Source organism: Ursus maritimus, unplaced genomic scaffold, assembly GCF_017311325.1.
Source record: "Ursus maritimus isolate PB19 unplaced genomic scaffold, ASM1731132v1 scaffold_16, whole genome shotgun sequence".
Classification (NCBI taxonomy): Eukaryota; Metazoa; Chordata; class Mammalia; order Carnivora; family Ursidae; genus Ursus; species Ursus maritimus.
In genome coordinates, this window is record NW_024424008.1 from 31,035,224 (window position 1) to 31,107,312 (window position 72,089).

Genomic DNA, 72,089 nt, shown 5'->3' on the forward strand with positions numbered 1-72,089 from the left:
ACAGAAGATATTATATACACACTGCTATATACAGAAGATATTATATACACACTGCTATATACAGAAGATATTATATACACACTGCTATATACAGAAGATATTATATACACACTGCTATATACAGAAGATATTATATACACACTGCTATATACAGAAGATATTATATACACACTGCTATATACAGAAGATATTATATACACACTGCTATATACAGAAGACATTATATACACACTGCTATATACAGAAGATATTATATACACACTGCTATATACAGAAGATATTATATACAAACTAAATGGTAACCACAAAGCAAAAGCCAGTAATAGATATGCAAAGAATAATGAGAAAGGAATCCAAGTATATCACTAAAGAAAACCAGCTACTCAGGAGAGAAGAGAGCAAGAGAAGAAAGGAATGGAGACTAACTACAAAAACAACCATAAAACAAGTAATAAAATGGCAATAATGCATACCTATCAATAATTACTTTGAATGTAAATGGACTAAATGCTCCAGTCAAAAGACATAGGGTGATAGAATGGATTAAAAAAACAAGACCCATATATATGTTGCCTATAAGAGATAAGACTCATTTCAGACCTAAAGATGCATGCAGATTGAAAGTGAGGGGACAGAGAAACATTTATCACACAAATGGATGTGAAAAGAAAGCCAGGGTAGCAAGGCTTATGTCAGACAAAATAGACTTTAAAACAAAGACTGTAAGAAGATGCAAAGAAGGACTGTATAATCATTCAAGGGATAATCCGACAAGAAGCTATAACAACTGTATTTATGTACCCAACATGAGAGCACCCAAACACTTAAAGCAGTTAATAACAAACATAAAGGAGGCCATCAATAATAATACAATAATAGTAGGGGACTGGAACACCCCACTTCAATGGATAGATCATCCAAACAGAAAATCAACAAGGAAACAGTGCCTTTGAATGACATATTGGACCAAATGGATTTAACAGATATATTCAGAACACCCCATCCTAAAAAAGCAGAATACACATTTTTGTCATGTGCACATGGAACATTGTCCTAATAGATAACATATTAGGCCACAAAACCAGTCTCAACAAATTCAAAAAGACCAAAGTCATAACCATGCATTTTTTCTGACCACGATGCTGTGAGACTAGAAATCAACAACAAGAAAAAGTCTGAAAAGAGCACAAATACGTGGAGGTTAAATAACAAACTAATAAACAACGAGTGAGTCAACCAAGAAATCAAGAGGAAAATAAAAAAATACATGGAGACAAATGAAAATGAAAACACAGTGTTTCAAAATCTTTGGGCTGCAGCAAAAGCGGTTCTAAGAGCAAAGTTTATAGCAATACAGGCCTACCTCAAGAAGCAAGAAAAATCTTAAATAAATAACCTAACTTTACACCTAAAGGAGCTAGAAAAAGAAGAACAAACAAAAACCAAACCCGGCAAAAGGAAGGAAATAATAAAGATTAGAGCAGAAATAAATGATACAGAAAATTAAAAAACCCAATAGAACAGATCAATGAAACCAGGAGCTGGTTCTTTGAAAAGAGCAACCAAATTGGTAAAACTTCAGCCAGACACATTAAAAAGAGAGAGAGAGAGAGGACTCTAATAAACAAAATAAGAAATGAAGGAGGAGAAATAGCAACTGACACCACAGAAAGACAAAGGATTATAAGAGAGTATTATGAAAAATTACATGCCAACAAATTGGACAACCTAGAAGAAATGGATAAATTTCCAGAAACATAAAACCTCCCAAAATTAAATCAGAAAGAAAGAGAAAATTTGAACAGACCACTTACCAGCAATGAACTTGAACCAGTAATCCAAACACTCCCAACAAACTAAAGTCCAGGGACAGGTGGCTTCACAGGAGAAGTCTACCAAATGTTTCAAGAAGAGTTCATAGTCCTTCTCAAACTGTTCCACAACATAGAAGAGGAAGGAAAGCTTCCAAATTCAGTCTATGAAGCTTGCATTACCCTGATACCAAAACCAGAAAAAGGCACTAAAAAAAAAAAAAAAAAGAGAGAGAGAGAGAGAGAAAGACAGAGGGAGAACTATAGGCCAAAATCTCTGATGAACATAGATGCAAAGCTCTTCAACAAAATGTCAGCAAACTGAATCCAACAATACATTAAAAAATTCATACACCATGATCAAGTGAGATTTATTCCCTGGATGCAGGGGTGGTTCAATATTCATAAATCGATCAGTGTGATACATCACACTAACAAGAGAAATGATAAAAACTGTATGATTATCTGGGGTGCCTGGGTAGCTCAGTCTGTTAAGTGACTGCCTTTGGCTCAGATCGTGATCCCAGAGTCCTGGGATTGAGCCCCACTAAGGCTCTCTGCTTGGCAGGGAGTCTGCTTCTCCCTCTCCCTTTGCCCTTCCCCACTCTTGCTTGCTCTCTCATGCATTCTCTGTCTCTCTGTCTCTCAAATAAATAAATAAATAAATAAAAATTTGTAAAAACTATGATTATCTCAATACATGCAGAAAAAGCATTCAAAACAATATAACATCCATAATAATAATAATTAAAAAAAACCTCCACAAAGAGAGTTTAGAAGAACGTAAGCATACTTCAATGCAATAAAGAGCATATATGAAAAACCCACAGCTAACATCATACCCAATGGTGAAAAATGGAGAGTTTACAGGGATGTCCACTCTCACCACCTTCATTCAACGTAGTGCTGAAAGTCCTAGCCACAACAATTGAATAAGAAAAAGAAATAAAAGCCATCCAAATTGGTAAGGAAGAAAAAAAATGAAAGTAAATTTGCAGATGACATATTATATATAGAAAACCTAAACAACTCCCCTAAAAAACTACTAGAACTGATCAATGAATCCAGTAAAGTCACAGTATACAAAATCAACATACAGAAATTTGTTGCATTTCTATACACTAATAATGAAGCAACAGAAGAGAAATTAAGAAAGCAATCCCATTTACAATTGCACCAAAAATAATAAAATACCTAGGAATAAACTTAACCAAGTAGTGAAAGATCTATACTCTGAAAACTATAAAACTTTGATGAAAGAAACTGAAGACAACACAAACTACGAAGAGATATTCCGTGCTCATGAATTGGAAGAACATATATTATTAAAATGTCTTTACTACCCCAAGCAATCTACAGATTTAAAGGAATCTCTATAAAAAACCAATAGCATTTTTCATAGAATTGGGACAAATAATCCTAAAATTTGTATGGAATCACAAAAGACCCCAAATAACCAAAACAATCTTGAAAAAGAAAAACAAAGCTGGAAGTATCCAGATTTCAAGTTACACTACAAAGCTGCAATAAACAAAACAGTATGGTTGTGGTACAAAAATAGACACATAAATCAATGGAATAGGATAGAAAGCTCAGAAACAAACCCATGATTACACAGTCAATTAATCTTTGACAAAAGAGGCAAGAAGATGCAATGGGAAAAAGACTGTTTCTTCAACAAATGGTGTTGGGAACACTGGACAGCTACATGCAAAAGAATGAAACCGGACCACTTCCTTTCACCATATACAAAAATAAACTCAGAATGGATTAAAGACCTAAATGTGAGTTGGGAAACCATACAAATCCTAGAAGAAAGCACAGGCAATAATTTCTTTGATATCAGCCATATTGCTATGGCTATTCCCATACCATTCTAGATATGTCTCCTGAGACAAGGCAAACAAAAGCAAAATTAAACTATTGGGACTACATCAAAATATAAAGCTTCCGCACGGCAAAGGAAACAATGAACATAACGAAAAGACAACCTACTGAATGGAAGAAGGTATTTATAAATGACATATCTGATAAATGGTTAGTATCCAAAATATATAAAGAATTTATACAACTCAGTACCAAAAACACAAATAATCCGATTTAAAAATGGGCAGAAGACATGAACAGATGTTTCTCCAAAGAAGACATACAGAGGCCATTAGCACATGAAAAGATGCCCGACCTCACCCATCATCAGGGAAATGCAAATCAAAACTACAATGAGATATCACCTCGCACTAGTGAGAATGGCTAGATTCAAAAACACAAGAAACAGCAGGTGTTGGCAAAGATGTGGAGAAAAAGGAACCCTCGTGCACTGTTGGTGGGGATGCAAAGTGGTGCAGCCACCGTGGAAAACAGTATGGAGTGTACTGAGAAAATTAAATGTAGGACTATGCTGTGATCCAGCAATCACACTACTGGGTATTTACTCAAAAAATACAAAAACACTAATTCAAAGGGTTACCTGCATCCCTATGTTTATAGCAGCACTGTTTATAATAGCCAAACTATGGAAGCAGCCCAAGTGTCCATCAATTGATGAATGATTAAAGAACAGGTGGTGTACACACACACACACACACACATACACATATACACACACACACAATGAAATATTATTGAGCCCTATAAAAGAATGAAATCTTGCCATTTGGAACAACATGGATGGAACTACAGTGTGTTATGCTAAGCGAAATAAGTCAGAAAAAGACAAATATCATCTGATTTCACTCATGTGGAATTTAAGAAACAAAACAAATGAACAAAGAGGAAAGAAATAGACAAACCAAGAAATAGACTCTTAACCATGGAGAACAAGCTGATGGTTACCAGAGGGAAGGTAGGCAGGAGGATGGGTGAAATAGACGAGGGGATTAAGGCACGCACAGGGTGATACATGGAAGTGTTGAATCACTGTAGTGTACTCCTGAAACTAACACAACAGTATTTGTTAACTATATTGGAATTAAACATAATAACAAATTTTTAAAGATTTTTTTTTCTGTATTTGAGAGTGCTCAAGAGAGCATGAGTGGGGGAAGGGCAGAGGGAGAACCAGGCTCGCCACTGAGCAGGGAGCCTGATGTGGGCCTCAATCTCAGGACTCCTGGGAAGATGACCTGATGCCACGGCAGATGCCTACCGACTGAGCCACCCAGGTGCCACCATAATAAAATATCTTTAAAAGGTCAGTACAAAGAACTAAGAAAGAAAGAGAGATAGAGACAGAGAAACAGAGAGAAACAGAGAAGTTCATAGGTGATGACTGTTTTCCTTGGTATAGAAAATTCAGCTACTAAATCGTTGTTCCCTGAATTGGAGGTGGCCCGTAACAGGGCCCTCTTACGGCTCTCCCAAGACATTAACTAGACTGAGAAATTGGCAAGGATAGAAGAAATGCACCAGGCTTTCTGTGTTGACATTGTGAATGCTTTAACAAGGACACTGCAGGAGAACTCGGCTTTGGGATTACTGTCTTCGTTCAGGCTATTGGAACAAAATACCATAGATTGGGTGGCTTAATCAACGAGCATTTATTTCTCACTGTTCTGAAGGTTGCAGAGTCCAAGATGAAGGTAGCAGCAGGTTTGGTTCCTGGCCAGAGCTCTCTTCCTGGTTTGCAGAGCAGGTGTCCTCTTGCTGTGTCTTCACAGGGTGGAGAGATATCACCTCTCTTGTGTCTCTTCTTTTCAGGGCACTAATTCCATTCACAAGGCCCCCATCTAATTGCCTCCCAAAGGCCCCATCTCCAAATACCATCACACTAGGGAATAGGGCTTTAACATAAGAATCGGGGGGAGACACTAATCTTCAGTTTATAGCTCTTACTAATACACGAACAGTATAATATAAGGAGAAACATAGGACAAATTGATGTAGTTTTTGGAATAGTGTTGTTGGGGTCTGGAGCTGATGCCCAAGAATTCTCGAGACCTCTTGGGTGCAAAAAGGTGGTTTTATTAAAGTACAGGGACAGGACCTGTGGGCAGAAAGGCTGGCTGCCTCCAAGGCTGCTTGCTGCCCCAAGAGCGTGAGGAGCAACTGATAATATTCCTTGGGAAGTAAAGATAAGAGAAGCTCCAAAAGGACTTTCATATGCTAAAGAAGACTCCCAGGATCCCCGAGGCTTTGCTATTTTCCCTCTAGCAAAATATTCACAGTAAGACCATTGGGAGTTTCCTGGAGGAAAGTTACACTCTGCCCACCAAGTATTTGTCAATGGGCTGCAGGTTAGAAGGACATTTAATTTTATTTACATTTCCTCCTGCCTTTGTTTCCCACATCAAAATTACCTAAGAAGAACTTGCTGAGCTCCCTGCAGGTGTCCTAGAGCAGCGGCTGCCAAGAGATGTTTTGTTGTTGGCTTAGCAGCAAACCTCCAGATTTTCTGATAAAATCTTTCAGGCTTTCCCAGAACTCCCACCCTGTAGGTGAAATAAATAAACGCAACGCCCATCCGGTCTTAGTGGAGACGATGGCCCACAGCCCGTCTGGCTCTGCCTCCCCCCACCAAGGCCAGATGTTTTTTGTAAAGCATATTGCCAAAACTGATGCTGCTCCGAGCAATAAAATTTTAAAGCATTAAATACATTTTATTTTTTTAAAGATTTTATTCATTTGACAGAGAGAGCACAAGCAGTCAGAGCGGCAGGCAGAGGGAGAGGGAGAACCAGGTTCCCCACTGAGCAGGGAGCCCAACGTGGGCTTCATCCCAGGACCACTCCAGCCGAAGCCAGATGCTTAACCGACTGAGCCACCCAGGTGCAGTCTGGGTTTAAAACATTTAAATATGTTTTAAACAAAATGATGGAATTAATAGCTAAGTTATTTTTTATTTCAGACTTGGCTTGGCAAAAATGAAGACAAAAACTGGCAACTTTACATCAGTTTCTCAGATTAAAACAATGAAAAACAAAAACTATCCAATTGTTATGGGTCGAGGTATGTCACCCAGCCCCCCCCCACCCCCGCCCCCTGCCAACGATGCTGGAGTCTTAAGCTCTAGGACCTCAGAACGTGACCTTATGTGGAAATAGGGCCTTAGGGAGGTAATCAAATTAAAGTGAGATTATTAGGGTGGGTACTAAGCCAATACGACTGTCCTTATAAAAAGGACAAGGGATGCCTAAGGCTAGGACTGGCATGCACCAGATCTCCCTCCAAGCCGTCCGAAGAAACCAACCTGCCAAGGCCTTGAGTCCAGACTTCCCGCCTCCAGGCCCGTGAGACAAGGGACGCCTGCCTGGTACAAGTCTCCCAGTCTGTGGCACTCTGCTATGGCAGCCCTGGGAAACTAGGTCACAAAGAAGAAACTATTGACGCTTGAAGTCTCAAAGTCCAGGGAATACTGGAGAAGCAGATTCAGAAGAAAAATAAGACACTGCATTTTTCAAAGTAGGAAGACGAGTAACCTCTGTGTAGTCCCTGCCAGGTACCAGGCACTGGGCAAGTTTGGTTTGACCTGTTAGCTCATCTAATTCTCACGGCAGGACTAAGACATTGGCTATTGATCTATGTATGGACGAGGAAATTAAAGTTCGGAGAGAATCATTTGACCTTGTGAAAGGTGGTACTAGGTGGCGAGTCTGATTCCCAAAAATTATGATAGCTAATGTAATTGAGTACTTCATATGTCTGGGAAGCTAAAAGGCTTCACATGTATTAACTCATTCAATCTTTTTTTTTTTTTAAAGATATTATTTATTTATTTGACAGAGAAAGAGCGCAAGCAGGGGAATGGCAGAGGGAGAGGGAGAAGCAGGCTCCCCGCTAAGCAGGGAGCCCGATGTGGGGCTTGATCCCAAGACCCTGAGATCATGACCTGAGCTGAAGGCAGACACTTAACCGACTGAGCCACCCAGGTGCCCCTAATTCATTCAGTCTTCACAACAACCCTGTAAGGTAGCGCCCATGAACGTGAACGATTTCTCATTTTAGTCATTTTTAAGGTTCTTAAAAAACAATTGTCTTAACTTTTCTCTATAGTTATCTTATAATACTTGGATCAATTCCTCTGAACAATAGCTCTGTTACTGTTATAACATTTTCCAGTTGGTTATTGCAGGTAGAAATGAATTGTTGTATGTTACATAACACCGTGGTTAGAGTCTGGGCTCTAAATCTACCCTCTCCGCAGCTTACCCTTTGCTCTGTGACCTTGGGCAAGGTATTGACTCTCAGCTTTGTGCATTAGGCACTTTAACTGTATAATGGGGATAATAATAACACCTATCTCATGGGGTGGATGTGAGAATTCAATGAACAAATGTATTTAGATCATTAAAACAGGTCTAACGTATAATAAGTATTAGCTCTCAACATTGTTATTTATTGTGATGATCCCATTTTACAAGATGATAAATTTTGTAAAACGGAGGCTTTGCTTTTTTGGCCAGAAACATAGGTTTTCAAGTCAGGCTAATCTGGGTTTGAATTGCAAATCTCACCTACTATGTGACTTTCTCAAAATTTCTCTCCAGGCCTTGGTTTCCTCGATTGGGTAATTTTAACTCTGTTTAAGAATAAGCAAGATTTTGCACTGCCTTAGATTTTTACAGATTTCCAGAGCAGAAATAACCAAATGGCTCTTATCTAAAATACCAGAATTATTTTGAGTTCCTTATGATTTTAAAGAACACTGAGTTCAGCTTAGGCAGGAAATGGAAGAGAAAAATAGAAAGACAGAGAAAAGAAAGCCCAATAAATTCAGTTTAAGTTCAGTTACATCTAAAGGGATTGATAATATATACAACTTATTAATGACTTCCTACAGCTATTAAAAAGTATTCTACGGGGCGCCTGGGTAGCACAGCGGTTAAGCGTCTGCCTTCGGCTCAGGGCGTGATCCCAGCGTTCTGGGATCGAGCCCCACATCAGGCTCTTCCACTATGAGCCTGCTTCTTCCTCTCCCACTCCCCCTGCTTGTGTTCCCTCTCTCGCTGGCTATCTCTATCTCTGTCGAATAAATAAATAAAATCTTTAAAAAAAAAGTGTTCTACGATTCTTGACATCTAGTCAAACATAGATCAGGGCAGATTTTTTTTTTAATAAAACCATTTCAAGCTTTGCGTTGACCACGAGGAGAGCACGAGGGTCAAATGTTGCATTGAAGGAAGGAGTGTGTAGCCAGTTCAGTCCTACTTGGGATCAGCAAATGGGTTCTGGATCTCCAGCTTTGATTCAGCTGCTTGCCCGCACTCAGTAATGCTGTTAGAGAGCGGACAGAATTATTTTCCTCTATAGTTTTCCTTTATTTATTTATTCAAAGATTTTCTGTATTTATTTGAGAGAGAGAGAGAGAGAGAGCACAAGCAGGAGGAGGGGCAGAGGCAGAGGGAGAAGCAGGCTCTCCACTGAGCAGGGAGCCTGATGCGGGACTCAATCCCAAGACCCTGGGATCATGACCTGAGCCAAAGGCAAGACAGTTAACCGACTGAGCCACCCAGGCACCCCTAGTTTTCCTTTATTTAAAGCTGATTCCTTTCATAAAGGAACATTGCTATCTGAGAGTGCACATTTTCCTTCCTCAAAGAGAGGTCTTATTTTACTCTAACACTTTATGGACTTGTTATAAGGATTAAATGAGATAAGTGTTTGCAAGGTTCTTAGCACAATGGCTGGCAATGAAAAAACAATAAATCTCATAATCATTATACTTCTTTGGAAACCAAAGTATTAACTTTCTGTGAGAAGAAACACAAATATGATTTTGTATTAGCACCCAGTAGCACCTACTAGCTTCTTGGGCAAATATGTCCTTCTATTTCTTTACCTTTCTTTCTTTTTTTTTTTTTTTTTTTAAGATTTTATTTATTTATTTGACAGAGATAGAGACAGCCAGCGAGAGAGGGAACACAAGCAGGGGGAGTGGGAGAGGAAGAAGCAGGCTCATAGCGGAGGAGCCTGATGTGGGGCTTGATCCCAGAATGCCGGGATCACGCCCTGAGCTGAAGGCAGATGCTTAACCACTGTGCCACCCAGGCGCCCCTATTTCTCTACCTTTCTAACTATGAGCTTTAAAGCTTTTTTTTTTTTTTTCCTATGGCTATGACAAGGCTCTTAGAGATTTTCAAAGCTTGAATTTTCATAGTCTTATTTCCAAATATAAAACAGGGAATAAAAAAAGAAAACATAGAAGAAGCCGAAAGATATTTGAAACAGTATTTGACAGTTTGATCATCAAAAACAGCAATGTGTTTGATTCATTTCTGAGTTGGGAACATGAATGCCATTTATTGATGTTAGTATAGACTTGTTCTCTAGAAAAATCACATAAAAAATCTCAGTGCTCAACTCTGCAGGGAGCAACCCCACCACCTCAGTTCATCACTTCTGGAGAAGTTTGCGACACTGTCTCCTGAATGACAAACATGAAAGAACAGATGGCATAAAAAGGAAGTTTCACAGAGTCATAAGAACAGCCCTTCTAAAAGAACGGCAGTCACCTCAAATTATTATGCAATTGTAACCAAACTCTGTATGAAAACATGTAGTTATACTCCACCTTTTTCCTCGAAGGATTTTAAGGTAGCGCATACTAGAGGACTTTCAAAAAGAAGAATAAAATGGGAATAGGAAAAAATTAATGATATAGGGAAAAAACTATCACCAATTCTCAGGAAATAGCATCGTTAATGTAATAAGCATAAAATTTTGTTCTAAATTTCTTGGAAGCCAGGACAAAAATGGAGCCTCATTTCAGAAAAAAAGAAAAAAACAAAACACAAAGACCCGTTGCGAGGCTGTTAGAATCCAAGAATGGAAGACACAGAAGCTGCTGATGGTTGCACGGCGCCCTGGCTGGACCCTCTCATCTGTTCGTCAGTCCTGGAAGGTCAAATACAATCCCTGGGTGCCCACTCACAACCAACCACACAACATGGCCAAACACTGAGATAAAAAGGTGTGTATAGCTGCTCAGTGCAGTGCTCACACAACAAATTTGTTTTGTCCATTTAGTTGATGGGGTTTTTGTTGGGCTGAACTGAATAGACCAATTCATTTGATACGGTCAGAACCATATTCTCATTTTTGCTGATATGTCTGCTTGCATGTAACAGGAACACAACTTAATCAACTAGTCTTATCCCCTCTCCATTAAAAAAGATTAATTAAAAAAAGAAAGGAAAAAGAAGTTTTTGTTTAGTGTTTTTGCACAAAAAGGAACTTGGAGCTGGGACAAGTGTGAGTTGGGCAGCTTCATGACAGCGTGAATCAGCTCTTTCCACCTTCTGGTTCCACTGTAGTTAGTGTGTGGTTTGTTTCCTCGTCTTGGAAAGAGGGGTACTTCACCTCTAGGTATGTGTCTATGTTCCAGGCAGGAGGAAGTGGAGAGGACAAAGGGTTAAAGATGAAAAGCAAGAGATGCATGAACTTTGTAAGGAGCTTCCAAGAGCCTTACATTCCTCCCGGTCTCATCAGCCAGAACTTGGTCACATGGATACTCCTAGAGGCAAGGGAGCCTGGAGAAATGCGTATTTCTAATTGGGTATCTTGACATCCCAAACAAAACCACGGATTTGTTGGTAAAGAAGGAAGAAAGAAAGGATATTGGGTGCATAATTAACAATAATTGTTCATTAAAGTCATAGGGCTTTAACCTCTTTAACTCAATACCAGAAAAAAGACACATCCACTTCCTTATTCTTACACCTTCACTGAATTTCAGGACAGTAGGATTTGTGTGTGTGTGCCGGTGGTTTCTGATTCTTTCATACTATTTAAAGAGGCTTTTTTTTTTTTACTACAGTTTTAGATTTATGGAAAAATTGAAAAGAGCACAGAGAGTTCCTATATACACCCTTATCCAATTTCCCCTAACATCTTACAGTATGGCACATTTGTCACAATTAATGAAATAATATTGATACTGTATTGCTAACTGAAGTGCAGTTTATTCATATTTCCTTCGTTTTATGTGTTGTCTTTTCTGTTCTAGGATCCCACCCAGGACACCACAGAACATTTATTTGTCATGTCTCCTTAGGTTCCTCTTGGCTGCGAGTTTCTTAAACTGCTTGTTTTTGATGACCTTGACAGTTTTGGGGAGTACTGCTACTCAAATACTTTTTCAGATGCCCTTCTATTAGAACTTGTCTGGTATTTCCCTCATGATTAGACTGGGGTTATTCATTCTTGGGAGGAAGATGATGGAGGTAAATTGCCATTTGCATCCCATAGTATAAGGGGTACATACTATCAACATGATTTATCACTGTTGATACTGAGCTTGACATTGACTGATGTGGAGTTTGTCAGGTTTTCCACTGCAAAGTTACTCTTTTTTTTTTTTTTTTTAATCTCCCTTTCCTGATGGTACTCTGTGCAACCCACACTTGAGGGAGTTATACGCTCCATCCTGAGGGTGGAATATGGACATACATTATGTGGAATTCTTATGCAAGGGAGATCAGTCTCTTCTCCCTTATTTGTTTATTCAATCATTTATTTATATCATTATGGACTCATGGATATTTATGTTATACTTTGGGCTTATAATCCAATACTACTTTATTTGGTTGCTCAAACTCATTGGGAATTCTTTCGGTTGGTTCCTATGTCCCTTTGACATATCCCAATGATGCAGTTGTTTGCTGGTTGGTTGGTTTGTCTTAGTACTTTCTCATTTTCTGATACTACAAAATGTTACAAGCTCATTTTATTTCCTGCTCCAGGTCTACAGTCAGCCATTTCTCCAAGGAAGGAGGGTAGGACTTTTAAGATATCATTTCTCCCACTTTACAACAGGTAATTGAGGCAGATTACGTAGCTCACTGAAGTTTCCAGAACTCACTGGTAATAGTATTAGTAAAAGAACCCCGGGCGCTTTCCTCTAGACCATGATTTTATCCATTTATTTAATAAATCTTATTAGAATCTCTGTAGGAATTTCAAGTAAGCACAGATTTCCACAGACTTTTGTCCTTTGTGTAAAACCCCAGAGAACTGTCAAGTTGTAAACACTGAAACCTAGTGAATGTCACACTCTAAAGGAAAAGAAGAAATATTGTGGGACTATTGAGAAGACGTGGGGGGAAAGCTTGCCTAATCCACCAAGAAGTTGTCCTTTTTCAGAGACAAGGTCTCTGGGTGGCTGAGTAGTTGTTGGGGCTGCAAAGGGCCCCTGATGGGAAGGCTGTCTCTGCCAAGGCTGCGGGGATCCTGAGACGCGAGTCAGAGGGGCTGCGGTCCCCCCTCAGGAAGCCGGCTCTCTGTGTCAGCGCAGGTCCTCCTATACGGCTTTCTTAGTCCTACAAGGAGCTTCTGGAAACCCTTGAGAGCGGCTAACATAAAAATAGCTCAAGAAAATTTATGATGTTTGGGGCATGAGTTTAGCCTTTTGAATCAAGTTGGGGATTATTACAAAAAACTGTGTGATTGAAGCCCTCGGAACTTTGGGAGACATAGCACAGTACCTGGAAAAGATATTAAAACTGCCACACTGGGGATATAAGCGTGAAGTGTGCTCTTTCCGTGACTAAAACTCATTAATGTTCACATCCCATCACTGGGGGGAGAAAGCATTTGTTAATCAAAATGGACTGGCGGGATTTATCATCCTAGACTTTTCCCCATTGATTTCTTAAAGAAATTCCCTAGTGTGCTGATCCAAAGTTCCCCCAAGGAACTCCCATTCTCCTATTTCAATTTAATTTCCTGCCAGTCGTTTATTGCTAGACTAAATGTACCTTTTTTTTTAAGCTCATTTCATACAGACTCAGCTGCCCTCCTCGGTGTGCTGTTTGCTCGCTGCCTGCATCTTCAGACACCCCGCATGAAAAGTGGGATGAAATTAGATGATAAATCATTTCCATCATTGCTTGTACTGTAGTCTCTATTATCCTTCCCTCCGTGATTTCACCATACACAAAAAATCAGATATGTAAACATTCTTGATAAATGTTACAATTCCAGGAGGCACATTCAAAGCTCTGAATGCATGTGATAATCATCTGAGTTATGTAGGATAAATATGCTCTGTTCTGCCTTTTCCTCCGGGGGTATTTAGCGATGAACTTTGTTAAGTACTGGGAAGCAGCTGTATTGATCAGGGTCCAGCTGAGACAAAGAAACCACACCAGTTACATTTTACAATAGAATTTTATATAAAGGATTGCTAGCTAGGCATCAAGAGCTTTTTTTTTGTTTTCATTTTTAAGATCTTATTTGTTAGAGTGAGAGAGAGCACAAGCAGGGGGAGCGGCACGCAGAAGGAGAAGCAGACTCCCCGCGGAGCAAGGAGCCCCATGAAGGACTCGATCCCAGGGCCCTGGGATCATGACCTGAGCCGAAGGCAGCCCCTTAGCTGACTGAGCCACGCAGGCGCCCTCGGCACCGAGAGCTGTTAACCAGGTAACTAAGAAGTCAGAAAGAGAACAATGAGGTATCGGAGGGAGTAAACGCAGAAAGCAGCTACACCTTGGCTGGGGAGCAAAGGGAAAAGGGAGGGATTCTTAAAATTTAGAAGCTGGAGGAAGAGCTCCTGCAAAACCATAACTCAGCTGGCCCTGGCATTCCTGAGCTTAGCAGCGCGGCCACGGATCTGAGACCCACACCTCGGAGGAGCGGGCACTGGCATGCTGATGCTAGAAGCTGAGGGGGTACAATAAGGTGACTCTGGGAGTGTTGGAAAAGCTGCTGCTTCTGGAAAAAAGTGCCCCTGCCAGGGACAAGAACACCCGTGGCTAGGGGACACTGGCAAGAAGGGAGACCAAGCCGTGTAGAATGGAGGTTATAAGCAACTGCCCTAACGTCAGAATGACAGGTTTTGCATCCCCGCTCCACCATTTTTTAGCTCTGTGACCTTGGGTGACTTAGCCTCAATGTTTCCATACATAAAATGGGGCTATATTCTTTATCTGGTATTCCCTGAGGATCAAGAGTGACCCTCTATGTAAAGTGCTTGGCAAAGTGCCTACTACATAAACTCCCAATGCACTATTGCTGCTATTGCTATGAATAAATGTATGGGTGTTTATTTTATTTATTTATTTTTAAAGATTTTATTTTAAGGAATCTCTACACACAACCTGGGGCTCAAACTCACAACCCTGAGATCAAGAGACGCACACTCTATTGATGGAGCCAGCCAGGCGCCCCAGTGTACAAGAGTTTAAATCAGTGCTTCTCAATCCAGGGTGATTTTGTTTCCCAAGGGACATTCAGCAATGCCTGGAAATACTTTTGATTGTCATGACTTGGAAGCAGTGCTCTGGCATCTAGTGGATAGAGGTCAAGGATCCTCCTGGATCCCCTACAATGCACAGGACAGCAAAGAACTATGTGGCCCAAATAGTGAACGGTGCTGAGGTTAAGAAAACTTGTTTTAATAAAAAACAGAAGCTATGTTCCAAGAACTATGAAGGAACAGTAATTCAGAGGGAGGAATGCTCAGCGAAGACCAGAGTAGTCTGAGCACACTATGGAGAAGAAGGCCCTGGAAGGATGATAAATTTGGCCAAAGAGTAGAGAAAGGAGGGCATCCTAAGCAGAGGAATCACACAAGAAAATGCTTGACAGTGAGACCTTCTCTTCTTCTTTTTTTAAAAGATTTTATTTTCTTTTAAGTAATCTCTACACCCAACGGAGGGCTCAAACTCACAGCCACACACTCCACTGACTGAGCCAGGCAGGTGCCCCAGGACCTTGTCGTCTTCTCTACCTTTATTGCTAAGTGTCACAGAGATGGTGTAAATCAGGGACTCAGAGAGAGAATGCCAAGTATAATCTCCATTCAGGTTACTTTTCTACCAGAAATCTCGCACAACCACCTGTCGTGATTATGAGGAAGAAGACGTCCCTGCAGGATCTAGCCCAGACTTACCCGTCATGTCACTCATCGCGTCACACAACCAACCCTGCGGTCAGAAAAGCTCCGGTGACGAGGCTGAGCCACACGGCAGATGCAGCTACATTTCAGGGTACTGCCGTCTAGATTTCGTTTCTCCTCCAGAAACTAGGCGACTTTCTAGAGCAGTGGCCTTAACAGGAAGCCCATCGTTCTGCCTAAGCCATAGCTTGGCGAATCAGCTGGGCTTTGGACTCCATACTTGAACTCACGCAAGTAACCTTACACAGTCGGTATTAAACAGATTTAGTCTCACTTGTTTATTTTTGCTTTCATTGCCTTTGCTTTTGGTGTCACATGCAAAAAATCATTGCCAAGGCCAGTGTCAAGGAGATTATTCCCTGTGTTTTCTTCTAGGAGTTTTAGTGCGTCAGGTCTTCCATTCAAGTCTTTAATCCACTTTGAGTTGATTTTATTGGCATCCCGCTGTTCAGTGCAGCGTTATTCACAATAGCCAAGATATGGAAACAACCTAAGTGTCCATCAATGGATGAATGGATAAAGAAGATGCCATATATGCCATACACACACACACACACACACACATATATGCACACACACAATGGAATATTATTCAGTCACGAGAAAGAAGGTAATCTTGCCATTTGCAACAACATAGAGAGACTTTAAGAGCATTATGCTAACTGAAACATGTCAGGCAGACAAAGACAAATACCATGGTAGGAATTATATGTGGAATCTAAACAAGCTGAGATGACAGAAATAGAGATTAGAATGGTGGTCACCAAAGGCTGGGGAGTGGTGGGGGAATAGGGAGATTTTGGTCAAAGAGTACAAACTTCTAGCTATATGATGAATGGGTTCTGGGGATCTAATGTAGAGCACGGTCCTTGTAGTTCATAATCCTGTATCATATACTTGAAAGTTCCTAAAAGAATAGATATGCAATGTTGTCACCACAAAAAAGAAATGGTAATAACGTGACATGATAAAGGTGTTAGCTAATGCCACGGTGGTCATCCCTTTACAACACGTAGGTACCGACATGTTGTATGTCTTAAACAGACACAATGTGATATGTCAATTATATCTCAATAAAACTGAAAAAAAAAAAGAGATCCTGATCACAGTCAAGGCTCTACTATAAGTGAGTTGCCTGAGTGTTGTCATGTTTTAGAAGAATTGAGACAATTCTCAACCAGGAGTCAGGAATGGGGTTGAGGATCCGGCTCTGCTTCCAATAAACCATGTGACTTTCCTTGAACCAGTCCATGCACATCTCTTTGCCTTAGGTTTCCTTGCAGTGAAAAAAAGGTCATTAGAAAAGATGTCCTTAAATTAATTCATGGTATAAAATCTGAAGGTTTTATCTTGCCTCTTTTCAGAATCTAAAGTTCCCAGATCTTTTTTACTAATGTTAGGAAACACTATGTAGTTGTTTGTTTTAACCTGCCCTTCCCAGCTAAAACGGAGATTCCATGAGGACAGGGATTTACTTTGTTCATGGCTGTATCCTCAGCATCTGGAGTAATTCCTGGCTGATAGTAGGCGCTCAAATATTTGCTGAATGTTCAAAGATCTCAAGTCTCTGATAGTTTTGTGTAGAGACAGAAAAAACAAGGAGAGAATTAGGTGTTTGAGGATTCAGACCAGAGAGAGAGTAAAATAAGGACAAACTTAAAGAGATGTTACTTGAGCTGAGTCTTATAGCTCAAGTAGGGGTTTGTGTGGGAAAAAGCAAGGGAGAAGCCTTTCTGAACAGAGTATTAGGTGTGCAAAAGCATGAAAGAACAAAGTTCTTTCAAAAACTGCAGCGTGCTGTAGTTTAACTCTGGGTGGGCAAAAGATGCAGGAGGGCAGACATCAGAGATAATCTGAGAGAGGGGCCAAGTGAGAGAGAGCTTTGCGTGCCCACTGGCTGACCATTGTCAAGGAATAGGAAGCAACCAGAGAGCTGTGTCCTGACCAGACTGAGATGTGACAAAGCTTTTACTGACAGCCACAGGGAAGACAGCTGGGGCCGAATAAGAGGTAGGGAGTGTGACGAGAGTGGAGAGCATATGACAATCTTTCTAATCTATCAGATCGTCTGAACTAGGTTACGCAGCTCAAACTAACCATTCACCAGGGATTTCTCTGATTGTCAAGACAATGTATGAAGTTCTTAAAATGTTCAAGACTCAAGACACCCTGTGGTTAGAATAATTATTGGGCATATTCTGCTAAACTCAAGTGAGATTATTGTTGGTATTTCTATCACTCAGAGTTCCCTATTTGTAATGTATTCAGTGGTTTTGAAGGAGACTTACAACAGGTGGGTTTCTGTATTTAGGTCATAGTCTATACATTTCCTTGGAAATTTCAATAGGGACATCCTGTTCACCATCACCATCAAATTGTGGGGCAGGTTTTTATAGAAGTGTATATGTGAACACTTGTTTTGAAATTCAGACTGATGGGGTAATTTTCTCTGCTCCTCTCATCATTTTCAGAAAAGCAATATTTGCAATATAATCACTTTTTACCAGGCAATATTGCCAAATGGGCTCAAGTGAAAAATAATGAAGAAAAGTTTTACTTCTCTCATTATTCAAATTGAATATGTGCTTCTGGACAAAGGCATTCATGTTGCTTATTAAAGCTTTATATTTTCTTTTTCCTTTCACAAATACATTCATGTCATTTTCAAGGTCTTTTTGTTCTCCCGCTCTCATTTAACTTGTTTGTTATCTTTCCATATCTGCCTGTCTTCATATCAAAAAGGGAAGATTGGCCATTAGGGCCCAGATACCACTCCCATTGTTGGATTTATTCACTTTATGGAAAGGGAGAGGCAGCAAGTTTACCTTCTTCTTTCAACCTTTTCTTTCTGGGTGCATCATTGTGATGTTTTCATAATAAACATGGTAGAACTCCTTTGTGTTTCGTAGAGTACATGCTCTTCCCTAATCACAGATGAGACACAAAGAGCACCATTGAATGGGTAACAATAAGTACCATACCATTTGTGCTCAGTTACCTCATTACTCTGTTTTAATTAGCCCTCTAATTACTTTCAGCTGCTGCTAATGAGCTTCAACTGTGGAAAGAAACACACACACACACACCTCCCTGTCCCCAGTAAACACACTGACAACTACAACTGCTCACCTCTTCAGGTCAGTGGAGGGGGTATATTAGCAGGTTTATTGGCAGTAGAAGTCATGGTGACTTTTCTCTTGTGGATACAGTTCATCACGGTGAACTTTTTATCAAACTGATCGCTCCACATCTTGGCTCTGGTTTTCCATGAGTTTTCTCTATTCACGGAGAAGGAGGTCTTAGTCTATAGCCTAAATGCAGCCTTAGTTTGATTTCATTCTGTTCACAGAGATCTGGAGAAGTTTTAGCTGAAAGACTAATTCTCCTCCCTGGTGAGCACCTCCAGCTCACACTTTCCCAACGATTGTGTAGATTCTTCACGGACTTGGTAACGCACAGAAGGAGCTATGATAGTGTTTTCTGTACTAAAAGTACCCCCTTCGTTCCATTCTTTGGCTAGTCACTCCACATCTACTATTTGCTTTATCACATCACATGCCTACCCAAAATTTCCTGGTGGTGTTTCATTGCTTATAGAATCCAAATCCAGACCCCCGAGGCTAGTACTGCAGGCCCTGCCAGTGTGGTTCCATTCCTCATCTTCCCTCAGTTCCTACCAACACACACGCGCGCACACACACACACACACACACACACGCAAGCAGGCAAACCGATTTGTGGCGTTTACTGAGTAAATATTCCCACTACGGCCAATTTCAGTCTATAAAATGAAGAGTTGGAAGAGAGCAGTAGTAGCACACAGTTAAATTATTCTTATCATCAGATACAATAAAATTAGGCAATCTCAAGAGCATAGATAATAGTCAAAGAAGGTGAAAGAATTAAGAAATGATGAGCCAAGTATGTATTACCTTTTTTTCAGTGTAGTTGAGCTGTAACTTTCTTTAGCTTAATTTTTAATAATGGCTGCATTTAACAACTGAAAATTAGACAATTGTCTCTTGTGGGCTGGTTTAAGCCAGCTCCATCCAGCACACCCCTGCATGGACCCTACCATTGTTTCCTAGCCCACAGAAATCTCCCTCTCCGTGCAGGACTAGCTATATAACTATTTTGACGATTCATTCAAGTAAACATGTGTTGAGTGCCTACTATGCATCAGGCATTCGCAAAAAGCATATAAGAAAATAAAACCACAATTTCAGATGTAATCAGTTCCACCAAGAGAACAGTGACTGGCAGTGAGTTGTACCACTTACAGGAAAAAGAGAGATGAACAGATGAGCAGAAATTGGGAGGCGGGCCAGAAGAGCAGGGGCTCGGTTTAGGTAAGTTAGGTTCAGATGCCTGTTAGACATCCCAGGAAGATGCAAATAGACCATTTCTTTATAGATTCTGTAACATTTAGAAGCCGGGTGTTATAGGATGAATCGTGTACCCCCCTCCCCCCAGAATTTTTATGTTGCACTCCTCACCTCCAGGACCTCAGAGAGTGACTGCGTTTGGAGTCTTTAAAGATGTGATTCAGTTAAAATGAGGTCACAAAATGAGTTGTGCGAAAGTCTTTAAAGATGTGATTCAGTTAAAATGAGGTCACAAAATGAGTTGTGAGAAAGTAAGTTTCTCTGGTTTAAATCCCCCAGTCCGTGGTACTTTGTCATGGCAGCCCTAGCAAACTAATACACCAGACAAAGACCTTAACTCGATTCCACCTGCCGAGAACGTTTCATGTACGTGTATCTTCGTTCCTCAGCAAAGCTCTACGCTCCTTGAGTGCAGGAGCCACGTATTCCCCCAGCATCTGTCACGCAGTCGTGGCTTGCCGTGGTTGCCCTTGCAGGGGTTTAAGTGGGCCGAATGGCAGCAGAAGGGGGCCGAATGGCAGCAGAAGGGGCCCTGGAGCCCTTTATCTAACGGCCAAAGGAGCTGAGAACACTGTATCTTGGTTCCATACAAAGCAGCTCCTGGGTATTCGAAGCAGCCCATGGGCAGCGAGCTGGTGCTGTAGGAATACCGGAGTACCTGTCATCCGCACCGCATCCCACACTCACCACCCTTCCCTCAGCGAGCGGCCCGTGAGGCAGGCCCAGTAAGGATCATCACTACCATTCTGCCTCAGAACGAGCAAGCCCAGAGAGGGGCAGAGAGCAGTGTAAGGACAGGCCCTGGGCAGGGCTGGGCACTGAACTTGTCTCCTTGTCCCCTTGCCTGTTCGGGGTCCTGGGGAGTTCTTGGTACAAAGGCCAATTGCTCAAGGGAACCACAGGACCCAAGAAAGTATCGAATTAAAAGTATCTTTCCGATTGTAGGGCGAAGGCTTCCCCAGAGAACAGGCAATGCTTAAACCCAGGAAGAAAAAGACAGTCTTGGTACCAGAGACGGAAGTAAACAAGTTTGTGTCATGCATTATTCAGAAAAGACATCCCTTATCCTGACCCAGAGTATCATTTTACTTTACCAGGCTGGGAATTTATCATTTTAATAATAGCCTCTGGGATTCCAGAGGCAAGAACACTTTCTGCGTTTGTAAATACAGCAACAATTTCTTTCTTCTAAAAAGGACTGAACTGCAGACTGTAGGCACCAACAAGGAAATTAATATAATTTGCTCATACCGTCCTTTTCACCAAAGACAGGCGGGGAATACATATTCTGGCATTGCTCCTGACCCGCAGCGTCCGCCGACATTCCGACGGCTGAAGGCGGGCTGACCCCCAGCGCAGGTTTCCGCACAGCTTCTTTTTTCATCTTCGTCTTCGGGCAGAATGAAATTCCTGCTCTCGGGTGGACTCGCCAGTGCCCCTTGGGCTTCCAAACCCAGCCCTCCGAGCCTCTGCGTTCCGTTCCACAGGGAGGACACCCAGCCACCCGGGAGCCACGGTGCGAAACTCTCCGCACACGAAACCAGTGTGACCGCTTTAAGAAAGAACTGAACGGTGCGTTTACTTTTTGTGATGTAGTTTTTATTTTTATTTATTTTTTAAGGCCATCCGAAGTTTGGTTTTATTTACTTGTCATCAAAAGCATCTTAAAAACAAACACAATTTGTAAACGTTTTCTCTCTTCCTGTCTGTTATGTACTTTCATAACATGCTATTTCTTTTCATTTTTTTATTGTTGCAAAATACATTTAACATAAAATGTATTCTCTTAACCATTTTTAGGTGTACAGTTGAGTGCTATCACGTACGTTCATATCATCCTGCAACCATCACCACCAGCTACACATATGGATTTGTATGTATTTTTATGTTCTTTTAGATCCGCAAACGAGTCTCCCTCAACAGGTCGCACGTCAGCAGTACGTGCTGATCCACAGACCTCACGGGCAGGGGCGCAGGGGAAGGAGAAGGCTGCACCGTCCGAGGGAGCTGTCAGATGGGGGAAGGCAGACCAGTTCCCTGGGGGCCTCTGAGTGTTGTGAGGGAGGAAGAGAACCAAAGTATGGGCAGACCAGAAGTTGTGGTTAATTAGGAAGGAAATGCAGTTCGAGATAATAGAGGACAATTTCAGGAGAAAACAGAGCTGTAGCTGAAGGCAGCTGAAGTAGGACAGAGGTGACAATTACGGAAGGGAGGAAGTCGTGTAGCAAGTCGAAAAGATAGAAAAATGCTGTCCTGCCTGTTTCAGGGGACTCATGGAGCTGCCCTCTTAGCTGTGCAGAGGAGCCCCTCCTGGGGTCCAGACTCAAGGTTCTGTCAAAGTGCTGGTTCCATCCATTGGCCTATGGCCTGTAATCAGCAAACAACGCTCGGGTTGCTAATCCCACCAAGTGGTGCCTCAGCCGTCCTTTTGGGGGAGGTCTGGCGTGAGCCTCCAGGAAGGTGCCCAAGTCTGGGGAATCTTGGCACAAGGGCTCCAGGCTGTAAAGAAGTCATGTCGGCCTGCAGTCAGAACACACACTCCGCCACACTGTGATTCCTGTAATGGTATCAGGTGCACTCGAGATGATTGGCTCAGTGTCTGTGAGGCCACTGACCAGAATTGTCTCAGGCCTTCAGTAATACTTGGAACAATTTTAGGGTGAGGAAACAGGTTGAACATGAAAAGAGTATTTTGCTGGATACCTTATGGTTCACCCATAGGACACAGTCCTTTATATGCACAACCACAGCCTGAACAAAGCTCTTATGTTTTGAAATGAAATCTCCAGTCTCAAAATTTAGACCAAGAGAAGGGGTATGAAGGACTGTACAGAGTGGGAGGCAACAGGAGAAGAGGGATTCTGACCTGGTCTGAGGAATCAGGGATCTTCGTCTGAGGAATCAGGGATCTTTCTCTGAGGAAATGATGTGTGGGCTGATATCTGATGGACAAGTGGGTACTGAGTAGTAAAAGGGAGGGTGGAGAATATGTCAAGCAAAGGCCAGAGCACATACAAAGGTCCTGAGGTGAAAGTGGGAATAAAAATGTTTGAGGCACTTAAAATGGCTAGTTTGGCTGGAATCGAACGACGAACATCTAGAGTGACTAATCTTGAAGGGCAGCTAGGTCTCGGAGTCTGCTAGGACATCTTTGGCTGGAAGGAACAAAAGACCCTCAGTCACTTTAGCAGAGTCCAGAGGTAAAACAGGAGGCACGACACAAACTTTAAGGTTGTAAAGGGCCCAGAAACCTTTCATCGACATTATCCACATCAGCTTTCCATTGGGACTGCTTCTCACGGAGTTTGCTACTAACAGCTCCAAGCCGCAATCCTAGAAACAGCATCCAGAGGTGAAAATGAACTTCCTCCCTCTGGAGTCTCCCCTTAGGAACAAGAAATCCCAGAAGCACCTCTCCAACGTGCGCGCACGAGCACACACACACACACACACACAGCAGATCTCTCCTTGCACGTGATGGAACCGAACTGGGTCACACGCTCACCCCTACACAGGACCCTACCTATGGAATGGGAGGTGCCATAGTTCGCAGGATCAGCATTTCCCTAGGAATGGGATCCCCTTCCCAGAAGTCAGGTGGAGAACTGGTGGACACTGAGCGAAACTGAGTTTCTGCTAGCAAGAAGTAAAGGAAAAATAAAGGGAAAAAGCCAGAAGGCTACAGGTGGTATTAGCCATAGCTTTTAGGCCACAACGAAAACAGGATCTTTAAGACAAAAGCTGATTGTGTAAACAACTTCCAGTCTCCGTCTCTTCAGGAAATACCCCAATTAGATGGCCGTGAGGCTGAGGTTTGTTTTAAAAACAAATGAGTTTGTTCTGACTTAGAAGAATTCTGTTGCTGGAGAATTACGGCAAAATAAAGGCAATCTTTAAAACATTTTTATATTTGCGGGGCGCCTGGGTGGCTCAGTCGTTAAGCGTCTGCCTTCGGCTCAGGGCGTGATCCCACAATCCTGGGATCGAGCCCCACATCAGGCTCCTCCGCTGGGAGCCTGCTTCTTCCTCTCCCACTCCCCCTGCTTGTGTTCCCTCTCTCGCTGGCTGTCTCTCTCTGTCAAATAAATAAATAAAATCTTTAAAATAAAATAAAATAAAATGTTTTTATATTTGCAAAAATTTCCTTTAGTAGGACCAACTCCACTATGTAGAATTTTATTGCTTTTTTAACAAAAACTATTTTGTATCACAGGTACAAATAATACAGTAAAATGCACTAATCTTAAGTGTATAGCTTATTAAATTATTCCATGTGTAAATACCCATATAACCACCATGTAGATCAAGACATAAAACATTTTCAGCACTCTATAAAATCCCACCGTTGTTTTCCTAGTCAGTGCCCCCACTCCTGCATGCAGTACCATTATTCTGTCTGCTACAAGCTTTTATTAATTTCATCTGTTCTTGAACCTCATATAAATGGAATCAGATTGCATGTTCTTTTGTGTTTGGCTTGTTTCATCCAACATAGTGTTTGTGAAATTCATCCAACTCGTGTGTGGTCCCTCTTTGTTTTTTCCTATGTAGTATTCCATACAATGAATATACACAATTATCCTTTTTCCCAGTGATGGACATTTGTATTGTTTCCAGTTTGGGGAAATACAAATGTTCTGGTTGCTCTATATCTTCATCCATAATTGAAACTCTCAGATTTTTTGTTTTTTGGGTTTTGTGTGTGTGTGTGTCTGTGTGTGTGTGTGTTTAGTTTTAGTTATTGTGGTGGATGTGTGGTTGTATCTTGTTGTGATTTTAATTTGCATTTCTCTGAAAAGTCATGAAGCTGAGTCTCTTTTCATGTTTATTGGCCATTTGGATACCCCTTCTCTGAAGAGCTTAATCTTTGCTCATTTTTTATATGGAGGTGTGTGTCTTTTCCTTATCGACTTGTAGAAGTTCTTTATGTATTCTCGAGATAAGTCTTTGGTTGGATATCATGATCCAAGTAAGTGGCTTGCCTATTGCAGGACCATTAAGGGTGACTGTCAAGAAAGAGTTCTTTTTTTTTTTTTTAGATTTTATTTCTTTGACAGAGAGAGAGGCAGCAAGAGAGGGAACACAAGCAGGGGGAATGGGAGAGGGAGAAGCAGACTCCCCCCTGAGCAGGGAGCCCGATGCGGGGCTCGATCTCAGATGCAGGGCACAATCCCAGAACGCCAAGATCATGACCTGAGCCGAAGGCAGATGCTTAACAACTGAGCCACGCAGGCGCCCCTCAAGAAAGAATTCTTGAGAGGCTTTACGGTGCAGCTTAGTAAGTCTATTTAAGTAGCATGGGGACAGGACCTGTGGGCAGAAAGAGCTGCACTTCGGCTGTGGGAGGCTGGTAGCTATATACTTAGTGCTCAAGGGGGAGGGACATGCAGGGGGTATTAGATCATAAATGTCTTTGAATTTCTACTCATAAAATTACTTTCTCAAGATTTTTCTGGTGCTTACCATTCAGCTTGGTATTAACTATGGGTGAGATGTACAGGCAGCCATGAGACCCTTTAGGAATGTAGCAATCAGCACCTATTTGATCCTTCTGGAAACTATGCAGGCTATAGATCAGCCTTCTGGACCAAAGGTGAACACTTTTCTGTTTCTATCCCTCATCATGTCTTTTCACTTTAGTAGGGATTTTTAAGAAACAGAAATCCCTAATTTTAATGAAGTTCCATTAATAAATAAATCTTTTCTTCTGCGGTTAGTACTCTTATGTATTATTTAAGAAACTTTTTTCTACTCCAAGGTCACAAAATTATTTTCTTCTAAAATTTTTATTGTTTTACTTTTAGAATTTAGGACTATGAACCATATGAAATTAATGTTTGTATACAGTGTAAAGAATAGATCAAAGATTCAGGAACATTTATTTCAAGGACCACACTTTTCTCCTGAATTGCTGTAATATCTTTATTATAAAGTGACTACATAAGGATAGTTTTGTTTCTGAACTCTCTCTTCTATTCTACTGGCCTAATTTTTTTATCCTCACATCAATACATACCGTGTTAATTATTATAGCTTTATAATGAGCTTTGGAAGCTGGTAGGTAAGTCTTTTAGGTTTCTTTGTTCTTTTTTTTTTTCCAAAGAATTCTTAGCAATTCTAGATCTCTGCATCTCCATAAATACTTAATTTTTATTTTTCTAAAGTAACCTCCATGGCCAATGCGGGACTTGAACTCACTATCCCGAGATCAAGAGTTGCATGCTCTACCAACTGAGCCAGCCAGGGGCCCCTCGGTAAATACTTTAGAATCAACTCTTAAATTTTCAATAAAATACCTGCTGGGATTTTGACGAGGTTGTATTGAATCTATAGATCAATTTGAAGATAATTAATAACTTAACAATATTGAATCCTCCCACTGCTGATACTTTGGCACCATGCAAATATCTTGTTCCCCAACCAAAGTTCACCTACTCATTTTAATAACCATTGCTGATGCTTGCCTGTATCAATTATTGTAATGGAGGCTGGAAATTATTGGCTCTAATTCCATTTCTTCTTCTTTTTTTTTAGAGAGGTAGAGAAAGCTGGGACGGGGAGGGGCAGAGGGAGAGTGAGAGGGAGAGAGAGAATCTTAAGCAGGCTCCATGCCCAGCACAGAGCCTTAAGATCATGACCTGAGCTGAATCGAGTCAGACACTTAATCAGCTGAGTCACCCAGGCGCCTCAATTCCATTATTTCTTCTACATTCATTAACTTTATATCTGTAAAGAAGAGCCTTATCTTATCCCTACCCCCTTTTTTGAGGGAATCTCTCCACTGAGTTAGAAATGGAAATTTCTCTCAGTATTGGTCAATAGTTTGCAGTCCAGTGGTATTGCATATCTTTCATTAGATTTATTCCTAATTATTTGGTGGGTTTCAATGCTATTATAAATAGTATTTTCATTCTCCAACCACTCATTGCTGGTACGTAGAAAAACAATTAAGTTTTATATACTCTCCCGTGTTCAATGACTGTGCTAAAATCCCTACTTAATTCTGATAACTTGTCTAATGATATATATTTTTTGGATTTTTATAAAGAATCATTTCATCTGTGATAATGAAAGATTTCCTTCTCCCTTCATAATCTTTACACCGTGTGTATATTTCCTTGCCTTACTGCACTGGCTAGGAGTCCCACGTCAATGCGGAATAGAAGAAGTGTCTTTTTCTCATTCCCATTGTGAAGGTGAACCTGTGACTCCAGAGAGATGGGAATATTTCAGAGAATCAGATGGTTTCCTAAAAGGAGGACAGGAATTGAAAACTGTAGCAAGGTGAGAGAGGACTTATGTTGGTTCGGAATGAATACAACTTCATGGAAACTCAGGGGTGACTGGGGCAAAGATGGGGAAGGAACTTGAGGCTTATTTTGAAAGGTTGTATCTCTTTGAAAGGCATGTTATATTTTGGCCTCACAGGAGGACAGTTAGAAAGTATGGCTGTGGGTGTGGGACTGAGGAATGCTGAAAGACTGTATCCCTTCAAGAAGTTGATCAAAAGGGGAGGGACTTCTACAGAATGTGAAAGGGAACCTTATAAAAAGGAAAAAACACCCTCAAACAAACAATGCATCACCAAAAGAAAAAGGTGACAGCAAGCTGTAGAGAATTCCCACAGAGTGCCACACCATCACGCCATGGATTTTTCTCAGGATGCTTTGCACACACATACACACACATCACAAATAGTGACAATAGTTTTTAAATGCTCAACAAATGAACCAAGTCAGAACGACCTCTTGGAGATAGTGCACACATATGTGCATTGAGGAAAACATCTGTGACAAAGTACGACTGCCAGGAAGATCTGACCCTCCCCTCTTGAACTGTATGTCACTGGCAATGATTAAGGTTTATTGCAATGAGGATCTGTTCTTCCTGGCTTGTAAATTAGGAAGATTTTAATGGAGGAGGTTCTGTGGGCCTGATCAATAACTCCATCTCTTAATTAAATGTGAGCCCAAGCTATCAGCCAAAGCAACGGTTGCCACCCTTAAGGCACCTTTACTGAGCTGTCCCTTAATTCCAGTGATCATCCATGCCCAGGACTGTTGAGAGTGACGCGAATGCCAATTTTTTCTATTTTTAATCTGGTAAGACTCTTGAAGTATTGAAATTTGGTACAACTGTGAAAACTTTAAGGCTACTCCTTTAAAAAGCAAAACAAAACAGGTGGCATTAATTTTAATAATGTTTCATTTTACCTGGTGTTTCAAAATGTTATCATTTTGACATGTAATCAATAAGAGATACTTTATTTTTTTTAAAGATTTTATTTATTTATTTGAGAAAGAAAGGATGAGAGAGAGAGAGAGAGATCATGAGCAGGGGGAAAGGTAGAGGAGAAGCAGACTCCCCCCTGAGCCCAGAGACTTGATGCGGGGCTCAATCCCAGGACCTGAGATCATGACCCGAGCCGAAGGCAGACGTTTAACAGACTGAGCCACCCAGGTGCCCCAATATGAGATATTTTATACCATTATCTTGTATAAAGTCTTCAAAATCCAGTATTTTATATTTACAGCACATCTCAATTCAGACCAGCCTCATCTCAATTGTTCAGTAGCCACATGTGGTGAGTATTGGATAGTATAGTTCTAAGCTTGATTGGATATAAACATTTTTGGCCAGAATACGTCATAGATGGTGTTGTATTCTTCATATTTTATACTTTTATGTTGCATGACTGGGATGTCATGGCATCCCGTGATTAGTGATGTAAGCTTTATCATTTGATGAAGGGGGCAATCATCAGATTCCTTCATTACAAAGACATGTTTTCATCTTTACGTTAGCGAGGAATCTGTGGGCTGATACTTCGGCACCATGCAAATATCCTATTCCCCAACCAAATTTCACCTACTAGTTTTCACAACTGTTGCGGATGCTTGCCTGAATCAGTTATTATAATGGAGGCAGGAAACTACTGATTCTAATTTCATTGTTCCTTTCATATTCATTAACTTTGTAAAGGAGAGTTTTATCTTATTCCTCCCCCCTTTGTTGAGGGTCATTAGGGTTTATGGATTTTTTTACACTTGATATGTTATGATTAGTTTTTTAATATTAAAATTATTGCAAATTTTGGCCCCCCGCAAGCTCATTTCTGTAAAGCAACTGATAAATTTGTTTTTTTTTTTTACTTTTTAGACACTTGCCTAAGTAATACCTTCCCAAAAGTCTTCATAATCTGTGTTCAAGTAAAATACCATTAACATTTCAGAATAGGAATATTTCACAATCTGTAACATGTGGCCACCTCATAGTTGTTCTTAAAAGTGTTGATTTCTCATACTAACATTGGCAGGGATTATCTCTTACCCAAAATGTAAAAATATATTCCATCTTCCTCTGTCTAGATAGCAGGATGGTTATTTATTTATATATCAAACAAGTGGTTTTGGTGCAAGAGTGGACTACGACTGCCAATCTTCTGCTCTTTACAGATACAGATCTCCAGACAGGGGTTCCATCAAGCGTGGTGGTAAAGGAGATTATACTCCGTCAGTCATAAACTGACTTGTGGCATTTCATTTGTATTTCCCGTACAGGTGATTTTTCACCCTCTTCCCAAGCTCATACATTCCCCCTTGTTAATAAACTAAGAAATGTATTTCACTTCGTTTAAAAAAAGAAAACCGGGTTGAATAAAGATTCTCTCCTTCCTTTGGTAAAATGTAGGCTTTTCTTATATTAGCACCTGTACTCATTCCACACTAGAATCATTCTTTTTTCTTTTTACTTTTTTTTAAAGACTTATTTATTTAAGAGAGTGAGAGAAGGAGCAGGGGGAGAGGGAGAAGCAGACTCCCCACCACACAGGGAGCCTGACATGGGGCTTGATCCTGGGACTCCAGGATCATGACCTGAGCTAAAGACACGCTCAACCGACTGAGCCACCGAAGGCACTTAATTCTCCAAATTGACTAGACAAGCATGTTTGGGAAGCTGCACGTCCCTCCATGTCTGTGGGTTTCCTCAGGATAAACAATGGAATTTGTGGGATGATAAAGCCATGATGGAAATGTCCCCACCTTGGGCAGGTGCCTGCCTGTGCCAGGTTGCATGGCAAAGAAATCCAGGTCAGTGATAACGTGCCCGATGCACTCCCGGAGCCCCCCCTGCCCTCACAGCTTACTTTGCTCATGTTGCTTACGATGTTGCATCTAATTCAGCAGGAGCACGGGGGGTTCTCTGCAACTTTAGTTCACATTGTCTGATGTTTCTGCTCGTGCTGTCCCGGTGTGGTGCTTCTGCCATGCAAAGCTGCGCGGGAGGTTCGCCGGCCCCTGGCAAAGACGAGCCGAAGCCTCTCCTCTTCTTGACCACGCTGTTAGACCCGAGCAGGTTTGAGAGCCCGGCTGCGGACTGTATCTTCCCCTGGCTATTTTATTGGAGCAGGATGACATTTCTTCATTGGTGCTCTGCAGTAAAATTTAATATGAGATACAAATGCAAGTAATAGATGTAATTTAATGTTAGCTGAGAGTCATATTTTAGAAGCAAAAAGAAGAAAACATTTCTTAAAAGCAAAAAGCAACAGGTGACTAGGCATAATGATATGGTTTAATTAATAAATATACCAAAAATAGTAGTTGAGCATATAATAAATATAAAAATTCATTAGTGGGGTGTTTTATACTTCAAAAAAGCTCTATTTTTGAAATTTCACGGGCCATTTACACTTCTATCTCATCTCACCTTGGACCAGCCACATTTCAAGGACCCAGTGGCCCCATGTGGTGAGTGATTACTGCCCTGACCAGCACATGTCTAGGCGGTAGGCAAAAATAATCATGAGGTTTTCCTCTGAAAGGGAGGTAGAAGTATCGTCTTCATTTGTTCCATCTGATGGCAATTCAGATACAACTTCTTGTTGTATTCCACTAACAACTGGTCAGAATTCTCAGAACCAGAGAAATAAAGAATATGCTAACATATAAGGAATCTTATTTATTATACTTACAATCAGCACCTGCCTTTGTTTAAAATGCTGATCTGGGTGGCTCAGCTGGTTTAAGTGCCTTCGGCTCAGGTCACGATGCCAGGATCCTGGGATGGAGTCCCCACGTGCGGCTTCCTGCTCAGCGGGGGGTCTGCTTCTCCCTCTGCCTTTTGCCCCTCCCCCTGCTTTGCTCTCTCTATCAAATAAATGAATGAAATCTTTAAAAAAAATAAAATGCAGATCTGGTTTGGGTTGATAGAAGTATTTTCTCCTTCAGTGTCTCCAGGGCAATCCCCGAGATGATGCGAACTGGATTAGTTGTGGTTTTGCTCTGTGTGGGGGATGCCCACGTCAGTAACCTCAGTAGGACTGGACAGGGCCGAAGCTGCATGGTGTGGACGTGTGTGGCCACAGATTGCTGCAGGATTACCCTCTGTGCACCTTTCCCGAAGGAGCACTTCCTTGACATGCTCAGAAGCAGCCAACTGGGTGAGGACATCTGCTTTCAGCGGGACTTTGTTAAGCACTCCATATGTCAAGGAGACTCAGTTGCATCAACTTCACCCAGAGGCCTCTGCAGAGACAACTGGGCAGCACCGTGGAAGCTTCCAGAAGGAAACACACATGGATGGAGTACATCTATCTGGCTTCTGTAGGTATCTGTAATTCACCTCAGGCAGACAATAAAAAGAACTATGTATGTTGTAATTATATGGACAGTGTAGTTTTTCTTGCCCTGGTCAGAATATATTCAGAGTAAGTTTAAGGACTGTGACAATAGCGGGCATGACATTTTGGTGAGGCCTTTTTTGACCTTCACTATTGTCCTCACCAACCTGCTCCCAGAGCCCCTGCCTTGCTTCAGTTAATATTAAGGGAAGGCCTCCATAGATCAGATGAGTGGGAAAGAGTGGGCTACTCACTGTATAAAGACAGCCAGCTCCAAACAAGTTTCTAAGAAATTCCTGATAACATCTTGACTCTCTGTTCCACTAGTTTTCTCTCTCTCTCTCTCACACCCACACAGAGCTTTTCCCAGATTTAAAGGGACTAGCTAGTTTATCACTGCCTGTGAAAGGTCTTGGCGGCCACAAAGACAAGCTTTCAAGTCATTAATGATCACGCACGGGGCCACTTTGCCATTTCTTTTCCACTTTTTCCCTTATCCCACACAGTCTCCAGCAGAAATGATGGCCTAGTGCTGCACAGCCAACTCGAGGGTTCGTCTTCCCTTTTTGCAATAATTAAACCTGGAGTCCTTTCACCTGTCGAAATTAACTTCGCCGCTCTTCCCAGGGCCCCGCGTGATGCCACTGTTTCGAGCACTGTCATGTCTTTGAGCTGTAATACTTGGGGCCTGCAGAAATCATCCCCGAGTGTGCTGCCCAGGCGGCAATTCACTACAGTGTTCTTCTGAGTAAGTACCTGGAGATGGGTCCTCCTCCAAGATGCCGAAGATCTCAGGGCCACACCTGCCAAAGCTGCGTGCTCTGGAATTCATGACAGCAGGCCCTGAAGATGTTTGCTCTAGTCTGTGTGGGAGGTTTGCCATCCTTCCAACACTTCTGAACTTTCAAAAGGAGATCGTCTAAGGAGGTGAACACTGATCGTGGCAAGCTCCCAGACATCTCACTCAAGTGGTATTGGAAGGCTGGGACCATGGTTCAAATTTACCCCTCCAGCATCAATCTTATTAATCTGCGGGGGGTTCAATGCAAATACTCTCTGAAGCAACAGTCCTCAATGTATTGTATTTCAAGTCTGATAATCTCACCCCAGCTGGGACACTAGTGCCTCCTTGCTTATGGTGGAGGTGGTGAACACATTCATCACAAAGCTCGGTGGCAATGCCTTTAAATTGCCAAACTTCACAAATTCAGGAGCTGTATCTGTCCCTCAAGCACTGCATTTTCTCCAGCAGCATCCTACAGTACACCAAGAACTTTCTATGGCTTTATGTACATAGAAGGGTAGAGCACAAATATTAGCCTTCTACCCCTTCCCAAGAGCAGGGCAGAAAAACATATCCATGGAGAGTGAATACAATTTCATCTTTTTCAGATCAAACTATGTTTTTCAGTATCTGCACAATGATCATAATTAATCCCTGTGTGTATTTCATCCTCTTCCTATAAGTAATATAAACGTGTGCTGTTGGAATAGACACGATCTCTCTAGACTTCGAACTGTGGTGTCGGCTACCTGCCCCCCGACCTTGCTCCCCAAAGAGGAGCGCTTGGGCTCTGGAGTCCTGCTGCTCCAGAAGGCCCGTGCTGAAGGGAGTCTGCTAGAGAATGTAATTATTGACCACAGCCCTGGTGTAAGTCATCCCACAGGTTCCTCCAACCACAGTACTGTGCTCACCCCTGACGCCGGGGTGGCAGCCCTGCAGGAGAATATCCATCATGCTCACGGGCCACCCTGGCTCCTGTGATTGCAGCTTCCACTGCAGCAGGGGGACACGTGGAAATGTCCTACTGGAGGGCCCAAACCTCACTGCTCGATCATCACGGACTGATGCTTCCGGCAGAGGTGGCCATCCAGGGGTCTCAGAGTCAGTGTGTATCTTAACAGTTAGAACGGCTCTGCCACACGCACAGAAGCCAGTAGAACAGAGAGACGATGACGTGCCTCCCGAGCGGGTCGTGCTCACTGTGTATGTATTTGAAAAGAGACGTGTGAACTGTCGGACGGAGTTCTTTACAATGCAGACTATCAGCCCTATTCGGAAGCTGAGCGTTCTTACAGAGGTGCCCTAACTCTGAGTATGGATCAAGCAATTTATTCTCTCCATTCCACGGCAAAAGCTCTGCTCTGTCCACTAATGCCATCTGCTTGAGCTCTGCTATTTCATAGCTGTCGTGGGCCTATAGATTTCTGATTCTGAAACATTTTCTTAGCATGGCAGCCTTGTCCATCTTCTCGGGAAGCCCGGAACTCAGAGGCTTTCTCACCGAGCGGCCACCTGCGGTAATGTACTCACCCTGAGGCTTGAGTTGTGGGTGAGAAGTAGTCTTGAAAATCAGCAGTGATAAATTTGTTTAAATATTATTAAAATCGGTCCCCAAATTCTCCCTTGATTTTGAACACGTGTGTTGCCTGATTTAATAGGAGACATGCAGCCTGGGTTCTTGTGTACATTCTAAGTATTTTGGGGGAAAACACAGATATTTACCCTTCAAAACAACCTTCCATGATTCCATAACAAAGCCTCACATTCATATTTCTTTGAGGAAACACATCAGAGGCACGGACCCCTCAGTGTCTTTTCTTGTAAGCTTAGCTATGTGCTGTCGTCTTTCCACGTGCTTTTCTGAAAGAGCTCAGGTAAGGGAGCAGGGTAAGCCACTCCTCACGCTGCTAGAAGAATATGTTTGGATCACATTGGTGTTTATTCTCTTTTTCTGAAAAAGATTTTTAAAATATTTATTTATTTATATATTTATTTAGAATGCACGAGCGGGAGGGGCAGAAGGAGAGGGAGAGAGAATCTCGAGCAGACTCCACAGCTGAGCACAGAGCCTGACACGGGGCTCGACGTGGGGGCCGATCTCACCACCCTGAGATCACGACCTGAGCCAAAACCAAGAGTTGGATAGTTCACGGACTGAGCCCCTGGGGTTTATTTTTATAAATCACACAGCATTGGCCACAGATCTGAGTCAACCCCCAAACACCCCCATATTTGTCATTCTGTTCTAATGATCAGAGTATAAAATTACCAAAACCATTTGGGGCATCGCTGACACCCCCAGAAACGAAGTGTTCCCCTTCACCATGGTTATGTGGGAGCCACATCCAAATGTTCGTCAAATACCTCCCCACCTCTCTGCTGTGTCACTCTCTGAAAGGGAGACCCCAGGACCTTGAGACGTGCCCCTGCCGGGATAGCGGCAGCATCTTCTTTTCTCTGGAAGTTGCGTTAAGAGCAGCAGCAAAAGTACATGTGAGCCTCCGAGTGATGAAAATTCACAAGGTGCTGATCATTTGATGAATCAAGGACAAAGAACAGGTTGAAAATTTCTCTGCGCCTTTGCCTCTGGCTCTTTACCAGCCTCATGATACCTCACAATCTAAAACCAGTGAGGTCATGTCAGTCTGCTTCGAGGAGTCTCACGGCATTTCTGGCTTGCGTGAGGACGTGGCTGTTGAACTTCTCCTGACAATCGGAGCTGGGTCTAAACCTCCAGGCTCAGTTCTGCCGACCAGTCTGCAAACTCCCAGCGGGGTTCTGTAACAGATAGTGTCTGGTTTGGGGAAAGGAATTCGTGATTATATTCAACACTATGAAAACGTCACATAGGAATTCTCCGTCTCTTTAAGAACGAAAATCTTTTAAGCCTCCCCATCATTACTCTCAGCTGCTTTGGACTCCCTGCCTGTTCTCAGGTCTCTGGATATCAGATGCATTGTCTGCACAGAGCTGGTCCCCAGGGTATCTTAGGAAGGCTGGCCCGCCTCTGGCCGCTGGTGTGGCTGCAGGCTGTATCCGTTTGAGGAATGATCTGTGTGATTCAGAGACACCCTCTTTGTTCTGGGAGCTCAGGGCTCTAGGGGAACAAAAAATAAAATAGCCACCAGCTGTGCCCCAACCAAATCCTCGGGGCTCTTGGCCACACACTTCCCAGACACTGCCACGTTCTTTTTTTTTTTTAAGATGTTATTTATTTATTAAAGAGAGAGAGAGAAAGAGAGCCTGCACACAAGAGGGGGCGAGGCAGAAGGAGAAGCAGACTCCTCGCTGAGCAGGGAGCCTGATGCAGGACTCGATCCTGGGATGCGGCATCATGACCTGAGCCAAAGGCAGACGCTTAACCGACTGAGCCACGCAGGTACCCGTGCCATATTCTCAATAATCTGTATTTCTAACTTCATTTCTGCTGTTGTAAGCATCTAACCACTTCCTTCAAGATGGGTGAGAGCATGCTATGTTAACAGTAGAGTGTCTGGGGATTTTTGGTTCTTCGTTTCTTATTTTACTTTCAGCCATAGTACACGGATATTGCAATCCACATACATACGTCATATATATGTACATATGTTATATATACATATTTGTAATATTAAAATTTCCAATAACACATGCTTGTGTCACAATTTCCAACTCTTAGCAGGCTTATCATTTGCACATTTTTGGGCACCTCGGGGGGGTTAGAGGTGGTATTGGCACCCATTTCCCCATTTTTATTATAGCTTCGCATAAATTATATTCATACACTAACCATCACCACTGTATAGAAGACAGGAATATTTCTCAAAAAGCACATTTTCTTTAAAAAAAGTATACATAACTGATTTCGAACATATTTACCTACTGAACCTCAAAAATAAAATATTTTCATGTACCTTGTGTAGTAGGTATAGTCAGGGTGAAAAAGTACAACAAGCCAACCTCTCACCGTTTCCCACCATGCATTATTCAAACATGTAAGAATTGCCCCATATTCCCTCCCATGTTTGCTTCATGGGCTCCTGGGCGGTTCAGTCAGTTAAGCATCCGGCTCTTGATTTCAGCCCAGGTCATGATCTCGGACTCATGGGATCAAGCCCTGCAGGGGGCTCCATGCTGAGCAAAGAGCCTGCTTGAGATTCTCTCTCTCTCCTTCCCCTTCAGCCCATCTCCCTGCTCCCGCACTCTCTCTCTCTTTAAAAATAAATACATAGAATCTTTTTTAAAAAGTTTGCTTCCAATTGCTGGCTGGTGAGGTTCAGGAACCAAACAGGATGATGTGGTGGGATCACGAGATGGGCACGTGGCCTCTAAAGTGGAGAGAAAAGGATTGGTCTCAAGGTAGCCCAAGGAAGGCAAACATGAAACCTAAGTTGAGAGGCACAAGGGCCCCTGGGTGGCTCAGTCTGTTGGGCATCCAACTCTCGATTTTGGCTCAGGTCATGATCTCAGGGTCATGAGATCGAGCCCTGCACCAGACTCCATGCTCAGTGGGGAGTATGCTTGAGATTCTCTCCCTCCCTCTTCCTCTGCCCCTACCACCCACCCCACCCCCAAATAATAAAAAGTAAATCTTAAAAAAAAATTGAGAGGCACATCTCTCTTTCTAAAAACCAGGTTAGTTACCCTATCTTTGTGAATCTTGGCTAGGTTGTCAGGAAAGGACTCTTTTACTGTGGTCTGAGGAATAAGGAAGCATCCAAGCAGTTTCAAGCCAGCAACATGCCCCTCATTCTAATATCCTCGAATAAGATCACCATCCCCATTCCCAGGGATCTGTTTGGCTTCTGTTTTCTTTCTGAAGACTTGAATTCTATTGGAGTTGCACTGTGAGGTCCAGAGATAGAGCCCACTCAGAGAGCTTCTTTTTTAAATACTGCAGGGGACCCCAACATTACACTATCTGACTGTTAATACAACGTATCATCCTGATAACAAGGTCATTCCCTTAGTAAGTGGTTAACAGGACATACTTTTGGAACTACTCTGTCCATGAGAGTGCTGGCAAACCTTAATCCATTATTTCTTGAATCAAAGGATGCTAGGCTCACATGCTGACAAGTTACCCCTTTATACTGTTGACAAAACATATTAATAAAAGTTACTCCTCCTTCTCCCTCCCAAAGTTGATAAAAACAGTACAGAGGGTAGCAGAGTCTTTTGGGAATTATTTTAATCCTTCCCACAATAACCTTGTTGATGGAATTGGTGGATTTCTATGCCAGGATCTATAGTTCCAAGGCCTTTCATTCTAAAATCACGTCTAAAATGACCAATATGTGTGCCGATGGAATGTTTTGTTGGGTTGTCTCATTCTCCCCTTTTTGGAACATTTTAATTTTTAAGTGGTGTGGGAACAGGGAGGTACATGTTTGTATTGCCAGCTGTATGCAGAATCATCAAAGGTCAGCAGTGTAAACTTTGAGTTTGACTTTGTGAAATGTTATACTTTGAAAAAATCCAGCATGTCTTCTATAGGGTAATTTATTTTAAAATACTTCAGTACTAACAGTATAGTATAAATTCATTTGCAGGTTAACCTTATATCAATCATAAAAATGTGTTTCCCTAACAGTGTCACTCATCCCAACAGCCTAACAGCAGAAATCCCCCACTCCCCCGGCCCCACTGGGAAGAATATCTTCAGAAGTTTGTCTGACTCCCGGCTTGACTTCCTCTCTCCGCCAGGCCGTGAAGCTAATTGCTGGTTTCTGCATCTCCTAGTGTTTGAAGGCAGCTGTTCTCATTAGTACTCACTAGCTGTGATGTGAGTCACCTGCGTGCTCAGAGGCTGGTAATGAAAGGGAAGAGTCACCCCACATTTCCATCGGAGATAGGTACCTTCTAGTAGCGTTCATAGGGCAGCAAAAAGCATTTTTCAAAATACATAACATTCTCAGAATTAAAGACCAGGACACCACAATAGGACTCTGCCCATCCGCTCTGTATCTAGAGGGAAGAGAAACATCCACCTGCTTTGTGGGCCTTCCCATTCACCAACAGCTTCGATGACCTTTATAATAATGACAACCCCAGATCTAGCCTCCCCAGCCAGGAACTCTCACCTGAGCTCCAGCCAGGTCCATCTGTTGTCTACCAGTTCCAGTGTCTCACACCTGTTCATTTTTCTTCCCCAAAACCTGTTGCTTGCTGCTGCCCCCCGCCCCTGCATTTGTCCTACTCAGTGTATCATTATATCATCTACCATCTGGAACCCACGCTCAGTGTCTACACTCCTAAAATATGTACAGCTTAATTCAATAGAATTTTTCTTTTTATTCATGGGGGATGTCTCCTGTCTGTCAATCAAGGGCCCAGGCAGAGAGATGCCATTTTCATATGTGGCTTCCAAGGTCACGCTGTGCATGGATGTCCAGACAGCCAACAAGGGCACAGAGAGTAGACGTGGCCTGCAGCCTGCAGTTTGCCGGCGCTCACTTGAGGATGTCGGCTCTATAAGATCAGGAGCCTTCCCTGTCTTGTTCAATTCTGTATCTCCTTCTTGGGGAAGAGAGAATCTTCATATTGTCTTTGAACTGAAATTGCTGGAGGCGCTCTTTATTACAAGCAGGATGCAGAGAGAAAAATCTTCACTGGAATCTGATGTTTTCTTGCTAATGGAAGAAACCACTCAGTCTATGTAAAATAGTGAGTTAATTACTAGTAAACTTAGTGAGTGCATTTAAGACTTGTGAGCAAAATCAATTTTCTTTAACAAATACGTTCAACAAAGGAAGTAAACAAATAAGGTTCCCCTAAAATAAATGTTTTGATACCAATGCCCTTGATTGGCAGAAAGGAGACACCCCCCCATGAATGAAAAGAAAAATTCTATTGAATTAAGCTGTTCACATGTTACTAGTGTGGACACACACTGAGCGTGGGTTCCAGACGGTAGATGATATAATGATGTTTTGTAGTTATAATGAATACATGGCTAAGGTTTGTAGTCCTATGAAAGGAAATGAAATTTTTGTATCTAAATAACCAAATATCTTGGAGAACCAACAATTTGCTTTTCAACACCCTGGGACTATTGGTGAGACAGGGATATTTTAATTAAGAGAGAGAGAACTAATACTTGTTAGAGATCAGAAGGCTTTAAAAATGGCACATAATATGGGCAAAGGATTATGTAGGCCAACTTTCCTTCTAATTGTAGATATTTCATAAAAGTCGTGAGTCAAAGAAGAAATCATAACAGAAATTAGAAAATATTTTACACTGAAAATTAACAGAATACAACATATCAAACTTGAGATGCAGCTAAAAAAAGACTCAAAGGAAAATTTATCCTTTTCCTGTGTATTTCAGAAAAGAAGGGAAGCTGAAAAATTAAAGATCTGAGCTTTCAGACAGCAAAATAAAACCAAAGAAATTTTAAAAGGAGACAGTAAAAATTCTAGTAAAATAGAAAGCACACATATAACAGAAAGATTCTTCGTAAAACTAATAGAACTGACAAATTCCTAAAGAGATTCATAAAGTAAAAAAGAGAGAAGGTACAAAAGAAGGAAATCTTGCCATTCGTAAAAACATGGATGGACTGTAAGGGTGTTAGGCCGAGTGAAGTGAGTCAGACAGAGAAAGACAAATAACATATGTTCTTCACTTATATGTGAAATCCAAAAACAAACAAAATCCCAAACTCATAGATACAAAGAATAGATTGGTGGCTGGGGGGTAGGCAAAATGACTAAAGGGGGTCAAAAAGTACAAACTTCCAGCTGTAAGATAAATCGTGGGGCTGTAATGACAACATGGTGACTGTAGTTAATAATACTGTATTGTGTATATTTTATTTATTTATTTTTTTTAGGCTAATACTGATCTTTTTTTATTATAATAATTTTTTTTATTATATTATGTTAGTCACCATACAGTACATCCCTTGTTTTTGATGTAAAGTTCGATGATTCATTAGTTGCGTATAACACCCAGTGCACCATGCAATACGTGCCCTCCTTACTACCCATCACCAGCCTATCCCAGTCCCCCACCCCCCTCCCCTCTGAAGCCCTCAGTTTGTTTCTCAGAGTCCATAGTCTCCCGTGCTTCATTCCCCCTTCTGATTACCCCCCCTTTCTTTATCCCTTTCTTCCCCTACCGATCTTCCTAGTTCTTATGTTCCATAGATGAGAGAAACCGTATGATAATTGTCTTTCTCTGCTTGACTTATTTCACTAAGCATTATCTCCTCCAGTGCCGTCCATGTTGCAGCAAATGTTGAGAACTCGTTCTTTCTGATAGCTGAGTAATATTCCATCGTATATATGGACCACAACTTCTTAATCCAGTCATCTGTTGAAGGGCATCTCGGCTCCTTCCACGATTTAGCTATTGTGGACATTGCTGCTATGAACATTGGGGTGCATACGGCCCTTCTCTTCACTACGTCTGTCTCTTTGGGGTAGATACCCAGTAGTGCAATGGCTGGATCATAGGGTAGCTCAATTTTTAATTTTTTAAGGGACCTCCACACTGTTTTCCAGAGTGTATTGTATATTTAAAAGTTGCTAAGAAAGTAGATCTCACCACAAGTTCTCATCACAAGAAAAAAATTTGTGACTATGTGGATTGTGGGTGTCAACTAGACTAATTGTGGTGATCATTTCACAGTATACACAAATATCGAATCATTATGTTGTATACCTAAATTAATATAATGTTGTATGTTAATTATATCTCAGTTTAAAAAACAGAGAAGGTACGAATAACAAATAATAGTAATAGATATATTACCACAGATATTAAAATATAATGAGAAAATACTATGAATAATTTTAGGACAGTAAATTTTATATGATATAAGACAAATTTCTAGAGAAAGGCAATTTATCAAAACTGACAAGAAGTAAAACATTTGGGTGGAGTGAAAATAATTTAACAAATTGAATCACGTAGCAAAAATTTCCCACACAAAAACTCAAGCCTTGATGATTCCAGGTGCAAATTCTATATAATAGTTAAAGAAAAAAGAGAAGAGAGGGGGAGGGTGAAAAAGGAAGAAGAGGAGGAGGAGGAGGAGGAGAAGGGAGGAGAGAGTATAAAGATTGGAAAGAAATAAAATTGCTGTTATTTGAAGATAATGTATCTATTTATTGAAAATCTCAATGAAATCTATTGACAATGATAAAAAAAATTTAGAAAGGTTGTCAAATTAAAAAAAATTAATATAGAAGAGTGAGCTACATTTCTACATGTTAGCAAGAAAACTTTAGAAAATGACATTTTTTTAAAAGATTTTATTTATTTATTTGACAGAAGGAGAGCACAAGCAGAGGGAGCAGCAAGCAGAAGCAGAGGGAGAAGCGGGCTCCCCGCAGAGCAGGGAGCCCAATGCAGAGCTCTATCCCAGGACCCTGGAATCAAGACCTGAGCTGAAGGCAGATGCTTAACCGACTGGGCCACCCAGGCGCCCCTAGAAAATGACATCTTAAAAAATATTCCATTTACCGTAGGATCAGGGTGTTAGTTACCAACAACAGAAGTGACTCCAGAGACTGGGGTGACTCATGCTGACGGTAAGTTTCCAAGAACAAGCAGCAGACCACCCTGAGAGAGAAAGGAATTCAACCACCACTGCCCCACTGATGCCAGTTCTGCTCTGAAACTCGACCATGTGCCGCCCTCTGCCACAGCCCTTCCTCCAGCCCCTCATTTCCCACATGGGGCCCCTTGCCTCAAGTTGTTCACTTCCTTTCCCCCCCCCCCCCACCGTATTAGTGTCTCTTTATTCGTTTGGTAATCTCCTCCAGAGTTAACTACTTCTGTTTCTAGGTGATGACATGTGTAAGGAATCCACCTCAAATGTTGGCCCAGCTACGAGCATGGTCTTTCCATTTAGTTGAACTCAGAATGAAGACTTGTGGTTCTTGCGTTTTATACTTCAGATCCAGAAATTTTCACCGTAGAACATATCTGCAGGCAGTCTTCTGCTTCCTAGCAGTCATCTCCAGCTAGGCTCTAGCTTCACCAGGACACTACCCAGGATGGATTTAAATATATGTTAAACTAAGAGGCATTCTCTCAAATGAGTTTAAGTGCATTTTATTTTTAGACAACCTACCTGAAATGTTTGTATTTTTTTTTTCTTAAAAACAGTGTCTCCGCTTCAAATAAATCAAGGTCAAAACAAGTGAAGAGCTCAAGAGGACATCGGTCCCATTTGTCTAAGTCCTGGTGCTGTGTGGATGAAGAACAGCAGCCAGTTATGACGACAGGTGATACAACCAAAGTCATAGCCAAATTTGTTAACATTTTTCCATTTCTAAACCACCCTTAAAGAAAATCATCTCTGGGGTCACACCATCCTACGATAGTCCAGCAGAGCAACCATGCCATCTGGATTCGTGTTTTCACCAACAAAGAACTGGTGGTTTTGAAATTAGCAAGGGTCTGCTGATGTGTTCTGCAGTCCCTGTCATAGAAGGTTTTACTCTTTCTGGCCTCTGTTCTTCAAGTTTGCCTTTGTTTGATTTCACGTAATCTTCGACGCACTTCTTGTAGACTTCTTTTGTGACGCTTGTTTCCCACAAGTGATGGTTCGTGACAGTATCAACACCAGTGATGACTGTGCTCTCGGTACCTTTGCTCTCCTGGCCTTCAGCGGAGGCACGTCCACCAGTGAACGAGTCATCGGTGTTACCCTCTGTCCTACTGACCATCTTCCCCTCCACCTCGAGGCACAGCCCATCCACCATCTCCCAGATCTTGGAGATGAGAAAGAGATGTGGCACTATCTTAGTGGGAGCCAGGAGCTCTGAGCAAGTGCAGTGCAGCCCGAGTGGCACCGGGGGGAGAAGGGAACGAGCAGGAAAAAAAGCTCAAGTTGTTCACTTCTAAATTAAAATCTCATGTAAGTGAAGCTGGTGGGTGGCCTGGGTCACCTGTGCCAGTCCCAGGGGCAAAGGACACCATAGAGCAGAATTTTCTGGTTTTCCTCCCTCAGAAATATGAAGTACCTTGAAAAAAAACCCAAGTAAATTATGTTCAAAAACTTACAGAGGAAAAACTGAATGTTACTGAAGAAAGGAAAACAAACCTAAATAAATTGAAAAATCATACACGCAAAGACTTAGTATTGTTACATAGTAAATTTTTCCACAAATTTTTCTAGATATTTTTGTAATTCCAAAGGCCTAACCAGATTTTTGCAGGATTCAAGAAGAGGATTCTAAGATTTGTATGGAAATTGCTAAGAGCCCCAAATTGTCAAGAATAGTATAGAGAATTTGGTCTGCCAGAAATCAAGGCTCACTTTAAAGCTACAATATTTAAGAAAATGTGATTTAGTGCAGGGACAGTTAAATAGATCAGTGAAACAGAGTAAAGAGCTCTGAAATAAATCTATTAATATGTGGGCAGAGAAGCATTGACACTGCAGAACAGATACTGTGGGTTCATGGAGCAAGGTCAGTCTTTACAATAAACGGTGCTGAGACAACAATAAGATATTGTATATGGATAACAATGGAGTTGCATTCCTGTCTTATACCATACACAAAGTCAATTCCGTGGGGAAGGCAAGATTCTAAAGAATATAGGATGACTCTTTCAAGAGGTGATAAAAGTAACAAAAAAAGAAAAGTTTGATAAATGGGACTACATTAAATGGAGAACTTAAAAAACAACAACAACAGCGAAACCAGACAAAAAACCCACAAAACAACAGCAACAACACACTGTAAAGAGAATAAAAAGGTGAGCCACAGAGAGGAAAAAGATATTCTTATCACATAAAACCAATAACACACTAGAATGCAGAATATATGGCAAACGCCTACAAATCAATACGACTAGATAAACAACAACCCAGGAGAAGACTAGATAAAAATCCTCAATAGGTACTTTGCAAAAGAGAAGACCCAAATGCACAATACATGCTTACCCTTCAACATATGAGTCATTAGGGAAATGCAACTTAAGGAGATAACACGGCATAGCCTCCTGATTGGCAACATTAAAATATCTTATGCCACCAGACAGTGGCCAGAGGACAGGGAGTATAAACTGGCACCACCACTTTGAACAACAACTGGATACAATTCAGTAAATTTGAAGATGCACATAAACCTAAGACCCCACGGCTCCGCTCCCAGCCGTATTCTCTAGCAAGGTATGCGCACATGTAAACCAAGATACGTGGATGATCAATGGCATGGAAGATGACACGCAGTATGACGCCTTCATAGAGTCAAAGTAGGCAAAACTAAATAATGGTGTTCAGGTTACACACATTGGTCATAAAATGATAAAAGTAAAGAAATGATTATTAAATAATTTAATGTAGTAGTTAACTTTTTGGGTGGAGACGTTTGTGACAGAGAATGGGCAGGAGGAGAGCTTCTAGAGCGTTGACGAGATTTTTTTTTTTCTTAACTAGAGTGGTAGTTACACGGATATTTGCCCTATAATTATAACTCGGTCATGCAAGTACACTTTATGTCCGGCTTTGTAGGTGTTACATTTCACAATTGAAAGAGAAGTAGAGCTTGCAATGGTTTCAATTTAAGCAATAAATAATTGTCTCTATAAAATATCATGGTAACATAATTTCCCTTAATATTTTTAAAGACTGATTCAAAGTCTAGGCTTATCATTGAATTCCACATATAGTAGGTGCTCAGATTTGTAGGACGGATGCGTAGCCCATGCATATATAATCCTTTTCAGTAAGAAGAGTCCGTGTCTTTTTTTCTTCTAGAACTTTCCCCTGTGATTTTAAGTAGCACCTGAAGCCTCCTCGGAGACTTGTAAAAGTTGTTGAAAGTACTAGAAACCAGATGGATTAATTCCACTTTTTATGCAGAGAAAGAAAGTGGATTATGCAAGCCTCGGACAGGTATGGATGAGATGAATTCCGAGCAAGATTCTGGAAAGAGTTGAAGGTGAGCATATTTGCTTTTAGGACTCTTAACAAAACAGGATGTGAATATTTTCTTATGAAACTAAATACTAAACAAGGCTTTTTTCCTCCTGAGTACCCAGCATGAGCTTTTTCCCCCATTGTGATAAGAATTTTGTCATGTCTCAAATAGCTTTGGGCTCAACCGTATCAACTATGAAAACCTTTACAGTCTGCATAATTGGATTTTATTTTCTGCCCCAGGTCAGTCCTCCTATTCTGATTTAAAACTCCTTGGCCCTGTTTCATAGTGCTTATTTGTGCTTTACATTATGTTGTAGGTTTTCCCTGTAAGACACCTCGAATCCTTAGTAAAACAAAACAAGGAAGAGAAAGGGACACAGGGGGTATAAACTTGGAAGAGGAAACCTGATGATAGGTTTCAGCATGGTTTCTTTAAGTAACAAGTCATGGTGGACAAATCCAATGTCCTTCTTTAACAAAGGAGTTAGGTTGAACCAATAGATAAGGAGGGTAGGGGTAGAGGTACCTCTGTTAGGTCAAGACCCTACATGAAGTGCCATGACACCTTTCTGCTCACCATGGAGAAATGTGTAGGAAGAGCAAAGCACCAGGGAGGTTCAGACTGCCACTAGGCCAAGAACATGACCCAGAGGAAGCTTCCGAGTAGCAGGGCTTATGCTCAGTCCCAGGCCCTGGCCCCAGGCTCGGTATCTCCATTAGTGGCTTGAGTGAGGACCTCCAAGGCATCCTCATCAAAATGGCTAGTGCAGGGTATTATACTCGGGACAAGGCATGGGCTGGGAGTGAAATATACTCGTGTCAATCTCTACCCCTAGCGTGTCATTTTGGGAGAGCCATTGATGAGCCTTAGTTTCATAGCCTATAAAATGAAGATGTGAATAATACTTACCTTCGGGCTTGTTATGAAGTTAAAGGCGATCCACAGAGTACCTGGCATGGAGTAGACACCCAATAAATGTTGACTTATTTATTGCATAATTAAGATCAGAAAAGATTCGTCAGGCTGGAGGTGAATCAGGTCTAATAAAATAACTCAAGATGTTTTTTTTATAATGCAAGGTTTTATTTTATAATTTTGAATTTGGTTCGAACAAATAAAGAATGAATGAACAAAAATAAATTGCAATAGTCCAGGGAGGAGAAGCTGCGGGAATACTCTCTCTACAAACCTGTATGCACCGGACTCTGACAGTTCATGTTGCACACGCCTTTCAGCCAAAGCAGATCCTATGAGGAAACTGGGAACTTGTAGAGAAAACACCCCCCCTGTGTCATTGTGTGACCTTGCACCGCCCCAACAACACGAGCCGGTGGTTTTTCTACTCTAGCAGTCACGGCATGGCAACATTCCAGGGGTTGAGTCCACAGTCCTACACATACTTTACAGCCCTCCTGGCCAACAAATAGGAAGTAGTCTATTTTTCCTAAATCGTCTCTTCACTGCTTTGAGCGTATCTGAGGAAAATTCTGGCCCTCTTTAAAGAAGTAGAACTAATTCTTCGTGAGGACTAGGGATTTTAGATTCTGCTTTTTCCTGGGGAGATTAACGACAACCCCCAGTGCATAAAGAAAAGAATAAAATAATCTCTTGAATGTCTTTCTTTATGCCTGCAGAGGCTAGGAGGGACAAAGAGTCCCACCAGGTCTCAGGAGAAACTCAAGTTGATTCTGTGGCTCACTAGACATCCATTCACTCAACAGAATTTGGCGAGTAGCCCCCATGTATCAGGCACCAAACAGGAACATAAAAATAAATAACGCTCTTTCTTTTTGTTCCTCAACTGGTGGTGGCTCCGTCTTGCCAGTGGCCGCAGACATCCCTTAGACAGTTACTGCGCATTCCTGAATTCTGGCTCCATGTCTCCCAGCTCCTCTTCCCTCTACCCATTGTGCTATCACATGGGGGTTCTCTGACATTCCCCACCTGCTTGCTTTTTAACCCCTCACCCATTCTCATCGATTCACGGCTTAGGCCCAGACTGCTAGCTAGGCTCCGAGCCAGAAGCCCCTAGAAGGCCGCATCAGTGGTTGCCTTCCATCCCGCATGCTGTTCCACAGGCCAGGTGAAGCCAGACCTGGGTCATTGTAGGCCCAGCCAGCAGCCTCCCCGCCCCCTCACCACCCAGGAAGGGAGAGGGGGCAAACCTTGGGGGATGGGTCCCCTTGCCAGGCCCTCCCACCCCCTGCCCATCCCACAGTCAGCACCACGGGAGGGCCTCCTCACACACCTCCCAGGACCCCCACGCACTGAGTGGATGGTCTTTCTGAACTCCCCCGGGGAAGTGATCTATGCAAACACACAGTCACGTCATGGCCGGGTGAACGGTATTCCGGGACCTGAGCGACACAGAGAACCTACTAGATCCCCTCTTGTCTTCAACTGCTGTCTGGAGGATGACAGGCCTGTGCCCGCCACCTTCAAAGTCAGCCTCGCCTCGGCTCTTGACACGCCACAGCTTGGCATCGGCTCCCTAGCGGGCGGCGCAGCTGGCCCCGGCTTGCAGGTGACCTCCGCGGGGAGCGAGCCGCGGCAGCCTATGCTCCTGCTAGAGCTGAGGGGCCCCCGTAGGAGCGCAAGCTGCGCGGGCGTCTCCCAGCAGTGAACTGCTCTGCCATTAGCACAGCTCATCAGCAGTGAGAGTGTGACTCCCCGGCTGGAAGGGGCGGGGATGTTTCTGCGAAGAGACCCTGCAGAGTGTGACCAGAAGAGCTCTGAACTGAGGGGTGAAAATGAAAATTTGCGGAGCCATCTAGTCTTCTCTGCTAATCTTCATCAAAACCAATTAGCTAAGTACTTTTATCTTGATTTCACAGCTAAGGAGACTACGAGACTCGGAAAATTAAATAACTTACCCCATGCCCAGTGGCGAGTAAGTGGCAAAGTCTGGATTGGCAGCCGGGTCCGTCTGGAAAGCCCAGGCACCTCCTACAGCGGCAGCCTCGTGGGAGCAGGGGCCCGTCGCCAAGGCCGTCACTTGCTGAGCCCAGTGCCTCCTCTCTCACACGGGGGTGCCTGACCTCACGCGAGTCACGATAATCACGCAAGAAGTGGATGTGAAGACACATGTAAAGCCACTGGGCCTGAGCTGAACATGTGAGGTCGAGGTTAGCACCAGGGCATTTGTATGTGTCTTCAGGGGCTGGAAAGTGGGGCACAATTTAGAATCAAAAGGCAAGTTCCTGGGTGCCTGGGTGGCTCAGTGGGTGAAGCGTCTGCCTCCCGCACAGGTCATGATCTCAGGGTCCTGGGATCGAGCCCCACGTGGGGCTCCCTGCTCAGTAGGAGCCTGCTGCTTCCCCCGGCACATGCTCTCTTGCTCTCTCTTTCTCTCAAATAAGTAAATAAAATCTTAAAAAAAAAAAAAAAAAGGCAAGTTCCCCACGGAACGGGCACAGTGAGGGATGCTGTGAGGTTTCCGTGCTTTCCTCCCAGCTGCTGTGGGTGCATCTCAGCATCAGCCTGCAGGTCTGTGCCTCGGAGTCCTTCTCGCCTCAGCTCCTGGGCTAAGCAGCTGAGAAGTAGCTGCTGTGACTGAGAGGGTTGAGGATGAGCCGTGGGGACAGTGATTTCTTTCCTTTCTGAGGAAGGGGGAAAGAGGGCCCTGTGATCTTTGGGAGAGGGCAGTGGCAGCGGTGAAGGCCAACGGCACTGACAAGGGCAGCGGGCAAAAGCAGGAGGAGCCTCCTGCCCGCAGGAGCCAGGGATCACCGGGGTCCAGGAGAGTGGGCGCCGGGATGGGGGCCTTCCTGGAGCAGCTATGGAGGGAGTGGAAGTGGGGGGAATCCTAGGAACCCCGCTAGGGGCTTCCAAAAGGGAACCTTGAAACCCAGCAGTGTCTGCAGCAAGGGCACAGGAAGGACTGAAGGGTCACCTTTGGATTGGACTGTCCAGCTCAACTATGCAGAAGAAATTCTGCTCATTAGTGTTGGTTAGGTCTCACTTGTAGGTTAATTTGTTGGGGAAACTGGGCTTTTCTTTTTAACCGCACCAAGGTTCTCTTTATGTCTAGTCTATACTTCATGTCCTTGACATGAATGAGGTTAACCCGATTTTTCTTGTGAGGGTAGCTGCCGCGACACCGCCCGCGGAGTGCGGTGTGATTCGGGAGAAGGACGAGACACAGACAGGTTAGCTGCAAAAGAGAGCGTGGGTGCAGGGGACAACTGCAAAGCGTGCGACTGCCACGAACAGCTGCAGCCTCGCGTATTTATTGGCGGTAAACAATCAAATACAATCCAGGGAAGTCTCGTGATCCTAGGGAACGTCACGGGGAAGGTCACGGGAGTAGACGATGTAACATTCAGCAAGTGAGGCCTATTCTTAAACATGTATCTATGGACCCCGAGGGCTATTGTCAGGAGCAATCAGGTCTCAGTTGGGGCGGCGGTCCACCCTTTAGCAGACCAGGCGATCCTGGCTGTTCGATATTTGAGGGGATTTTGGGAAGAGCAGCGTTCCACCCTGAGCAAGCCCGGCGTTCCCAACTGCTCGTGCTCTGACATATACGCTAAAGCCCGTGGGGTCATAAACATGTTTTCCTATTATATCCTTAGCATAGGCTCTTGGCCAGGGGCTGCTGCAGGTAGCAGCCAGTTTGCATACCAAAATGAAACAGCACTCCCATCTTTTCAAAACAATAACCCTTCCCCCCCCCCTTATAACAAAGTCAGTGCATATTCGTTGAAAAAAATTGGGAAATGCAGACAAGTAAAAAGAAGGAAAAAATAGCTCATATTCGATGACCCAGGAATAGCCCCTTGGTGGAATTTCTTGTGGAATTATCCTTATTCTACACACATATTTTCTAAAAATAAGATCATGCTACTCCTGCTGATTTATTATGTGCTTTTTATCCACTTGACTTAGTGTTTAAAGAATACCAATAATATTCATTTCCAACATCATTTTCGATGGTGAAGTAGTTTTCCATAGTATTGATGTAACTAAAGATTCTTCTATTGGTTCAATATTTAGATAGTTGACAATTGAATTTTATAATTTGGGTGGCATATATAAAATAGATCTAAAAATATAAAGAATAGCACAAAAATATCCATGTAAAAATTGCATTTTGACTACTATAAAAGAGATGATAAAAATTCTTGTAGTTCTTGAAGACAAATGGGGCACTTGGGTACTGCAGTTGGTTAAGCATCAGTCTCTAGGTTTTGGGTCAGGTTGTGATTTCAGGGTCGTGAGATCAAGACATGTCTGGCTCTGTGCTCAGTGTGCTGTCTGTGTGAGATTCTCTCTCCCTCTCCTTTTGCTCCTACCCCCTGTGTTCTCTCTGTCTCTCTCTGAAATAAATAAATAAGTCTTTTAAAACAATTCTTGTAGGGACGCCTGGGTGGCTCAGTTGGTGAAGTGTCTGCCTTTGGCTCAGGTCATGATCCCCAGGTCCTGGGATCGAGTCCCCCATCAGGCTCCTTGCTCAGTGAGGAGCCTGCTTCTCCCTCTGCCTGCTGCTCCCCCTGCTTGTACTTGCTCGCGCTCTCCTGCTCTTGCTCGCTGTCTCTGACAAATAAATAAATAAAATCTTTAAAATAAATAAATTAATTATAAATAAATAAATACTAAATTAAAAAATTTTTGTAGTTATATCTTTGTGTTTATCTCTAGTTACATCCCTAGAATAAATCCCTGGAAGGTAACTATTGGCTCAAGTTGCTTGCACATTTCCTTCTAATTTTTTATTTTAAAAATATTCAAATTTATAAAAAAAAACCCAAAGTAGGGGCACCTGGGTGGCTCAGTCGGTTGAGCGTCTGCCTGTGGCTCAGGTCATGATCCCAGGGTCCTGGGATGGAGCCCCGCATTGGGCTCTATGCTCAGTGGGGAGACTGCTTCTCCTTCTCCCTCTGCCTCTCCTTCTGCTCATTCTCTATCTCTTTCTCTCAAATAAATAAAATCTTTAAAAAAAAAAGTATAAAAAACTCCAAAGGAATAGAATAATAAACACATAACCTTCACCAAAATTCATTAAATCACATTTGCTTTATCTTTTTCCATAAATTTATGTTGAAAAGTATTAAATCCTACAAACATGACATTTCACCCGACTAGTCCAGCTTGCCTCTCCTAACCCCCTTAACCACAATGCCATTATCACACCCAGAAGCTTTAACATTGATTCAAAAATGTTATCCAAATTTCCCCAATCATCCTCCAAATAAAAATCCTGTTAGCTGTGCCCCCACTTCCAGGATTCACTGAAAAGCAATACTTTACCCTTGGTTGTCATGTTCCTTTAGTTCTCCTTTAATCTAGAATCATCCTTTTGCCTTTTATTTTCTTTCATGATGTATTAGCCATCTATTGCTGTCTAATGAAATAATGAATTGCTGTATAACCACCAAACTTAGTGCCTGAAAACATCTCTAAATATTTATTATGTCATTGTTGCTGTGGGTTAGGAATTTGAGAACGGCTTAGGTGTGCAGTTCTGATTTGGGGTCTGTCATGAGGTTATATGAGTTATCTGAAGGCTTGTTTGAGGCTGGGGGTGGCTTACTCACATGGCTAACAAAACGGTTCTAGCTGCTGGCAGGAGAGTTCCTCAGCAGTAGGAATATTTGTGTCCTTCTGAGGTCATGATGATTACCTTCCTCCAGAGCAACTGATCCAGGAAGGTACAAGGCAGAAGCCACAGTGTCCTTTATGACCTAGCCTCAGAAGCCACACAGTTAATTCTGCAATACCCTAGTCAGTGTGGGAGGGCACTACACAAGGGTGTGATCAAGAGGCTAGGATCATTATGGAGCCATCTTGGAAGGTAGCTACCACACTTGACATTGACGTGTTTGAAAAGGCCAGGCCAGTTGTCTTATAGGATGCCCAGGTTCCGGGTTCATCTGATTGTTTCCTACTCAACTCGATGCAGATAATGCGTATTTCCCACTGGATTATACCAAGAGCTGCATCCTGTCGGTTTGGTCCGTTATTGGTCATGCTAACGTTGGCCACTTAGTTCAGGTAGTCTGGTTCACATACCAAGTCTTGGATTCACTATTATCACATGTCGAGGCCTGGGATGATTTCTCCAGAGAAAAATGGAAGGTTTTATTACAGTTTTACACTATGAGTCTTTTAGCGACAACAGCTATGCATGTGTGTCCTGTGTGAACACACATTTGATGGTGATACTAATGGACATTCTGAACGGAAGAACACAAGTTCAATAGGGAGGAGGGAAAGGGAATGCAAAGGGATGAGCCCCTTGAGGACAGAAACTGTCTTATTCTTCTCTGTGTTCTGACTGCCTTACACAATGTGGAACAAATAATAGGCATTTAACGAATATGTGTTGGATAAATGAAAGAACAAACCAAAAAGAGAAAAAAAAAACAGAATAGGAGGGCACTTTCTAATTTATAAAAATGTAGAAACCAAAATACTACTTTCTACCAGAATAAATGAGTAAGTCCCTGGGACTCCCCTGCCCTCCCATTCCCCTCTCGGGTTGGCCTTGGGGGCCTCGGGTCCTGCTGTCCTCAGGTCCTCCCGCCACAAGCCTCCTGACAGTCAAAGTCTCCAGTGTCCTTGGTTCCTTAGAAAGAGTGCTGCAGTCTAAACCAAATTTTCCTCTCTCCTACCATGATGATAAACTGCTTGCATGACAACTTGAGCCTTGCTCACCCACTTAGTCATTCCCAGAAGGAAGTGAAGTATGGAGGAATGATATTTCGCTGACGGCGAGGGCCGTGCTAAATGGAATTGCCTAAGCTAATCTGAGGGCACTTCTGGGTAGCCTCTCACATTCAATTCCATTTTCACCTTGTTTTCTCTCTGCCATATTGATTCATGAGCCCTCCCTCTGGGATGCATGAAACTGTGGAAATGCGTCCCCTGGTGAACAGATAATTAAAACAATGGGTCTCATTTTTTAACTGCCTTTTCTCATATAGCAAAAGGGCTTGGAAAATCGCCGGGCGGCATGGAGGTAAATGCCCCCCTCTTCAAGCCTGCCTCAGTGAACGCCCTATTATCCAGCTAAGCCAGGACAGAGTAGAAAGAGGAAAGGAAAAGGAAGGAGGGAGAGGGATTTATTGCGAGCCTACTGTGGCCGGAAATGGGCCAAGCACTGTCCCACAGGCACCAGGAAGTGTTGGGTGGGCTTCTAAAGCCAGGTGAAGTAAGCTAGATACAGATACAAATACTGCATGATCTCACTTTTATGCGGAACGTAAAATAGTCAAACTCGTAGAAATAGGAGTAGAATGGTGGTTGCCGGGGCTAAGGGGAGGGGGAAATGGGGCCATACAGTACAGAGTTTCAGTTATACACAGTGAATAAGTTCTGCAGATCTAGCGTATAGAAAATGTGACTATAATTACCAGTCCTGTTTTACACACATGAAATTCGCTGAGAGGGTAGATCTTAACAGTTCTCAGCACAAAAAGAAAAAAAGAAAAAAGTAACCCACCTTCCAGTTTCTCTCCTCTGAGACAACACCTGTACAACTTTCTTGTGCCTTTTCAGAGACGTTTTTTGCATATATTACTGAAGGTTTCCATTTATACACTTTATTTACACAAATGGTAGTCTTCCATACCCGCTCTTCAGAGCTGTGATTTTCCTTAATAATAGATCTTGCAGCTCATTCCAACCAGATTACAAGGAGCCTTCTCGTTCCTTCATGATGCCACAGCGTTGCACTGCGAGATTCTACTGAAGTTCATTTGCCCGGTCCTCCGTGACATACACTTCAACTCCTTCCAATAATCGGCTAGCGCAAACTACGCTACAGTGACTGACCTACTACAGTTTGCATGAAGATGAGTGTATCTCTGGGACAACTTCCTAAATGAGGAGTTGATAGAACTTCCTAAACGAGGAATTGCTAGGTTATGCACAGGTGCATTTGTGATCATGAGCAATCTGCCCAATTGTCCTGACCAGGGCTCGGACCAGCCTCTACTGCAACCAGCAGACCTGAAAGGGCTTGTTTCCAATACTGTTACCCACACAGTATCATATACATTTTTTAAATGTTGACAACCTGATAGGCATAGAATCAGACTATGCATTCCAGACCTCTACTCCTTTCGTTTGCATTTCTGTCTGCCTCACACACCCTTCTCCCTCTGTGACCTTCTATCTAATCTGAGCACTGCCCGAAAGCATTGTTTCTGGGGGGACATCTACAGTTCCCACAAGCTTATGAAATGCTCCCACAGCACTTTGATCTTGCTCGGTTGCTGTACCTTCCACATTCTCTATTCAGGTGTCTTATCTCCCTGACCATGAATCTCTCTAGGACCAGAATCTTGACTTACTCACTCTGGTGTCCTCAACCCCCACCAAGCCTGGCAGGTATGTACTTGTTTAATGAATTTGAAAAATACTTCAGTTGCATATCTATTGGTAACAAAATTAGCAAACTAGATTTTTGCAATCTGAAGGAATTTCTCCTCTCTGACATACTTGGGTGATTCCAAGTTGGAAGAATACCAAATTCTCTGTTGTCATCTATGCCAAGTTCAAGGGAGTTCATTCCATCCAGAACTTAACTGGAAAGGTGTTAATGTTTTAATATTTCAGCCATTGAAGACTTCCCCTGATTTTCCATGCAAATTTGTGTTGCTAAAATAAAGGGTTATATTATTGCCAGACAGAACAAGCCAGATTGCTTTTAAATGAAAGTGTGGAGCTTGTTTGTACACTAAATATGAATTTAAGGTTCATGGGACAACTCTTGACAACTCTGAAAAAGAAATGAATGTAAATGTATTATCAGCTCTGCCCATTTTTCTCATTTATGCGATGCATCTTCCTCTGGCCCACCTCTCAGCTGGATTAAATGAAGAGGAATGATGATGTATCACATCTACTTTCCTTAATTTCATTGTTTCTCATCATAAGCAATTTATATGAGGGCCGACATTAATTAATTCAGCTTCATCTATCATGTAGTTCAACACTTAATCTAGTCCCGTGCATCAGATAAGAATATAGTATTCTGCATTCTGGAGTTCTTACCTTGAGTGAAAAAAGAGGTCATAAATCTAAGACAACACTGGTGTCTCTTCCTTTTGCTTGCTACTCCATCAATTACAGGTAGATACTGGTTTCCAGAAAGTTCGGGAGAGAGAACCATCAAGATCGATGGGCTTAGACCTAACATGGAGATGTGTGACCAGTCTCTCAATGCCTAATGACCCTCAAAATAAGCTTTTTCTGAGGAGTATTTATCAGAAGTTCTAGAAATCTTCCATTTGAGTCAGCACTAGTTCTAATATTTCTTCAGATTGTGCTATGGAGTCCTGTTTTTGATCCCCAATCTAGACCAACACATCCTGATTGTACAGCTTTGGAGAGCCAGCTAAGAGGCCAAGGTCCACAGTACTTTCTCAGTTACCTGGAATGGCACCAACACTGGCCTGTTTGCCCACTCCACAGTCTTCTTACCAAGATGTAGGTCTGGCTTTGCCCCCTACGCTGGTCAGTGGTCATATTTTATGTGAATGGATAGCTTACCACTGTTCTGATACTGGGGTCTGCCTTTCTCTTTATGGGTCCAGAGCTGTGGCTTTGTCACCCCTTCTGACTCAGGTTAATGTGTACTTTGAAGGTTCTCCTTTGCTCTTGTGATTTGCCATGGCTCCACCCTAGGGCCTGAGGCCCACCCCCTGCACTCCAGGCTTTTGGCTAGGCCTCTGATTCCTGGGGCCAGCCACATTCCAGGGTCCTTTCCTAGTCTGCCACCTGGGGAGAGGATATCCTATAAATATCTGAGACCGTGGACACTGGCTGTTGGCCTTGACCTGTATCTCTCACCATTGTCCCTGAACACCTGGTTCTAGGTGTTGGGTGTACTTCTTCCCAATCCTAATGCAACAATGTTTGCCTTGCCCTGCCCCTGCTCAGCATGAACAGCTTCAGAGTTCATCCACACCCTGTTCAGTCCATCTTCTTTTGCTGTGGTTAGGCCATCTATGTTCAGTGATATCATGATAAATGACAAGAGTCCTAGCTAGAGGTACACTTACAAAAATTTTTTCTCTTTAACTGTTATTCTCCCCAAATAAGACATGTTCGAGTTGGAAAAAAAGACAATGAAGGAGTAGACAAAGTAAAACATGGAGGGTCTCTCCCTACAATCACAGTCCATCCCTTTCCCCAAAGGTAAAAGTTAGGTAAGTGTATCTGCAGACCATGTATTATGTATACACAGATTAATAAATAGATGAACATATATAAATACAAGATATGGGGGGATCTTCAATCTGTTGTTTCTCAATTAGCCCTATGTAACAATCCATGAACACCAGCACAGTATCCCATTATTTCTATTTACTGCTTTCTATGTAACCATGATTCTGCTGATATATCCTTAAACTGGATCCAATTTTTCAGCACTACAAACATTATATATTACTATGTCAAATGGTACAGATATTTCCGCAAGTTAAATTGTTAGCTATACAGGTGTAAAATTTTGATAAGGACTAAAAAAATTATTTTACAAATATTTTATAAAAACTTGCATTTCTACAATAGTGAATGGCAGTGTTCATATCCTCACTGATATTGAATTCCTTCAATCTTTTATCAGTTCACCAATCTAGTGGGTGAAAAATGATATCACTTTGGCATTTTTTTAAATTTTTGGTTGAATATTTTTTTTCAAATGTTTAACAGTCATTTCTATTTCTTCCTCTGTGCATTATGTCTATTTGACCTTTTATTTTTATATTTTTATTTTGTAAGTTTTTTATAAACCATAATTTCGATATTATTACTTTTTTAAGGTATTGCAAATATTTTCTCCTAATCAGTTGTTTGCTTTTTATTTATTTTTAAAGATTTTATTTATTTATTTGACGGGGAGAGAGACAGCCAGCGAGAGAGGGAACACAGGCAGTGGGAGTGGGAGAGGAAGAAGCAGGCTCCCAGGACCCTGGGATCACGCCCTGAGCCAAAGGCAGATGCTTAACGACTGAGCCACCCAGGCGCCCCTGTTGTTTGCTTTTTAAAACTTTATTCATAATATATTTTGCCAAGTAGTGGCTTTAAATTTTTATGTAGGTAAATCTGTCAATCTTCATTTAAGGCTTCGGGATTTCATACCATTCTTTAGAAAAGCTGTCTCCACCCCCAAATTATAAAAATGTTCTTTATTTCCTCTAGACTTCATAGTTTTGTGGTATGTTTAGTTCTGTAATTCATATTTGTATATGGTGTGAGTAAGGGATCTTACTTCAAATTCTCCAAAATGAAGAGATAACTATCCAAGTACAATTTATTAAATACATTGTTTCCTTACTAATTTGTAATAACAGATTTTGTATTCTAAATTCTAAATATATATGACTCTGTCTTTGGACTTGTTTCTGGTCCACGGATCTACTTCCGTATAACTGCAGTGAGCTTTATGTGAACCCAAGATTAAATGGTTCATGCTGTATTAAGAGCTATTAAGGTTGCCTTCATTTATATTTGTATCATACTAATGAATACAAGTTTAATGCTCTGCGAAAATTTTTTTAAAAGAGTATTTGAAAGTGTCTTTCCTTCACACTGGTCCTTTGGGATCTATACTAATCAAAGTAGAGCATAAAGAAAATAAGTTATGTGAATCTAAAATTTGAGGACAACTTAAACAATTTATTCTCCAGATGCCCTAGAGTTTATCAAAAGATCTTCAAGAGTTCCTTTCATTCATTCATTTGGCTTACATGTAATGCACACTTCCTATATACCATGTATACTGTATTAAGCACGGGAAAGACAAAACTAGACACAGATCCTGTTCCCAAACACTTTACAGCCTCATTAGGGGACACAGAGATAAGAACAAGTGTTGGTTTAAAAGGTATGATGAAGGTAAATACCAGATAGAGTGATGACCCAAAGTGAGGGTGGATGGCCCAGGGAAGGGGCATGGATACATAGCTGGGTCCTAAAGAGTGAGCATGAGGTCACCTGGTGGCCGAAGGTAGGCCAGGTGATCCAGCAGAGCCAGCACGGACACAGGCACAGGCCACTGGAGCACTGAGGTAATGGCAAGGGCTCCTGGGGGCTGGAGGAGAGAAAAAGAGTGGGATGCAGCAGTGGATGATGCCGCTGGAGAGAAAAACAAAGAAAAAAATCATGAAAGGCTTTTGAACTTCAACAATGTAAAGAGACACAAGAATTATTTTCACAGGAAAATGAAAGTACCATTTTTACACTTTGAAAAAATCACTTTGGTTGAAGTTTGGAAAATAGATTAGAAGGGAGTGAGATTAGAACCATGGAGACATTCAACAGGTTGTCGCAACATCCGGGCTATTGTGAGATAGATGATAGATAGATAGATAGATAGATAGATAGATAGATAGATAGATAGATGATAGAAAGAAGAGAGATAGATAATAGATACAGTGATATATCTATGTATAAAATGATGTATCTATGTATACAGCATATCTACACATGTATCTGTAGATGGATAGAGAGTTGTTCACACATCATGTAATGGGTTAAGAAGCCATGTTGTTTTCCCTTCAAGCCACATTGATAATTATTCGTTATTTTAAAAGGCGAAATAACTAATCTATACATACTCTGATAGCCTATTAAGACATTTTTATTGATAATGGTGTAAACCAACCAGCAGAGTATGTACATGAACAGAAAGCTGGGCAATAAAAGTGGCTTACAAATAAATTCCTGGAAAGATTTTTCTGAGTCATTAAAATAAAGGAGACTTTAATCTGGGCTATGTTTTATAGTCCATCCAACTTAATCTTCTCCCTGACTAAAATTTTGAGAGGGGTCATCCATCCTTTTGAGACCTAAAACCTGCTTTAGGTCTAACCAGTTCCACTCAATGGCATTGACTGATACGGGGTAACTGGTGAGGTAAACAGTACTCTTCAAGTACTCCTGAAAGGGGCTATAATCGGATGGGGGGTGGGGGTGTTCCCCACTTACACAGCAGAGGTCTGGAAGCCAAGATGCTTAGAAAGAGTTTGTCCCTATTTCCCCTGGGACACACCCACTGTCCCTCTGCATTTCCTTATGGGCTGGAAAAAAATACATGCATTTCCTATTGTCTTAGAAATTTTCACCTTTGTCTTTATCCAAATTGATGTTTTATATTCACTTAATATCAAGTTGATCAGTTAATATTTGGAGAGGATCAAAGAAACACCCCTGATCTGGTTGAAACATGTAAAAGAAAGCCCAGACCCTGCTGGAAGCTGGTATCATCCATCTCAAGATACGGTAGCTCACAGAAAGAGACTGAGACTGCAAATTCGAAGCTAAGATGAACCGGAGTGTCACTGGGTACGCCTGGTTCTTCCGTCTTTCCCGATGATGGCTCCGTCCCTTGTCATAGGATGTGGTTGTTACAGTGACAGTGTGGAGGAGGTAGGGGGGTCTGTGACAACAGAGTGAAATGCAACAAGGCAAGAGAGCTCTGGGCAGGTTTGTGCTTATTTATCTTGCTCAAGTCTTAAGACATGTGTAGCCTGCTGCCACCACGAGGCCAAGAAGATCCAGGGCTGGTTCCTGTCCTTTCTGTCACGGGCTCTCAGGCATTCTTGCTGAGTCTGTTCCACGGTGTCTGGCCCATTGTACTCGCTTTCGATGGTTTTTCCCTCAAGGTTCGTCATCCCCTGATGCTCCCTCGCTTCCATCATGAAGCAATCCATCAATCTTTGTCTGTTTATGCCCAAGCTTTCGTTAAGAACAGGGTGCCTGTTCAAAATAAGGAATCTGTCTGGAGACTGGTGATGTGCTGTCCCCTGCTCTCCCCCAGCAGCACGTCCAAACCTGCCCTCCACCCAGGCAGGGTCCCCACGACGTGCACAGAGCACCCAGTGCAGTGCCTGGGGCATGTTTCTAGTAGGATCTAGGATAAGGGAAATAGGTACACAATGAGACGTTTATACAATGGGGCTTCCCACGACACAGGCTTTCTTCTCAGGAGTCACCTGCTACGTCGTAACAGGTGCAAGGCTAATCAGTCTGGTCTTACACCAGCACCTGCGGTATTGGGCAGATGTAGTTGTTCTGTTTTATAGGTGGGGAAACTGAGGCTTGGAGAGAATCCCAGATTCTCCCATGTGAACTCAGTTAGGGTGGATCCATGTAGACATTAAGCAAGTTACTTGAGCTTCCATTTCTTCATCCATAAAATGGCCATAATAACACCTACCCCGTGGAAATAATAAAGGTAGGAGCGGTTTAAAGCCTTCCCACAGGATCTGCCTTGCTGAGAGCACTCAAGCACTGGTAATTGACTTTGTAACTATCACTGTGGTCCTCCCATCCTCTGCTCCACCATCACTGACCCTCTGTGGTAGAGAGCAAAATTATCAGCAGTCTAGCAGGAAAGCCTAGAAAAGAAGAGTTTTCTCCTGGCGTTGAAGTCCCTCCCCCAGGACGGTGAGCTGCTCAGAGTGCAGGGACCACATGTGACCCCCATCTGCGTGTCCTCCTTCAAGCCCAGGTAAGGCAGCCCGTGAGAGAATCGCTGAGTGCAGCTGACTTGGTACGTGGCAGATCAACGCCTCCATCCCTCCCTCTGGCCTGGCCTGTTGTTTGGCTGTGCACACTGGCTACCCGAAGTAGGTCACTGGGGTCATTGGCAGACTCTTTCACTTAGCCAGGCTCTCTGTTGACCCCATGAAAACTCGTGGGGTCAGCCACCATGCACAGTTCGGCCTCATCCAAGAGCATTTCAAGTGGCTTGTCAATCTCCAAGCTTATACTTGCTGCTATAAGATAAACGGCACTGATGATCTACGGGTATATTTCAGATCATTTCTCAGATTTCAGATTACAACTTGTCCCCATGAGATTTCCCAAAGAGGAGAAACAGAGAACCGTATTACTAGTTACAGTCTTTTTCATTGCCCCAAACTGGAAAAACAAAGAATTGTTATTACTAAGTCTCCTTAGAAATACAGAAATGCATTTTTGAAAATTTTATATTTAACCACTTGAACTTATTTGCTAAGGAAATTAGGCCAGTCAGTAGATCTTTTACATCTACTGTCCCTCTGCTGTGTCTATAAATAAATAGGCAAACATTTCTCAGGAAATGCTCTAAAATGCAGACATTGAAATGTGCGTTATTCTTCACCATGGTCCTCTTGAGACACCAGATACTGGTTCTGACAACCTGTGGTCCCAGGGATGTGTGGAAATTCCTTTCTGGGATCTGCCTTTAGAAGTCAGTCTATAAATTGCATAAGAAAATCAACCTCAATTCCAGCCTTAGTTTTCAACTCTGTCTGCATCAGATTCACCGGGGAGCTTTAAAACCCAAACCAGGGGGGCACCTGGGTGGCGCAGTCGTTAAGTGTCTGGCTTTGGCTCAGGGAGTGATCCCGGCGTTCTGGGATCGAGTCCCACATCAGGCTCTTCCGCTGGGAGCCTGCTTCTTCCTCTCCCACTCCCCCTGCTTGTGTTCCCTCTCTCGCTGGCTGTCTCTATCTCTGTCGAATAAATAAATAAAATCTTTAAAATAAAATAAAATAAAATAAAAAATAAAACCCAAACCAGGGGTGCCTGGGTGGCTCAGTCAGTTAAGCATCTGCCTTCAGCTCGGGTCATGATTTTGGGGTCCTGGGATCGAACCCTGCATCTGGCTGCCCGTTCAGCGGGGAGTTTGCTTCTCCCTCTGCCTCTCCCCTAGCCCTGCTTGTGTTCTCTCTCTCTCAAATAAATAAAATCTTAAAAAAAAAAAAAAAGATTAAGATTTAAAAAACAAACCAAAACCAATAACTATCTTACTGCAAAGCATTAAGTAAGCATGGCTGGGCATTCACAGCTTTCTCTAACTTCTCAGGTGCTGTTAATGTGCAGCAAGGATTGAAAATTATGCCTCTTCTTTTAACAAATAGATACACCCAGTTTCTCTTTGAATGATTTTTCTCACTTCTAAGATTTAAATCTATCATCAAAAGACAGAAATGTATACCTTTGAAAATGTACACCAAAATAAAAAGTGCTATAGTTCCCAAAGGAACTCCCAATTTGTTTGGAACCGTAGGATCGTATTAGAATAAACATGTACCTTCTTAGGGGACCATTTAGAAAAATACAAAACCTGTCACTTGCTCATTCATTTCTCCATTAATGAGCTTTCGGGTTATGAAGTTTTTGGTAATTGTAAATAAAGCTGCTATAAACATTTGTGTGCAAGTCTTTGTACAGACACATGTTTTCATTTATTTTGCATGAATACCTAGGAGTAGAATAGCTGAGTCATAAGACCAATTATAATAAAAAATAAAAGTGATGTGCAATAATGGACAATTACAAGAAATGGTCAAATGGTTCTCTAAAATTTAATTTTACACTCTGTCCTCAATGTATGAGAGTTTCAGGGGTTCTACTTCCTTGTTGACATTAGATATTTTTAGGTCTTTTAATTTTAGCCATTCTAAAAAGCGTAAAATTTGACGTAATTATGGTTTAAATTTACATGTCCATGATGGTTAATGATACCCAACATTTTTTCTTGTTTTTATAGGCCATTCATGTATCTTCTTTTACAAAGTGACCAAATCTTTTGGTCATTTTTTACGTAAACTTTTTATTTTGAGATAATTGTAGATTTACATGCAGTTGTAGGAAAGAATACAGGCACTGTGTGTACCTTTTACCTAGTGCACCCCACGGTCACATCTTATAAAAATATAGTACGATATCACAGCCAGCTGCCGACATTGCTACAGTCCTCCCAGCACATTCAGGCTTTCTGCCCTGTCCATATATTCATTTGTGTGTACATGTTAGCTATACATGATTTTAAAACATGCGTGGGTTCCTGTATCCACTGTCACAGTCCAGACCCAGAACAGTTCCATCATCACGAGGATCCCTCATCACCATATCCACCCATCCCGAAACTCTGCAGCCACGAATCTCTCTCCATTGTAAAATTTGTCATTTAAAAAATGTTACAGAAATGGAATCATACGGTATATAACCTTTGGGGATTTTTTTTTTCCACTCAACATAATTCCCTGGAGATTCATCCAAATTGTTGCTTGTATTGATAGTTTGTTCCTTTTTTTGGGTAAGGGGCATTCCATGGTGTGAATGTACCACAGTTTGTTTAATCATTTACTCACTGAAAGACATATTGGCTGTTTACAGCTTTTCACTCTTATGAGCAAAGCTGAATGAATGATCATTCATGTACAGGGTTTTGGCCGGGTCCTAAGGTCATTGCATGGCTAGTTTATAAGGAACTGCACACTGGTTCCCAGAGTGGCGGTATCGTTTTACATTCCCACTAGCAGTGCGTATGGGATCCAGTTTCTCCACACATTCACCGACATTTGGTGTTAACTGTTTTTTATTTTAACTATTCTGATAGATATGTGGTGATATGTAATTGTGGCTTTAGTTTCATTTCTCTAAGGGCTAATGATGTTGAACATTTTCTCATGTGCTTATTTGCCATCTGTATATCCTCCTCAGTGAAGTTTCTGGGGTTTTTTCCCCTATGTTTTAATTGAAATGTTTAGGCTTTTGCTGTTGAGTTTTGAAAATTCTTTATCTATGTTCTAGATACTAGTTCTTTGTCAGATATGTGATTTGCAAATATTTTCTCCCATTCTGTAGCTTGTCTTTGTATACTCTTAACAGGGTCTTTTACAGGCAAAACTTTTTCATTTTGATGATGTCCAATTAACCCATTTTTTTATTTTATGGACTGTGCCTTTTGTTGTCAAGTCTAAGAACACTTACTTAATCCTACATCTCAAATATTTCCTGTTTTTCTAAAAATAGTTTTACATTATACATTTAAATCTGTGATCACTTTTGACTTAATTTTTATATAAGTAATGAAGTTTAAGTCAAGATTCATTAGTTTCTTTTGTTTTTTTATTGAGTTGTTCATTTTGTTTTTGTTGAATTGTATGTGTTCCTTATGTATTCTGGATACAACTCCTCTGTTAGATATATGCATTGTGGATATCATTCTTAATCTGTTTATTTTTAAATAATATCTTTTGATGAACAGAAAATTTTAATTTTGATAAGGTCTAATGTACCAAGATGAAGACTATGTTTAGTTTATACCTCAGCTAAGAAATCTTTGCTTACTACGAGGGCATGAAGACATTCTCTTGTGTAATCTTCTAGAATATTTATCATTATGGCTTTTACGTTTAAGGCTATAATCTATTTTGAATTATTTTTGAGTATGGAGTAAGGGAGGGATTGAAGAGAGTTGTCCCCTCCTTTTGATATCCAGTTTTCCCAGCACCATTTATTAAAACTAGTCTACTTTCCTAAATTATTTTTTTAAAGATTTGTTTATTTATTTTAGAGGGAGCGAGAGCGGGGGGGGGGGCAGAGGGAGAGGGAGAGAATCTCAAGCAGACCTTCTGCTGAGCGTGGAGCCTGACATGGGGCTCAATCTCACAACCCTGAGAACATGATGTGAGCCAAAACCAAGAGTTGGACACTTAACCAAGTGAACCACCCAGATGCCCCAAACTAGTCTACTTTCCTATTGAACTGACTTGATGGTTTTGTTAAAAATCAATTGCATGAGAGACTATGGACTCTGAAAAACAAACTGAGGGCTTCAGAGGGGAGGGGGGTTGGGGAATGGGATAGGCTGGTGATGGATGGTAGGGAGGACACGTATTGCACGGTGCACTGGGTGTTATACGCAACTAATGAATCATCGAACTTTACATCAAAAACCAGGGATGTACTGTATGGTGACTAACATAATATAATAAAAAAACATTAAAACACACACACACACACACACACAAATCAATTGCCCATATATGTATGGGTTTATCTCTTGATTCTAGTCTGTACTATTGATTTATTTGCTTATCCTTATGCCAAAACCACACTGCCTCTATTAATGTAGCTTTATAATACATCTTGAATAGATCTTGTTAGTTTTCCAACTTAGTTCGTTTTTAAGATTATTTTGGTTATTCCGCATCACCTGCATTCGTATATAAGTTTTATAAACAGATTGCCAGTATCTTCAAAAAAATCTTGCTAGAATTTTGATTGGTATTTCACCGAATCCATAGATGAATTTAGGTAAATAGGTATTTTAATAATATTTTTCTAATCCATGACATGGTATTACTCTTCACTGATTTTGGTCTTTAATTTCTCTCTACAGTCGTTTGTAGTGCTCACTGGAGAGGCTTTGTACATCTTTTGGTTGATTAATCCTATATTTGGTTATTTTGTGGTATTGGTATTATTTTTAGTTTTTATTTTAAATTTATTATTACTAGTATTACAGAAAAGCTATAGATTTTTAAAATTTTACCCTATGTCCTGTGACCTTACTAAATTCACTTGCTAATTCTGGTAGCTTTTTTGTTGTTGTTGTTAAGAGTTTATAGGGTTTTCTACATACAGGATCACGTAATCTGAGAATGAAGAGAGTTTTACTTTTTGTTTTGTTTTGTTTTTACAACATGTGTCCTTTGTTTCTTTTTCTTAACTTATTATAATGCTAGGGCTTCCAGTAAAATACTGAAAGAAATGGTGAGAGCAAACATCTTTTTTTCATCTCAGGGAAAAAACATTCATGATTTAACCATTAAATATGCTATCATTTGTAGGCTTTTCAGAGACACTCTTCACCAGACTGAGGAAATTTCTTCCTATTCCTAGTTTTCCAAAAAGATTTTTTTTATCATGAATGAATGTTGAATGGTGTAAAATGATTTTTTTTGCATGTATTGAAATATTTTTTCTCTCTTTATTCTGTTAAAATTATAAATTACAGGGGCGCCTGGCTGGTTCAGCTGATTAAGCATGTCACTCCTAATTTCGGCTCAGGTCATGATCTCAGGGTTGTGAACTCAAGCCCCACTCTTGGCACAGAGCCTGCTTGGGATTCTCTCCTTCTCTCTGTGCCCCTCCCCACCCCCAGCTCATGCTCCCTCAATCAATCAATCAATCAATTACACTGCTCGATTTTCAAATGTAAAATTAAACTTATATTCCCAGGGAACCCCCTCCCCCACCTTGGTCATGATGCAGAATCCTTTTTGTATATTTTTGGAATCAATCTGCTAATATATCGTTACAGATTTTTGCATCTTTGTTTGTGAGGAACATAATTTTTCTTTTTTTATGTGTAATTTTTCTTTCGTTTAAATGACATTGCAATGCTATAAAGAAGGGTCATGCTGATTTCACAAAATACATTGAGAAGTGTTTTTTCTTCCTCTGTTTTCTGAGTGTGTGTAAAGTCAGTATTATTTCTTTCTTAAATGTTTGATAAAATTCACAAGTTAAATATGTGGTTATCTTTGTGGGAAGTTACCGTTGTGGGAAGATTTTTCATTACAAATCAAGTTCTCTAATAGATACAGAGAGAGGAAGTAGAGGACGGATAGAGTTCTCACAATATTGCAGCAAAATCGTCTTTATTTAAAATCAGGGCCTGCAGCTTGAGGCCGTTCCGTATGAGCATATACGCGGCCTGGCGTCCAGAGTTCTCCTTATGCCCTTTCATTCTGTTGCTTCCTGGATCATCGCCCAGACCTATGGAAACAAGAAAAGGTCCCCGTTAGTGAACTGTCAGAACAGGCAAATCAGTTCATACCTCTGGGTCCAGCACCCTGAAGAGAGCTTTTGTTTCTTCAGTCCATATATACTGGGCCTTTACCATGCACTCAGCTCCGAGTTAACAGATGGAAATAAGGGGAGCAGTGGGGAACACCCCATTGCTTCTGAGCCAAGAATGAAAAGGCAAATCCCTCTAGTTGGTGTCTGGGGGGAGGAGGCAGAGAGAACAGACAGCAAACACGCGCCTGACCTGATGAGCTCAGGCTCTGCACAGAACCAGGAAAAGTGGCTGAAGCTCAGGGAGAAGCAGGTCTCTTGTGTTTCTCTCGCAGGCTGCGGTCTGAACTGGGAGGCTTCCTGGACCGGACTCTCCACACCCAGCAACGGGACCCCAATAGGCAGGCAAGCGGGGCTGCAACACCTGCATTCCTAACAGTTGGGTAGAGGGTCTCCAGGGTCAGAATCAGATTCCCAGGCCCCTCCCTGGGTCTCCACACTCAAAATGTTCTCGGTGGAGCCAAGAGCACCTGCATGTTTAACAAGCTCCCAGGTGACCAGGTGACCAGGGGACTAGGCGCAGCACCCAACCTAACTCCTCAAATGACAGGGGGAGGGAGAGCCTCCAGAATAACGCTAAGAAGTCAGGACCGGGCTCTTGGCTCTGCAAAGCAGCCGGCTGGCTGAGGAACCTCCCGGTCTCCCTATGTATTTGGGGTACTCACTCTACCCCACTTTAATCCTGCCACGCATTCTAAGGTGTGGGGTCGGGGGCAGAAATGGGGTGCTGCCGCCAGACGGACTTGGGCTCCGTGAACTCAGGAAATCATTTCACTTCTTGGAGTTTTAGTTTCTTACTACAAATATAGATAAAGATCCTCTTTCAAAGAGTTTTTTAAGGATGACATGAGCTAGTGCATATCAAGCATGTCCCACAGTGCCTGGTACAAAGCAGACACCCGGTGTCAGCCGGTACTATTCATTAACAGGCTGTGACCTCCAAGACTGCAGGCAACGTGCCTTTTGTTTCTCCTGCTGGAGCTGGTTACAGACTAGTCAGCCATGTTTGTGGAGCTGAAGGAAGCTAAATCTGTTGGTGCTGAATGAAGACCAGAGGCGCCTGCAAATACAAAGCGTGTGGGTATACATGCCCTTCCCCCACCTCCACACACACCTTCCCCACTCACTTCCCTCCACTTCCTGTCTTTGCGCGTCACCCCTTCTCTCCTTCAAGATTATCTTTCATGCTGTGTAGTAGGAGTAATAATATAGTTAGTGACTACCGAGGTCTAGCCGCGGGTCTGGCACTGTCCTCAGCTTCTCCGCTGCATTATCCCAGCAAATCCTTACAACGGCCCTGGGAGGCAGGCACTGGCATGATCTCCATTGCAAGGTGAGTCAATGGAGGAGGACAGAGGTCAGGGGCCTCTCCCAAGTCACACAGCTTGAACATGGTGCAGAAGCCAGGCAGACTTCGTGCTCCAGACACCTGAGGAGTGTGTGTGTGTGTGTGTGTGTGTGTGTGAGGTATGTGTATAGTGTGGCTGTGGTGGTGGCATGTGTGTGTGTGTGTGTGTGCATGTGTATGCGTGTGTAGGGAGGGTCAGTGGGAGAGAGTATTGGGAACACATACCCTCTGCACCATGCCAGCCCCCTGCAGTCCCCGCAGAGCTACCTAGCTCCCAGCACTAAAGAGCTCGTCCTTTCACACTTGCCAACAGGAAGCTATCCATTCCTACTGCCCTTTGCAGAAGAGAGAAAAAGCAGCAAGGAGGCCAAAGCAGGAGGAGAGAGCCACTCATAGGAAGTCATTGGCTTCTTCTGCCCCAGCCTGTCCTCATTCTGTCCTCCCTTGGCTGACGGGTGAGGCAAGCCCCCAGTGCACTAACGGAGTGTCTGCCAGGGCCGGTAGTGTGCTCATTGTAGGCCTCCCCTGACCAGGCTGAACCCATGGTGCTGACGGGCTTCCTGTCCACAAGATGAAGTTCTACAAGCTGTGTGCCGTCACGTCAAGAGGGCGGCATAGCCCACCAGACTGCCCGATCTCACCCTTGGAACAGATCTCCTCCTACTGTTTCATGAATCTGGTGCCCAGCCGGTGATCCTGGCTAGAGAGTGTCTAACCGGGCGGGGTGATGGGCATTCCCACAGGTGGAGCTTGGCTGTCCTTGGAAGCATCCTGAATGTAGTGCCAAGGGTTCCAGAGGGCCGAGACAATCTTCTTGTCCTAGTTCAGGAGCCCATAGACCATGGCATTAAGGGAGCTGGTGAAATAAGCCGGGAAGTAGTTGGGCACAAAGAGCCCCTCCGGGACCTGCGGAGCTATTTCTTCTGGGTCAATGGCCACAGCAAGGCCAATGCCGTTCAGCGGGGCCCAGCAGAGAGTGAAGATCACAAACACCATGAACAAAGCTCTGGACGTCGCTGGGCTTGGGGCGCAGCTTGGTCACAATGACGCAAAGCTCCTGAGCACCTGCGCTTTACGGTGAAAACCGTCGTCGTTCATGAGCCCCCATGGCGCCCCCAGGACTTGGCACCATTATCTGATCCCCACAGCTCTAGTATAAAGTAGGAATCACTATTCCCATTTTACAGATGAGAACAATGAGGCCTCATTGAACGACAACTGTTTTCACCGTAAAGCACAGGTGCTCAGGAGCTTTGTGTCATTGTCGCCCCGGCAAGGATTCTAAGGGAGAAGCATCTGAGAATCAGGAAAGCGGCTCCCCTAGCTCCCTCCCCGCCAATACCGACAGCTGCCTACAAGTGTCTCTGACAGTCTCACTTGCGCCTTCTCCCGCGCTGGTAAACAGGCTACTTGCTAAGTGTCTTTACTTCAGTTTTCTAAATGTGGATTGCATTTTGCAGGTGGGATCGAAGAAAGCTTTGGGAGTAGGAGCCGTATGTTCTGGCACCCCGGCCTGCCTCGTCCGCGGCCTGCGTTCACAGCCAGGCTGCCATGTCGGCAGACACCTGGTCCTGCAGACTCTCCCAGCCTCCAGTGGCCTCCCTGTGTCTCCTGCACTGTCTCCAGCTTTCTGAACTGCCTTCCTCCTCTGAACGGAGTGTACTCTAGCCAGAGAGAGCCCCAGTAGCCAGAGAGAGAGCCTCTGGAAACCACAACGTCCATTGGTTAATATGCTGCAGGCATGTTCTGGGCCAGGATCCTAAGGAAGAGATGGGGCTAAAGCCAAATTTAGAAACCCCATGTCTCTATTTCTAAAGCATTTGGATTCTAAAACAAACACTGACTCTTCGAGCATGCGAAGCTCCGTCCCCAGCGCTGCTCGTCCATTCACCAAGGGTACAGTTTGAGCACCTACGACATGCTCAGAAGCTGGCATCCTTTCCAGCCGGCAGAGGCCCTAAGACATGCAGGAGGCACCCGCCGCCGTCGTCTTCTAAGTCTTCTGGCCTCTGGTCACACGGTGAAGTGCGCGCTGCCCCCGCTAGAGCGGCTGGACACAGAGGGCACACGGAATGCTCTGCAGGAGGCCTCCCCAAGGACGCAAGGACACTGGCCCCACTGCCACCATGGGCGTGCTCTGCATGCTGCAGAAGCTGATGTGACCACCTCACCGGGTGCAAAAGCATCAGGCAGATGGAAAGAGCGCAAAAGATGCAGCAATCGGAGAGGCCAGGTTGTGGTCTGGCTTCAAGGGGGTAGAGAAAAAGGGAGGCTCAGAGCCACCCGGCTGGGGGTCCCCCCCGAGTCAGACCTTCAGGTGAGGTAGATTCCACAATTATAGTTATAAACCCACAAGGCAGAGAAGGGGCTGCCTCCAGCCCTCGCCTGTTCCCACACACATTCATTCAGCACACTTCAGAGAAGATTCCACAGGATGTGCTCCATGTGGGGGTGGGAACGTGGAAGACCCACAGGCAGCCTTCGTTTGGACAATTAAAGTGCTTACAAGGTGGTAAGCTCTCCTGTCTCTCAAGACATTCATGTAGAGATGGGGAGTAAAGGACGAGGACCGCCTCGGGTTGCACTGCTGGATTCCTTCCCATTCAACTATGTTAGGGATCCATTACTTAGTGGGGTAAAGCCCCCTCACATTCTTTCTGCCTGGTACATTGAGGCAAGAAACACACATCTGAGGACCCGCTCGAGGAGCGCAGGGGGTGTCCCGCTTTTCCATTTAATTCTCAGTCTTGTTTGCTATCTCCACTGGTGGATGTCAGTCTCTGACTCTCCCACGCAGACCTCACCCGGAATCAGGACAGCGAGGTCTTTCCTCTCTCAAAAGTCATGTTCTCAGCTGGATCAGGAGCCCTGTCTCTTCCCAGAGCTATAAGTGTCTTTTTGACATTGGGAGGTGGTACTGGAAGGTGGGATGACCCGGGTAATCTCAGTTCTGCCACTTTGAAGTTGGGCAAGTTCCTGCACGTCTTTCTCCATGACTGTTCCTTTATCGGTTCCCTCCTGTTCTTTGGGGCCCTCCTTCCTTTTCTTTACACACGTTCCACTTGGTTGTTTCTGCGAAGAAAATCACCTCTTTCCAACACAGGAATATTGGTCCCGGCAGGGCTCTCTGGGCTCCTGGTTGAGCAGCAAACAAGCTTTTGGCACTTTCAGGGGAAAGTCAAGGGCTGCTGGGAGCCGGTGCCAGCCCAGCCAGCTGTTTCCCCCCAAAGCCAGTCAAACTCCACCGTGTTAATGTGGCTCATCCCCTAATAATGCCCCAGAGGCTGGCAAACAGCTTGTAAATAGTGGGAGAACACATTCAACTCCACGTAGAGAGTGATTCAATTACTCTCCCCTATTACTCCGGCTGTTCTAAAAGGCTGAAATCAACCAGTTCCTGCTGTAGGTTCATCTGCCCAGACATCATACTGTCTCCCAGATTTCTTGACACCATTCCACATTAGGCAAATAAAATTCTTCCTTTGTCTCCCATCTGTAAGAAGCCAGGTCCTATCTGGATGGTAGTCAAGGGAGATGTGGTTCTCTATCCATTTCTTCCAGAGACAGGTGAGAAATCCATCAGGATGTGCACAGCACTGCTTATCCCGCTCTGCGCAGGCATCTAATGAATATTCATATCACAAGTCCTGGCGTGGCTTATTTCCATCTGCCTCTACCAGACAGGGTGTATTCGTGGAGACAGCCTTCAACAACAGGCCTTTGTTCACTAATATGGAATTCCCATTCAACATTCATACGCAAAGCATATCCCTCCACCCAGACAAGCATCACAGTCCCCTCCCTCCTTGCTTCCTCTTTCCTTTTTTCCAGGAAATCTAAG

The 72,089-nt window shown here is 42.6% G+C and overlaps 1 protein-coding gene, 1 long non-coding RNA gene and 1 pseudogene across 2 annotated transcripts; 2 read left to right on the plus strand and 1 right to left on the minus strand.

Moving 5' to 3' along the window:
• Positions 1-15,594: 15,594 nt before the first annotated feature.
• LOC103660760 lies at positions 15,595-31,707 on the plus strand. Its single transcript, XM_040630638.1, has 4 exons — positions 15,595-15,733; positions 21,339-21,599; positions 21,828-21,900; positions 31,259-31,707. Exons 1-4 carry the CDS (start codon positions 15,595-15,597, stop codon positions 31,635-31,637), a joined length of 852 nt encoding a protein of 283 aa, XP_040486572.1. The 3' UTR covers positions 31,638-31,707.
• A 10,118-nt stretch (positions 31,708-41,825) lies between these two features.
• Positions 41,826-48,570, plus strand: LOC103660695. The gene is made up of 4 exons (XR_567860.1): positions 41,826-41,955; positions 42,536-42,654; positions 45,138-45,321; positions 48,138-48,570. It is a non-coding gene; the product is annotated as an uncharacterized LOC103660695 (long non-coding RNA).
• Positions 42,653-43,706, minus strand: LOC103660694 (annotated as a pseudogene).
• Positions 48,571-72,089: the final 23,519 nt, after the last annotated feature.

Bases quoted from the DNA above. Each gene is read 5' to 3' on its own strand.
- LOC103660760 (XM_040630638.1), top strand. From the start codon at position 15,595: ATGAGGAAGAAGACGTCCCTGCAGGATCTAGCCCAGACTTACCCGTCA. The intron at 21,600-21,827 runs GTGCGTTTACTT...AACCATTTTTAG, and splicing joins CTTTAAGAAAGAACTGAACG to GTGTACAGTTGAGTGCTATC. The intron at 21,901-31,258 runs GTATGTATTTTT...TTTCTCCTTCAG, and splicing joins CCAGCTACACATATGGATTT to TGTCTCCAGGGCAATCCCCG.